Source organism: Cyprinus carpio, chromosome A2 (assembly GCF_018340385.1).
Source record: "Cyprinus carpio isolate SPL01 chromosome A2, ASM1834038v1, whole genome shotgun sequence".
Classification (NCBI taxonomy): domain Eukaryota; kingdom Metazoa; phylum Chordata; class Actinopteri; order Cypriniformes; family Cyprinidae; genus Cyprinus; species Cyprinus carpio.
In genome coordinates, this window is record NC_056573.1 from 5,350,957 (window position 1) to 5,421,649 (window position 70,693).

Here is a 70,693-nt window from a genome sequence, read left to right on the forward strand (position 1 = left end):
TTGGGATGGAGTATCCCTTTAAGTAAGTAAGAAAAACTGAGACAAGCTCCAGCATCATTTGTTTGTAGATGCTGCTTGGTTTGATCATAGTTATCTAATGCACTAACATTTATTGATTATTTATACAAATTAGACTTTTATTTTTGGGGAATACTGTAAATATATTTACATGTATACACACACTACTGTTCAAAAGTTTGGGGATCAGTAAGATTTATTTTAAAGAAATTAATACTTTTATTCAGGAGGGAAGCATTAAATTGATCAAAAGTGACAGTAAAGCCATTTATAATGTTACAAAATGTTTATATTTCAAATAAATGCTGCTTAAAATGTATCACAGTTTCCACAAAAATATGAAGTAGCACAATTATTTTTAACATTGATAATAATAAGAAATGTTTCTTGAGCAGGAAATCAGCTTTTTAGAATGATTTCTTAAGGATCATGTGACACTGAAGACTGTAATGATGCTGAAAATTCAGCTTTGATCACAGGAATAACATAATTTGAAAATATATTCCAATAGAAAACAGTTATTTAAGTTTTACTGAATGTTTGATCAAAGAAATGCATCCTTAGTGAGCATAAGAGACTTTTTTCAAGAACATTAACATTTTTTACCAACCCCAAATGTTTGGATGGTATTGTTTGTATAATAACATCTAATAACAATCAAATGTCAATGATTTTCTCTTATGAAAATAGTTTCCAGACCTGTAATTCTTCAGGATGATGGTTTGTAGTGTATAACTTCTTTACACGTTCAGATGTCGGGTCAAGCTGAACCCAAACATTTGTGAAATTTCTCAGAAGTGGGCTTTATGGACTCACACTTCATGCCACACACTCTCAAAGCCTTACAGAACTTGTATGGATTATTTTTATGAAACATGTCAAATGTAATAATTGTGATTTGAATGAAATTCCATTCAATTATGACTCACCCGGTACACCTTATTTCATAGTGTTCAAAGACAAGAGGTTTGTGTAGATGCATATACATATCCAGTGGGTTACCTTGCAGAATAATTATTATTAAAAGTTCCTCCATGATATGGTCAATGGAAACTAATGGCATTACAAATGTTCATAACAGAGAATAGCAGCCAGGAGACAAACCTGCTCATTTTGTTATATTTCGTTCACCTGTCTGCCTGTATGTAATAGGTGTGGCGTAAATATTCTGGCCACTGGTGCTTTAACTGCTTAAGATCCAGATAGTAGAGCAGAACAGCAGCATGTGGATGTGTCATTAGGAACGATTCAAGAGATGAGCAGAAGGAGAAGGCCAGGAGCAGCAGCTCAAACCCTGCATGATGAAGGGTGAAGATGAAGATAAAGGATGAAGGTTGTATCCATAAACAGTTACAGTTTAAGGTCAGCTTCTGTAGGTCAGACTGCTTCAGGATAAAAGTTCAGCAGGTGAGTTATGAATCGTCTTCAGCTTATGGAAAATAAAGTGCACTTCCAAATAAACCAGCTCTTTGTTATTCAGGAATGACCTTGAAGAAAGAAAATGGTCATGTTTTACTTGTAGCAAAGTGAGAATGCAAAAGCTACTCTATCAGTGCAGAGTCTGCATTGTAATTAATACAATATTGTAAATACATAAAAAAAGACATTCCAGTAAAATAACTGCATATTTTGAAGTAAATCGAATATTTATTAGAAATAAGTGTTGTAATTTTTTTACAAACTTGATTAATATACAATTATACAAAAATGATTTGAAATGACGATATACCCACATGCAGTCTTAAAGCGTTGTAGTAACACGGTATTCTTTATGCAGTTATGTTTATGCAATAACCAACAGACTCAATGTTACAGTGTGATAGTACACAACTTCATTCATACAATTTTAGCAAAAAACTACAATACAATTAGAATATCATCAAAAAGTGGATTTTATTTCACTAATTCCATTCAAAAAGTGTAACTTGTATATTATATTCATTAATTACACACAGACTGATATATTTTGATGATTATAACTGACAACTAAGGAAAATCCCAAATTCAGTATCTCAGAAAATAAGAATATTGTGAAAAGGTTCGATACTGAAGACACCTGGTGCCACACTCTAATCAGCTTATTAACTCAAAACGCCTGCAAAGGCCTTTTAATGGTATTTCAGTATTGTTTTGTTGGCTACACAATCATGGGGAAGACTGCTGACTTGACAGTTGTCCAAAAGACGACCATTGATACCTTGCACAAGGAGGGCAAGACACAAAAGGTCATTGCAAAAGAGGCTGGCTGTTCACAGAGCTCTGTGTCCAAGCACATTAATAGAGAGGCGAAGGGAAGGAAAAGATATGGTAGAAAAAAGTGTACAAGCAATAGGGATAACCGCACCCTGGAGAGCATTGTGAAACAAAACCTATTCAAAAATGTGGGGGAGATTCACAAAGAGTGGACTGTAGCTGGAGTCAGTGCTTCAAGAACCACTACACACAGGCGTATGCAAGACATGGGTTTCAGCTTCGCATTCCTTGTGTCAAGCCACTCTTGAACAACAGACAGCGTCAGAAGCGTCTCGCCTGGGCTAAAAACAAAAAGGACTGGACTACTGCTGAGTGGCCCAAAGTTATGTTCTCTGATGAAAGTAAATTTTGCATTTCCTTTGGAAATCAGGGTCCCAGAGTCTGGAGGAAGAGAGGAGAGGTACACAATTCAGGTTGCTTGAGGTCCAGTGTAAAGTTTCCACAGTCAGTGATGGTTTGGGGTGCCATGTCATCTGCTGGTGTTGGTCCACTGTGTTTTCTGAGGTCCAAGGTCAACGCAGCCGTATACCAGGAAGTTTTTTAGAGCACTTCATGCTTCCTGCTGCTGACCAACTTTATGGAGATGCAGATTTCATTTTCCAACAGGAATTGGCATCTGCACACAGTGCCAAAGCTACCAGTACCTGGTTTAAGGACCATGGTATCCCTGTTCTTAATTGGCCAGCAACCTCGCCTGACCTTAACCCCATAGAAAATCTATGGGGTATTGGGAAGAGGAAGATGCGATATGCCAGACCCAAGAATGCAGAAGGCCACTATCAGAGCAAACTGGGCTCTCATAACACCTGAGCAGTGCCACAGACTAATCAACTCCATGCCACACCGCATTGCTGCAGTAATTCAGGCAAAAGGAGCCCCAACTAAGTATTGAGTGCTGTACATGCTCATACTTTTCATGTTTATACTTTTTCAGTTGTCCAAAATTTCTAAAAAACCTTTCTTTGTATTGGTCTTAAGTAATATTCTAATTTTCTGAGATACTGAATTTGGGAATTTCCTTAGTTGTCAGTTATAATCATCAAAATGAAAAGAAATAAACATTTGAAATATATCAGTCTGTGTGTAATGAATGAATATAATATACAAGTTTAACTTTTTGAATGGAATTAGTGAAATCAACTTTTTGATGATATTCTAATTATATGACCAGCACCTGTATATTCAGAAATTAAGTATTCTAACATCTCTCCAAAAACACATCTTCTCTGTTCATAAAGAGATGCAGATTCACAGTTTGGCTTTTCCAGCTGTCAGCTGAAGGTTTTGAGCTGAATAGGACATCCCCATATTCCCGGTTATCTTTAAATGCAACACAATAAGAATAAGAATAAGCCTTTAAATAAGAATACAAGATTAATAAATTAGGGCTTCACAGAGCAGGGTTATTATAGCCATTATATATTGAAAAAATGCTATATATATACTATATTTTATATATATATATATATATATATTTGGTACTATAAATATATATATAAAACTTGAAAATGTTAACTGAAATACAAAAAAAAAAAAAAAAAAAAAAAATCTTAAGGTCTAATTCAAAAACAGTTAACTCTTTTAAACCAGTTCAGAACCATGAATACAGTCATTCTAATTTTACATTAATAACAGTTATTATTAATATAAATAATAATATAACAACATTAAATAAATAATATAATATAAAATGACATAATATGAAATATTTTATTTCAGCCAGTTGACATGGCAACATTTCTCATTTTCATTTAGTTTACCTTGCAAATTTGTACAAAAATACCTAAAACTAAAATAAATAAACTATTTCAAAATATGAATACAAACTATAATAGCATCTCAGTAACACTAAAAACCTGTCACAGAGAAGGGCTGGACAATCTATATCACACACATATTTATATACACTGCATATGAATACAAAATAAAAAGGTTATGATCATTTTTCACTGCTCCCCTAACATTAAAGGGATACTCCACCCCAAAATGAAACAATCTCCTATGTGTCTCTCCATATCACCGTATGCTAGTATAACAGCGCATCCTTGTGGCACAGATGATACAGAAGCGCATACGCAGCATACAGTGATATGGAGAGACAAAAAGTTTTATCCTTATCTGCTTTATCTGGTATTACTTGTGGTACTGATGATACAGAAGCGCAATTTTGGCAGTTTTTGGGGTGGAGTATCCCTTAAATATCTTAAATGTGGTTGAGCTTTTATGGTTTGGAACGACATGGGGGTAAGTAATGTGACTTTTTTTTCTACATTTGGCCATTTCTACATGTCGTGAGTATGATGGATTTGAGCTCTGAATGGTTCGGCTTTTCTATTTCAGATTAAAGATTAAATTTATGGAGGATTACTGTGAAAAGAGTGGCTAATTTTTAGATTAAGTTTCTGTCAAAACATCTGATGTCTGATGTAATGTTCCACATATGGACAGACATGATGGAGGTTTGTTGAGTCAACACAGATGGATAAATCACGGGGGATTGACATTTCAAAGGGCTTATGAAAACAATCTATTTTTCATGCTCTGACTCACATCAGCAGAGGAAACATTAGAGGCCATTAGCCTAATTTGGAATTGCATTAAAGCTTCTTTCTGATCGGCATTCTGCGTCAGTAGGCTTTGTGTGCTTTAATGTGTATGATGGAAGTCATAAGAAATGGTTGGGCACGCAACAGGAATTCAATAACTTTTTTTTTGATCCTGTATGCGTGTCATGGTAGCTAAAGCCAGGTCAAGAGAATGTCAAAGTAACTCTATGTTAAGCTTTTTTTTTCATAGAGAGTTGTTAAGTTTTATGGACTTCTTAAAATTTCAAGAATGCATTTGCCTCTCTCTTTATTTACACTACATGTGCAAATGTGGGTAAGGCTAGACAGGCAGTGATGTAGATGTAGGCGTTGATCTTCTTCTGCAGAGGTGGAGTTTAGCCACACTATTACGTCATAAAGTGGCACATGGCAGACTGGCTTGAATATAAGCTGTTTTTAGATGCTTACAGGATGTTTTAATAGTAAAATGACCTCTTATATGTCAAAAGATCAAGGTAATTTTAATTTCTCAGTTCATGAGCCCTTTAAGAGGGACTAACCCTGCACCACTGGCTCTGTCCCATGACACTCTCAAACCTTATTTAGCCCTCAAACTACACTGATATACACCAACTTCAGAATAGCTGTTGTTTATATATAAAAAAACACAATACATCAACAAACCACTAAGAATAAACCATCATTAAACTGTACCTTTTGTGGATTCAACTGCCCTGTCATCAGTTCAAGCAGATCTGAGTCAGACATTGAGATGGTGCAGTCTGCCTTTTTACCTGTGTGAGGTAAACAGTGAAACGGTAACATTTCTCTATGACAAAGTGCTCTTAGAGACACTGTATTTAGACCTAAGTCTAACAAATGACTGTTCAGTGTGTAATGCAAAAAGAATTTATTTGTTCTGTTGCATTCATTAGAATATTAAAAGGTCGGTTAGAGTTTCTTATGCACACCAGAGGTATATTTATTTAAACAAAAATACAGCATAAACAGTAATATTGTGAAATACTACTATTTAAAATAACCATTTTCTATATGAATATATTGTAAAAATTTAATTCATTCCTGTGATTTCAAAGCTGAATTTTCAGCATCATCACTCCAGTCTTCAGTGTCACATGATCCTTCAGAAATCATTTGCTAAAATCTGGTTCTCAAGAAACATTATCATCAATGTTAAAAACAGTGGTGCTACTTAAAATTTTTGTGAAAACTGATAAACATTATTTCATGAATAAACTTCAGAAGAACAGCATTTATTTGAAATAATCTTCTGTAACATTACAAATGTCTTTGACACTTTTGATCAATTTAATCTGAAAAATAAATATTTGTCAATTTGTCATAAAATGACATGCTGTCACTATGTAGTTTATATACATATCTATATAATTAGTATTCCAATAATACACAATGAGATGGACAAAAAAATGTAAACACACCTGCATCACTGACTACTGAATCTTTGCCATTTTTTGCATCCACAACCCATAATGCTTCACTTCCACCTGGACCGTCCTTCACTTTGAAAGCAAAAACACCACCAATTTTCTTAACATATCTCTCCTTCCTGTTAAAAATAATTACACCATTTAATAAATCTGTAGAAAATTGGATTTGTTTTTCTCTCACATGTAAAACGCTGTGAATCTTATTCTTGACAGAATTTTATTTACAGTATGCTATTGTATTATTTTTCCATCTCACACTGGTACAAATTATTTCTATAATAATAATAGCACTGAAGATTAACAATCATGCTGACTTAATTTAAAAAGGCAATTGAGATGTGATTTAGACATCCTCCAGGAATATTACTCTTTCCAAGAAATGAGCCATGAGTCATTGTTCATTCTTGTTTATGTGGGCATCTTATTTTTGGGTGTAATAGGTTTGCAGAAGCCACAAAGAAATTAAAAAATCTCAAACCACTGTCAATGTACAGAGGCTGAGTCTGATTTGCATGTTATAATTGGCAAGAGACCTCCTATTACCTCCTGTAGCTTCTTCTCTATCTCCTTGAAGACAGCGTGAAATTTGAAGCCTTTGAGCGATCCGAGAGCTGAGAAGGTTTAGATCAGACAGTTCAACACTGCCGGTGCATGTATGGTGTGTAATAAGTCCAAAGGTCTAGTTTTAATGTATGTATAAGAAATATGGCATTTAACAAAATGTAATACTTAAAATCAATATATATATATATATTAATATATATATATTATATATATATATATAAATCAATATATATATTCTAATGACTTGTGTTATAACTTCACATACTGTATGTACTCATACAGACCTGTATGTACTTATTTATGCAAATCATATAAAAATATAATCTTTTGTATCTTGGATTTTGTACTCAGTATGCTTAAACAAACATAGAACAGAGCTGAACCATTCAAGCATAAAACAAAATAAAAAATAAAAATGTGCACTGCCGTTCAAATGTTTGGTGTTAGTAAGATTAATACTGAAATTAATACTTTGATTCAGCAAGGAGACATTTAAAAGATCAAAAGTGAGAATAACATTACTTGAAAGCTTACAAAAGATTTATATTACAAAGAAATTCTTTTATTTGAACTTTCTATTCATTAAAGAGAAACAAATGTATCACGGTTCAGCTTTCAGCACTGATAATGAAAAGAATTGCTACTTGAACACTAAATCATCATATCAGAAGACTGGAGAAAATTCAGCTTTGCATCACAGAAATAAATTACTTTTTAAAATATAATGAAATTGAAAACAGTCATTTTAAATTGTAATAATATTTTACAATATTACTGTTTATAATGTATTTTAATTAAAAACAATGCATCTTTGGAAAGCAGAAGAAATTTTCAAAAACATAAAAAAAATAAAAAAAAAATTAGTGGTGCGCCGTTATCGGCGTTAACGTGCTGCGTTAACGTGAGACTCTTATCGGGCGATAAAAAAATATCGCCGTTAATCTATTCTCAAAGTTGGGTTGGGAGCTGGGTCTATACTACACAAGCTTTGATGATTTCACCTTGATGTTTTAGCGTGGATGTATAGGCTACCTAGACGAATTGCACTGTAGGGAGCGAGAACGAGTCTTCGAACCTGTGTGTGTGCCTACTGTGAAATTACCACATCAAACTTGACGTGCTAACATGGATGCAGGCAGCTATGAAGCCGCCTAGGTTTGTATAATAAGCTGCTCAAACAAGCGGCAAAACATTTAAACACAACAATTGGCCTACTTTTCTTTTTAGGATATCGCAAATATTTAAAATTAAAACACCACTGACAGAAACAGTCGACTCTCGTGCCTTTTGCATTTAAATCTTTATTACAAGCAATTGCACGGTTCAGGAATTTTGTTTTTCTGCTTCCATAAAAGTGCATATATTATGTTGCCTCGTTTATCAAAAGGTGCTCTTTTTCTTGTTTTAAACCTAGCCAAAAACATGTGTGCTGCATGTGAAACACAGTAGGCTTTAATTAGTATACATTATTGTGAAATTACTGCATTTCCGTGTCAATCCATGTTCATTTTCTACCGCGAACAATTCAGCACGTGCAGCACAGCAAAAATAGACTGGAACGCACTGACGGACCACAACTGCGTGAATGCTGGAATCCGTTAACATGGGTGAGTAAAAAAAAAAAACACAACTGCAGACGGAGTATGTGTGAAACAGGTGTAAGGTTGTTTGCACCTTGTGCAATGCGGAATTAGTTTACTGTAGGAGTTCTTCCAGTCTCAAGTACCACCTAAACGCAAAGCATCCCTTAACTAATGCGGAAGATGCCGGGCCAAGCAATGTAGCGCAGGGGAAGAGTCGTCGTCAAACTACTATGTTTGAGTTTGAGTGCAACCGAGGCAAGCCCAGTCAGCAAAGCTCTATCAGTACTAACAAGTACATCTTATTGAACATAATTTATTTTCATCAACAAATATTATAGTAGAACAGCTTTCTCAAGCAGTTTGTGATGCATTTTGGAAACAGAAGATGAGCCCCTGGTCTAATTCGCCACCTGGCTTGAGAAACCCATTCTCAAAGATTTACTTCAAATTAGCCATTTTAATCTAGATTAATCTAGATTAATTCCAAGATTACAGTGAGATTAATCTAGATTAAAAAAAAGTATCTATGCCCACCACAAAAAAAAAAAAAAATATATATCTATTACCAAGCCCAAACTTTTGAATGGATAGTTGAGATTTTGGAAAATAATTTACCAAATATTGAAGTCAACCCAAAATTTATTCAGAAACCTTCAACACTGCACACATAATCACAGTTTATTCGGTATAGTTTAGAAAATGGTAATAAAATATGACAAGAACTGTGTCAGAACAAATTAATCTTGATGATGTCAGATAACACTTAAGCAAAACATGGTCCAAGTGTCTGAATAATTTTTGGTCCCAAATTGTTATAAATTTTACTGGTATGAAGAATTTTTGGGTATAATATTTCAGTTTACTTTATTTTGCTATCCTCACTTACATAAATGAACTATAGCGTCCTGCACCCGCTAGTAAAAAATATCACAAATTATATCTGGTGTCTGAAAAATTTTTGGTTTGACTGTAGATTAAAAAAAAAAAAAAAAAAAAAAACTATAAACGAGGTGAGCTGGATTTGGGCCAGTCATCTCAGTGTTTAAGACATTTCGCAACATATTTTAGCTTTAAACATACCTTGTTTCTTGAGGAAAGCCCATCCTGTAGAGAGTGATGACCACCACTCCACCAAGACCGATGTTGTGCTGCAGGGCGACCTTTGCCCCAGGCACCAGCCGAGGCCCCGCCTCCCCCCTCAGCTGCCAGCACAGCTCTGCACACTGAGCCAGACCTGAGCCGTGAAAACAGGCCAGAGTTCATCCTTCACTCGTTCTGGAAGTCACAGCCATCTGTCTTCATTGGTTCTATGTTAGTGTTTCTTTAATTCTGTCTTCTAATAATTAGTAAACAAAACTGGCACAAAGTGGATGAGGTACTTTCTTGTAGGTCTTTGTGCAAAATGTTAATTTAAAAATCTAATAAATAAAAATCTAATAAAGTATTTGCATTGAAAACTCTCTTGTCTTACAACACAATATCACTTATATATGTAACTATAGTGTAAATTATTCTTTACATGCTATGATCTAAAACCAAGGATTAGAAATGGTTCAAGGAATGAACGAAAACTGAAAATAAATGATTTTGCAGAACGTAATATATAAAAAGGGTGATTCGATAGACCTTAGTCAGGGTTGATGCAATATTACATTTTAAACAGATGAAAATGAGGCTTTGAGGGACAGAAGAACAGTTTTTATAATGGCATAAACGTCCTAGTTCACATATTTTTCAAAACTCAAAATTTCCAGATTTTTTTTTGTAGTTTTTGTCTATTGAAATTATTTCTGTAAGAGGTTTTGTCAGCTGAACAATTGGCTTTTTGCAACAAACAGTACAATTCATTGAAGACACTGTATTTATATCCCTCATAGCTTTATTCCTGTCAATAGACTAAGGTCTACTGTTGCAGACTGAAAATGTTATTTAGCCATTTAACAGTGTTGTTATATACAGAGTGAACATTGTGCTAAACTTCTTCTTTTGAGTTTGATGGTCAAAACAAAGATCTAGGGCAAAATTTAAATGATAACAAATTATCAAATTGTACGTTTTCAGGTGCACTAACCATTTAAAGGGATACTCCACCCCAAAATGAAAATTTTGTCATTAATCACTGACCCCCATGTTGTTCCAAACCTGTAAAAGCTTTGTTCGTCTTCCAAGCTATTTTGGCAAAATGCTGTGGTTTTGTGCCTAGAGAAGACACAAAGCATTTATTGAAGAAGTCATATCAATCTAAACCACTCATATCACACACTCACTGCTTTATTGAGATCTTACCGTACTTCTTCATGTGTTCTCTTCCAGCATTGCCAAACATCTGAGGTGCAGCTGGTGCCGCCGCCATCCCATAACGCTTGATCATCAGCCCCATGTGTTTGACCATGGGGTTGGTTCTGTCCATGTACTGCAAACCCATGAGATGACATTGGAAACAGGCTGATTTGCTTCATGACTAGTATTATAAAAGAGTCGTTCCATGTACTCATACCTTTGACAATAGTGAACCTCTTTCCATCTTCTCAAAGCAGAAGGCAAACCTGATTGCAAGAGATTTTAATATATATATTTTTGCATTATATGATTTTTTAATTGTTTAATTAGTTTAATTGCTTATTTATTTTTTTAGTTACATCAGTAACATTGTGAAATATTACTGCAATTAAAAAAAAAAAAACTATAACTTTTTCTATTTAAATATATTTTAGATGCAACTTATTCCTGTGACACCAAATCAGAATTTTTAGCAGTGCTTAATTTTCATTTGGTGCTCTATAAACATTTCCGTTGAAAACGGTTTTTCTGCTTAATGTTTTTTTTTGTGATATACTACCATACAAATGTCTGAAGCAAATAAGAAAAGAAAAGAAAAGAAAAGAAAAGAAAAGAAAAGAAAAGAAAAGAAAAGAAAAGAAAAGAAAAGAAAAGAAAAAGAAATTAACATTTTTATTTATGATGAAAATTCAGCTTTGCCATCAGAGGAATAAATTAATATATTTTATAAATATATTAAAATAGGAAACAGTCCTTTTAAATGGTAATAATATTTTCACAATAGTAATGTTTTACTGTATGTTTAATAAATAAATGCAGCCTTGGTGAGACTTAAAACAAACACATAAAACATTTTTAAAAAATCATACCAACCCCAAACTTCTAAAACGCAGTGTGTGTGTTATTGTTTTAAATTATTAATAATGTTTTTATTTAAATTATCACTATTCAATAAAAAACTGTGTTCAGTGCCATAGTTTTGCAAAACATGAAGTTTAATTTAGAATAAAAAAAATGTCTGAAGTCTTAAGGTGATGATACACGGCGCAGTGTTGCTGGGCAATGTTCAATATATTCCAGATAGAAATTTGTTGCCCATTCTCAATGAGAAAGTGTCCAAGCAACATTGCTCAAAAAAAAAGTTTCCCCCTGTTCCATCCCCTTTAGTACAGTACAGTCTTTAGTCTTCGCACAGTACACTTCCCTGAATGAGCTGACAGGCCATAAACAGCGCTGTGGAGCCGGTAGAGCAGTTATTGTTGATGTTGTTTATTGGGATCCCTGACAGACCCAGACTGTGATAAATAGCCCTCTGACCACATGTCAAGTCACCTGGAGAAATACAGAAAACCCACATAAATTCAACACTGATGGCAGAGAACATAGAAGTCGAAGTGTTATGGATAAAATCCCTTTTGACATCATATACTATATCCATATCGTACTATACACATAGTCTACGCATGCTTGCTGGGCAGCACTGTACTTGATCCCAGCATCCTTCAGTGCTTTCTGCCCTTTGCCCCAACAGAAAGGATTCAAGATCATTCATAATTCTACAGTACAGTGGGCTAAACATTTGAAGAAGGTCAAGATCAACTGCACCTGCTTCTTTGGCCATGTTTGGGTAGTCAATGTCTCTCGCACCGGGCTTTTCAAACTGAGGAACAGCACAAAAGTATCACTGAAATATGACTCGTTGGTGCCTGTTTTTTTAATAGCGCGCATTCCGGAGATTAGGTTTATTTTTATTATATATATATATATATATATATATATATATATATATATATATATATATATATATATATACTGTATAAAAAACTCATATGATATAAAAAAACTGTATTAATTATGAAGAAATATTATGCATTACCATAAAAAAATAACTGCAGTTGATTTCATAAAAGCTCTTTAAAAAATAAAAGTACCATTGAATTCATACAAAAGAAAATTCATTTACATGGCACAATTTTACTTCCCTAGGGGCCGCAATAATATAATATAATATAATATAATATAATATAATATAATATAATATAATATAATATAATATAATAATGCAACCCACTTTCATTGTCACCGTGCACCGTAACCTGTGACATTTAATTCAGGGTCATATTTACCGATTATGCTGATATCTGAAGGACTTTAGCACTGTGCACTCAACACAGATCACAGTCACACGCACAGGGAATCACTGATAAGAAACATTGCATAACTTTATTTATTTATTTATTTTTTTAACGGCGATAAAACGCTTTATTCAGAGCACTGAACCTCCACATCATGCAAACTGCAAGCTATAGGCTGCTTTACAGTTAGTAAACTAGACAATTACAACCGCATAAAACAAGGCAATCATTCCCACCCCGATAACAAAAACTCAGTTTTTCGCTGCAGCCATCTTGCGTTGTGACAGCTTACTGGACTTCACTACTGAATCTAAACAACAGCAGCTGCTTATAAACGCACAGATCACTGGGTGCAGCGCTGCCAGCATCATACAGATGGCACTCTGTCCTCAGCCATGCTCAGTCAAATCTCTATTTAGATCAAGGCTGCCTACGTTTAAGTAGTAAGTATTCCAATAGTATCTTTTTAATATAGTTACTTCAGAAGTGATAAGTAACTATGACTTTATTAGGCCTTCTATTACTATTCTTGCATTGCTGGTAACAAATTGCACATTTTGCTTTTTATGTTTAAGGATCTGTGTTTCAAACAGAGACTATTCACCTCAAACTAGTGGTTCAGATATAAACAATTCACCTCCAACTAGTACTCCTATATGTTCTCATAGTGACTTGTAGTTATTCATTAGCCATTGGTACCTATTTATTAGACACTTTTTGGTCACACTTTAGTTTGGAGACCAGTTCTCACTATGACCATTGCCTCAATTTACTCCTAATTTGTTACTTATTAATAAAAAAGTGGAAGTGACATACAGCCAAGTAAGGTGATCCATACTCAGAATTCGTGCTCTGGATATAACACATACAAAGTGCACACAAACACACAGCAGTGAACACACACACACACACCCCCGGAGCAGTGGGCAGCCATTTATGCAGCGGCGCCCGGGGGGGTTGGGGTTCGGTGCCTTGCTCAAGGGCACCTCAGTCGTGGTATTGCCGGCCTGAGACTTGAACCCACAACCTTAGGGTAAGGAGTCAATCTCTCTAACCACTAGGCCAAGACTTCCCCAAGTAAGGTAAGTAAGGTAGTTGTTAAACTTAGGTATGAGGTCAGATTAGGTGTTCTAAAATATGGTCATGCAGAATAAGGCATTAATGTGTGCTTTATAATAACTAATAAACAGCCAATATGCTAGTAATCAAAATGCATGCTAATACGCAACTAGTTAATAGTGAGAATTTCTCCCTAATGAGATAAAACTTTTATCAGTAACAATAGGTACAGACATTATCTAATGATTAGTTACTAATTCAAAACTTGTTACTAATGGAATTCTTAAAAGTATATAGTCACACTTTAGTGAACACTATTCACTATTAACTAGTCACTTATTAGCATGCATATTACTAGCATATTGGCTATTTATTAGCACTTATAAAACACATATTAATGATTTATTCTGCATGACCATTTTCTAGATCCCTTAACCCTACCTAATACCTAAACATACTGCTACAAGTACCTTACTTACTATCAATAAGCAGCAAAATAGGAGTTTATTGAGGTAAAACTCTTAGTTAATATTAAATTTGTGTTCCCGAATCTAAACTGTTACCAAATACATTATTAAAAAGTAAAACAGATACTAGTAACTTAACAGATAGTCATACATTTTATATTATGATGATTTGTGATGTGTGACTTTAGTAAATAGCTCATTGCTTGTTCTAGAGAGAAAATCAATGGCTTAGATGCAACAATGACTATTGGAGATACCATTATTAACATTAATTTCTTAAGATTTATTTTTTATTATTATTTTTCAAGATTCAAAAACATGTAATTTTGAATGACATCTCTTTTTTGTTAGATTATAATATTTTCATATGACACTATATTCATATAGTAGCCTTCTGTTTTAAGTATGCTCATTGGACATTTCACACTATAGCCCAAAATATTTAATGTATGTTTACAGCCATTTGGCTTTATTTGCACTACTGCAGTACTTAACCATTTGTGTACTGAAATCTCAATTCTGAACTGAAGTGTGCTATGTATGGGTGTTTGTATAGACATATTTTACCATATAAATGTCCCATTGATGTTCACTGACAAAATGTTCAGCATTGTAAACCTACAATGACTCTCAGGAACTGCACTCCAGGGGTTTGAATCTTATCTCTCAGATAGGTCCTTCAAGGTATCTTGGAGGGGTGAGGTGTCCAAGTCAACATCTAGCTACTGGGGTGCCTCAGGGCTTAGTTCTTGGACCACTTCTCTTTTCTGTCTACATGGCATCTCTAGGTTCTGTCATTCATAAACATGGCTTTTCATATCACTGCTTTACCGATGACGCTCAGCTCTACCTCTCATTCCATCCGGATGATCCAACGATAACTGCTCGAATCTCAGCATGACTAACAGACATTTCCTGCTGGATGAAGCACCATCACCTTCAAGTCAACCTTGCCGAGACCTGCCTGTGGTTTCAGACAATCCATCACTTCCTCACAATTTGTCCATCCAGCTAGGTGCATCAACCATAACTCCTTCAAGGAGAGCCAGGAACCTTGGAGTTGTTGTTTATTGATGATCAGATGAAATTTCACAGACCCCATTGCTAAAACTGCCCGGTCCTGCAGATTTGCTTTATACAGCATAAAGAAGATCAGGCCCCTTTTTTTGGGGAAATTGTTAAAAAATCTTTGTTGAGGATGTTGTTTTATTCAGTGTTAATATTGCAATGCTCTCTTAGCAGGTCTTCCAGCCAGTTCTATCAAACCTTTACAATTAATCCAGAACAGGGCAGCAAGATTAGACTTTAACGAGCCGAAATGTTTGCTCATGTCACACATCTTTTCATCAGATTGCACTGGCTATCAATAACTTCTCACATAAAGTTCAAGACATTGATGTTTGCCTACAAAACAACCTTTACCTAAATTACTACTTCAGACTTATGTGCCTTCCAGAAGTTTGCATTCTGCAAATGAATGGTGCATTATAGTGCCATCCTAAAGAGGCTCAAAATCACTTTCACAGACTTTTACCTTCACTGTTCCCTGCTGGTGGAATGACCTGCCCAACTCGAGTCTTTAGCCATCTTCAAGAAATGGCTGAAGACTTATCTGTTCCATCTATACATGACCCTCTAAAACAAACACTCTCTTTTCTAATTCTATTCGATCTACTGGTTTTCTTTTTAATTATGAAAATAATAATAACTTGACCCACTAACACTAGCTCTATTCTATCTCTTTTCGATCAGCTTTTTATTCTTTTATAAAAAAAAAAATTTTATTATTTTATAAATTTTTTATAAAAAAAAACATGCTAAACACTTGTATATTGTTGCTCTTTTGTTGTTTTGATGGCTTCTTTGCCCTCATTTGTAAGTTGCTCTGGATAAAAGCGTCTCCTAAATGATTAAATTTAAATCTACTTGCCATATGTCACAATGGCACTTCAATATATTCCTCTGCCTCTCTTCTCCTTTTCTGTATCATTTTACTAAAAGCTAAATAAAATTATTTAGCTGGCTTACAAACCCACATAAACACAAAAACTAAAATATCCAGTCATTCCATACTTTATTATTGTAGTAACGTATAACCAAACTTACTGTCCATCTCACACATAATAAGCCTTTTACCAATCACCACTGACTAACAAGAGTGTGGTGCAGTCAATTTAAAACTTAATTCAGTAACCAATCAGTTCTTCAATCAGACCTCTTCGTTTTCAGCACTTGATGAATTGATGTGTGACCTCATAGATCCCCACAGACTCACTGGCCTTCTCATCGTAGTCCGTCCAGTCCTGTAAAAGAGACTGTTATGAGCTCCTGAATGAACTAGAAGGTGTGATATGATATGAGAATTCCTTCTTTTTCTAACCTTCTCTTGCAGGTTGATTTCAGGGAACTGGGTGGATGTTTCTGCTCCACTGGCGGCAAAACCAGCCTGAAAAACAACAAAGTGAATGTTTATGTGTTTTATTCAGATTAGGGTTAAGATTCTGAAGATAATTTAACAACTATTTTAAATTATTTCTTTAAAAAATATATATACACTATAGTATTCTATTGGAATATCTCACCTGAGGTTGAAAATCGACTGGTTCCAGGCCTCGACACTCAAACTGGACAATAGTCTTGTACCTTTCACTGTCTTCTGCTCAGAAGAGAAAATACATGTACCCACAAGACTGAGCAAATAATATATGCATTATGTAACTAGAAATGTTCATATGCAACTGCATCTTTTACTTAGTACATTGTGGTTTTTAAATTAACAAACAAACAAAAAAAGTATTCTGGCTTACATTGTAAGGTGTAATTGTGTCCCTCAGGATATCTGGAAAGAAAGACATCCAGTTAAGACTAATAAGCCATCCATATGCACTTACCCACGGCCCAACTAAAAATGTAGAAACACCAATAGAGAAGATGCTATTGTGCAACTCAGGCCATGTGTAAACATTTTATCCGCACATTTACTAGCTAGTAGTTTGGTTACCTATGGAGTTTTCCCGAGAACACAGTTTGCACTTCTGCACCATGCTAGCACTCCCTCGTCCTCCTTTCAGTGGCATGCTGTCCTGAAGAAAGAAAAGGACCAGCGATCACTACACAGACGTTTATTTCTATGCACTAAAGCAAGTAGTATGCATGAAGTAATACAAATACAAAAGTGCAGTGTATCAATGAAGGCAAGATTTTGAATGAATAACAACTATAAATAAAAAATTTAAAAAAAAAACATTTTTAAAAAGTCTTTTGGAACAGCATGAGGGTGACAGAATTTTAATTTCTTAGTGAAATATTTATTAAATGTTTTCTCTGTAGTGTAGTGTGGCAGTGCTTATGCTTGTAATTTTAAAATTATTTTGTATACATTTTGCAACAGAAAGTAAACAAAAAAGTGACAAAAATGCCTTGGAGAGAAAAATCTAAATTGCAATGGATGTCACTATTTTGAGAAATGAAAACATTTATTGGGGGGGAAAATCACAATGCAAACTGCATGTTTGTTCCATTTTCAGTGTTTTTTTGTTATGTTTTTTTTTTATTTTATTTTTTTTTTTTATGTTTAATTGAAATATTTATTTTAAATATTGTTTTGATAAACATATCTTCATTGCTAATATTGTTTGCTTCCTTTTTATTGCATTTTCTTTTTTTCTTCTTCTCGTTTTTAAGCTGCTTTGGACAAAAACATCTAAACATCTTGCAACAATACTAGTATATGATGCAAACCAGTTATTGGCTCTATTTCCCACACTTTTCGACCTACCAGTAAGGTGATGTACTGCCATTTATCCGACACCTCACCACAATTCCCACACTTCAGGTGCAAGCACAGGTTTCACCACAATCAGCAGTACATTACCAGTAGTATTCATCACATTATCAATGACTCGAAGTCTATAAATAGTTAAAGATCCTGAAAAGTGAGTGATTTCTCAATTTCCACAAAAACAGTGAACTGCTTATAATAATAGTGTCATGCCAGTGCACTGACAGCTTGTCACACAAACACACTTTACCTTCAAATACCATCGGAAATCATCTCCCACCGGCCTCACGTTTGTAATATTCTCCAAGGTGGCTTTAAACTGCAATCCAAATTTCTATAGACAAAAATAGTTAGTGTAACGATTATTCATTGAATTTCCTTTTCAAAGTATCCAATGCTTTTACACACATACCCCCATATTGAGCCACGCCTCTTCTGCCGCACGTCATCCAATTGCGTATAAAGAGCGCGACGGAGGCAGCACCTAGCGGTCATGCGGGGTATAACATGCATGAAACGATGAGAAAGAGTGCAACAAAGACACAAAAACAGTGTATAGTTTTATTGTTTTATTCCACTACAACGTAATGGATTATTCGTCAACAAAATCAGATGTAAATAAATAATCCAGTGAAAAATTCGTAGAAAAATACATGCCAGAGAGGAGAGGGAGTAATCAGTTTTTTGGTGTTAACAGTCTTGATCGAGGTATTTCATGTAATCCCTGATTTTATCTGGGGATTGTATTACTTGGGGATCAGGTATAGAGTGATATGGGTAAAATACTCTGTATGCCCACTAAGACATCTAGGAAAAATCAAGAACCATTTCTAGGAAAACTGCAAATATAGTCGACAAAACATGATAAAGTGTGTCATGTCATATGTAAAAAAACACTACAACTGTAAGAACCACATAACAACACTGAGATTCAACTAGAAAGCTACAAACAAACAAAAAATACTATAAAATGTTAGTGTACCATGTTGCCATCCTTACTAAAAAAAAAACAAAAAAAAAAAACAACACCACACACTCTTCAATCACACACACATAAAAGGGCCTCAAATATGAGGCACTAGGTTTTGTTTTTTTGTGGGTGGAACAACACACCCAACCTGAGCTCTGGCTTCAAGTATGTACGCAAATAGCACTGTAATCAAAGTTGTCTCTACTTCCAGTCTGACAAAATATTCCATACTATTCATTTATTTTCTGAGTAGCTAAGAAAGCAGATAGACACGTTGACAGGCGGAGTTTGCAATCAATCATTCCAAAAAAACATACAGCGCTCTCAAAACCCTGTGACAGCAAACAATTATCCACATCATTTCCAAATGCTAATAATAGTCACAATAACAAATGCATTTCAGCTCCCGCATCCCTTCATTGTCATTGGATGAATGGGATGTACACTGTTATTATTCAGTCCCGCCCTCTCCTCAATGGAGGGAAGGGCCACCGTGAGGTCAGTGAGGTCGACTCGACTCAGACGGCCGTCTCTGTCTGGGGCTTCCGTGGACGTCCTGAAAACCGTTCTGCCGTTTGGTGACTCCTCCGTTCAGGATATCCTGAATATGCTGCACAATCAGATTAATAGCCACTAGAGAGAAAGGGAGATAAAAGTACATCGAGTTAAATCTCTCCAGTGTGCATATCATATCAAATAATTAGTCACTACTGACTCACCGAGATTGTCTGCTCCTCGGGGGATGATGACGTCTGCATACTTTTTGGTCTGCAAATATAAATGTCAAAGATCTTTTAGTGCACAAAAATGGAGTAACAGTGAGTAAGAAGATGGAAGGTGTCGAGTTGGTGTACGTGACGCCTTTTCTGACAGCTATAATAATGGAGATGTGGAGAATTTCGAAAGGCATTTATGAAGATACTCACAGGAAGACAGAACTCCTCAAAGGCTGGCTTCACAAAAGTGATGTACTGGTTCAGAACCTGCTCCAACTCTCTGCCTCTCTCACTGATGTCCCGCAACACTGATAAACACAAAACATGCAGTTAGTACTGTATATAGTGTCGGGCAGTTTAGCCAAACCTTCACTCTCATTTCACCTCAATAAAGCTAATATTGCTGGAAGTTCAGCACAAAAGTGTTTCATAAAATGCATAATGCCTGATTTGTTTAAAAATAATCAAGCATATCACATAAAGGTACAAGAAAGGTACTTTATCTCATTGAATTATTTAATGATTTTCATACACGTACAATACATAAAGTTAGATATATTTATCTCTCTCTCTCTATATATAATTTTTTATTGATTTTCATGAAAGTTAATTTATTTAAGTTCTATAGTACAATACATAAAGTTAGATATATTTATCTCTCTCTCTTTTCTGTTTTAACGTCAATCTGTATTGTATAAAGCACTATATAAATAAAGGTGACTTATGATTTTTTTTTTGTTCATTATTGTTTTTCTATTGTAATATTTCTTTAATATTTAACTTTCAGTTTTAGTCATTTTAGTTCTTAAACTTATTTTAAATGTACTTTTAAGTATAATGTCATGGTCATACTAGACTTTGAGCGCACAAAATTTCTTCAGATGACATGATGCTCTATGCTTTCTTATTTAAAAACATATATTCAATATATAATAACAAACTATAACTCCAAAATGTACAAATATACAACTTCACTTTCCTGCAACACTACACACAGGCCACTTTAAAGTTTACATTCTTTTAATTCTGCTAAGAGGACATTGTATATAGATTTTCTATTGGTATTAATAAAAATCCGCAGGTCAGTTCAAATTTGAACTCTGGAATGCTGCAAAATGCAACACTATTTCTATTTACCACAAATAACTAATGTAATAAAAATTATCCTGAAAATATCCTGAATAGTCCATAGATCTATTCTACTTGGGTAAAGAAAGACAAAAAGCATTACTTAAACCAAATTGCAAATAAAAATGTTGCACAATCCATCTACCTCTTCGTGAGAGGCGTGTGTCTGGGTCTGTGTCCACAAACAGCTTCATTTGGAACAGATCTCGAATCTCTTGCGCGTAGAACATGAGAATCCCCTCAAAGAGAACCACATCTGCTGGATACACAGTCACAAACTCATCCTTCCTGTAAGAGGTGTGGAGAACATACGATTCATAAGATATTACATCCAACGTTGATTCGTCCATCACAACACCCAAAATACCAACTTGTGAAGAGACCGAGAGAGCAGCGCTGACCTGGAATGTTTAACAAAGTCATAAACTGGGATGTGCACGGTCTTTCCCTGAATGATGTCACGCAGAGTCTTCATGACCAGCTGATTGTCGAAAGCATCTATGAATGATGGAAACAATGATATAAACAGATTATTCTCTGTAAGAAACTATTCAAAAAGACAACATAATGTTGACCTTTATAATGAATGTCCATAAAAGTAGTCCATATGGCATGTGTCTTGAGAAAGATTATTCTCTGTTGGGAACTATTCAAAAAGACAACAATATAAGTAATAGATGAGCATATTCTAACTTCTGAGTGAACTTCTGACTTCTTTAACAACCCTCAGACATTGAAGTACCTGGGTGATCGAAGTTGAATTGGCCCTTGAGTGCTTTGGCTTTCTGTTCAGGTGTGAGCTCCCTGTAAAAGCTGTCTTGACTGAGGATGACCACTTGCCGCTGGTGACGGTCAATTTTATTCTGGCCCAACAGCTCCATGATCTTCTCACACACTGAAGACTGAGAGGAGAGGACACAAAACCACTTAATAAGTGCTACACTCTAAGCTACTCGGTTCAGATATACTCAACCCAAAGCCACAGTGTTTGTGTAATTAACTCTGAGGTCATCTAATGCCTCTAAATTATCAACATGATCCAGACTTTGCTGAAAAACCTGCTGAACACAATCTACTACATGCCTTCTGTTGTCTAAGTAAAAGGCCTTTTAGTTTCTGAGGAACGATTATTTGTAGGTCTCTCAACTACAGAGCTTTGATCACAAAACTAAGCATTTTAATGTCATCTTACTAAGGCATATTAATGGGAGATATAGTGAAAAATTATATTTTTATGCATGTAGTCTGTTATAAAGATCTCCATATTCTCATATACTATATGAGCCATAAAAGCCTGATGTATCAAATGTGATACTCAACAAAAAAAAGCATGCATTTTGTCTGTTTCAATAAGCTAGATAAAACAGTAAGCTTTTCTGACTATTATTTTATATGTCAGGCTTACTGAGTTAAAGGAAGAGTTCAAAAACTGTCATTTACTTGTCCTCGTGTCGTTCCAAACCTGTATGACTTTCTTAGTGTTTGTAGTCCATGCAATGGAAGTCAGTGGGCATCAACACGATTTGATTACAAATATTCTTCAAAATATCTTTATGTTCCACACAACATGAAAAAGGGGTGCAAATTATGGCATTTTTTGGTGAATATTTTTAACTTGTACTACGGATAAAGCATTCGTGTCCCTGCAGACATGTGCTGTGAACTCTGGTGTGCTAGAACAGCATCCCATGTAAGGAAATACAGCGGGCAAGCACGGCCTCCATTCATTGGCCAAAGCATTTCAAATCTGGGTCATTTATAAGAGAGAGACGTTTTCCTAAGTGCGACCTACAAACAAAGCAAGCACATTTTGTTAAATGAGTTTTCACAAGTTCAGTGGTGATTCTTCAGGTTTCCTGCACATGAAGGTCAGCGGATGATTAATGAACGCTTTGCTCCAATGTAAACATCCCCCGCTATCGTGACGTCACGTTCCCGCAACTTTACTTCGCCGACTTGGAGGAAGTAACGTTCGAACTTCTTTTTTTTTTTTTAAACATAACTCAAACCACTTTGAAACCAGCATGACAACAAGTAAACACGTCAACAATATGCGATTTCGAAGCAAATAAGCGACAAAAGGACACGCGGTGATTTCACGTGGAGCTAAAACATGACGTACTCGACATTTAAAGCGATAATAAACACGAATCTGGACACATCTGAACGGGATTATGAAAATTATGGGTCGTCGGTTAACGTTAGTTTAACTTTTTAATTATTTTCGCGCGAAATTCACTTATAGAAGCAAAAGACAAAGAAATATATATAAAGGTTTTAAATAAGGTTATATATATTTTAAGAACCCATATGTGGAATGTACAAAATCGCTTTCGTGTATATTTCATTACGAGCTAAATAAAGCCACGCTGGCGCTGGAGGCACACAAACCCCCGTTAACCGACACGATAATAGCGGAGTCTGTACGGTCTTTGACAAACACTCATAAAGCTCAAACCTTCCCGCTGGCGGTGCCTCCGGACACACCGATGAGGAACGGCTGTCGGGTGCTGTGACCGTTCTCCGCTCTGTCCTTAAGATGTGTTTCACTGTCGCCAGCCATGCTTGCAGTGGAGCACCAGAGAGCGTTGCCTTGTCCAAATACCCACACATGCGGTCTTTGGACATAACCACTTGACTACTTCTATGACGTATTTCCTGTATTTGGCCCAAGTGGTTAAGTGAGGACAGAGAATGTCTGAGGATGAAGACCACAAGTGTGTGTCGAACTTTTCATTACCTAATGGGACACACTTATATTGTTGTAAAAAGGGAAGTGTTTACATAAATTTATTTAAATTTAAAATACTTTGCATTTTAAAATCAACTTCTAAATGTCTAAATATAACATGTGGTGCTTCTTATTATATCAACACTACTCATCTTTGAACCAATAAAACGCAAAAACACAGTTTTTCTACTAAATTATATGTAATATGTAATATCTAATTATTATATTAATATTTAAAGGTTTCCGTGACCTCTCGCGAGATCTCGACAAAAAGTCTCACTCAGTCTCGCCTCGAGTCGGCTGCAGTGAGGGGAGGAGGGAAATAAGGGCAGTCAAGACGGACAGTTCTGACCTCTTGAAGTGGAACAGGGGCAAGTTCAAACTCAAACCGGTGTGCAACGTTTTGCTTCGGCTGCAGTGAGGGGAGGAGGGAAATAAGGGCAGGATGTGGTTTTTTTTATTAACAATAAAATGTGATGAATACAGTGACAGAGGTGTACAAAATGTATAACATACAGGATATAAAAAGCTTCCCACATAATGAGTGATACTAGATAAGTATAAAAACACACTCGGAACACATGGAAAAGTCAAAACTCTGTTGTGAAAATACATAACAGTAGACTTGCTAAAGAAACAGAATCAGAAATACTTTAATAATCCCAGGGGGAAATTATTTTTGTCACAAATATATACAAACTATATATATACAGGTCCTTCTCAAAAAATTAGCATATTGTGAAAAAGTTCATTATTTTCCATAATGTAATGATAAAAATTAAACTTTCATATATTTTAGATTCATTGCACACCAACTGAAATATTTCAGGTCTTTTATTGGTTTAATACTGATGATTTTGGCATACAGCTCATGAAAACCCAAAATTCCTATCTCAAAAAATTAGCATATCATGAAAATGTTCTCTAAATGAGCTATTAACCTAATCATCTGAATCAGCTAATTAACTCTAACATCTGCAAAAGTTTCCTGAGGCTTTTAAAAACTCCCAGCCTGGTTCATTACTCAAAAACCGCAATCATGGGTAAGACTGCCGACCTGACTGCTGTCCAGAAGGCCATCGTTGACACCCTCAAGCGAGAGGTTAAGACACAGAAAGAAATTTCTGAACGAATAGGCTGTTCCCAGAGTGCTGTATCAAGGCACCTCAGTGGGAAGTCTGTGGGAAGGAAAAAGTGTGGCAAAAAAACGCTGCACAACGAGAAGAGGTGACCGGACCCTGAGGAAGATTGTGGAGAAGGACCGATTCCAGACCTTGAGGCACCTGCGGAAGCAGTGGACTGAGTCTGGAGTAGAAACCATCCAGAGCCACCGTGCACAGGCGTGTGCTTTTGAACCAGAAACAGCGGCAGAAGCGCCTTAACCTGGGCTACAGAGAAGCAGCACTGGACTGTTGCTCAGTGGTCCAAAGTACTTTTTTCGGATGAAAGCAAATTTTGCATGTCATTCGGAAATCAAGGAGCCAGAGTCTGGAGGAAGACTGGGGAGAAGGAAATGCAAAAATGCCTGAAGTCCAGTGTCAAGTACCCACAGTCAGTGATGGTTTGGGGTGCCATGTCAGCTGCTGGTGTTGGTCCACTGTGTTTTATCAAGGGTAGGGTCAATGCAGCTAGCTATCAGGAGATTTTGGAGCACTTCATGCTTTCATCTGCTGAAAAGCTTTATGGAGATGAAGATTTCGTTTTTTCAGCACGACCTGGCACCTGCTCACAGTGCCAAAACCACTGGTAAAATGGTTTACTGACCATGGTATTACTGTGCTCAATTGGCCTGCCAACTCTCCTGACCTGAACCCCATAGAGAATCTGTGGGATATTGTGAAGAGAAAGTTGAGAGACGCAAGACCCAACACTCTGGATGAGCTTAAGGCCGCTATCGAAGCATCCTGGGCCTCCATAATAACACCTCAGCAGTGCCACAGGCTGATTGCCTCCATGCCACGGCGCATTTGAAGCAGTCATTTCTGCAAAAGGATTCCCGACCAAGTATTGAGTGCATAACTGAACATAATTATTTGAAGGTTGAATTTTTTGTATTAAAAACACTTTTCTTTTATTGGTCGGATGAAATATGCTAATTTTTTGAGATAGGAATTTGGGGTTTTCATGAGCTGTATGCCAAAATCATCAGTATTAAAACAATAAGAGACCTGAAATATTTCAATTGGTGTGCAATGAATCTAAAATATATGAAAGTTTAATTTTTATCATTACATTATGGAAAATAATTAACTTTTTCACAATATGCTAATTTTTTGAGAAGGACCTGTATATATGCAAACAACAACCAACTGACCATGAACATATGACCAACTACCTCTCATTTAAAAGAACCAAAAGTGCTCTTTCTGCCCTCCTTACAGGAGACAAACTGTTCAGTAATCTTTTTTCTGTTTACGCTGTGTAAGCTTGATAGTGACACGGGTCTGACAGGACTGTGACTGAGACTGCTAAATTTTGCTTACTTGCGCCCTGAAAAGGGGAGAATAAAACGCCCACGCAAAGCTTTTTCTCTGGTGGTATAAATAATGTAACAATTTACTGTTTTTAAACATTAAAATAATATACACTTTTCTTTCATAGTTCTTCAACAGGTATGCAAACAATGTCATCCTTTCTCACTTTTTTTCTCCTCAACAGGTAACGTTACAATCAAACACAACAGGTAAGTATCCACAAAAGTATTCAGCTAATCAACAAACAATGCTTAAAATATCAAAATCAATTGCACTGGCAATAAACCCATTATACACTGCTTAACAATGGCAATTTGTCCCCCCTCCTCGTCAATTCCCTGCCTTCTTCATCACAGTTATGTTATACATTGCATGCCACATTACGTTACATAACCGAATTTAAAGCTAGCTGCTGAACAATATCCCAATAATAGCAATTAGCATTAGTCTAAAAATCAAAATATAATACCGCAAACACTCGACATGTCAACAAAACAATAACAGAACATCTTCCCAAACACATATCAAGCTTATTTAAAACCTCGAAAGCATACACACTCATTCAAAGTACCTGGAAAAGGGAGACGTAAATAACCATAACCATAAGTTCCCGCCTCCTCAGCACGAGCTGACCGATAAATCGGCAGAACAGCCAATCATCAGCCGGTCACATTTGAATCCGGTGTCATGTTTGAGAGGGAGGGGGAGAGGAAGCAGCCGCAGCGAGCGCAGACACAGAGCGGCCAGAGAAACAGAGGAGCGACTGTAGTAAGGCATTTGTGCAAAACTGTGGAAAAAACTGCAGAAAAGTGCGGGTGTTTTGAACCCTCTCACCGGGAAAAGTGTGGGTGTTAAAACACCCACATCCCCCACGGGTGCGACGCCCCCTAACCGGTGTGCAACGTTTTGCTACAGTTTCCGGTTTGAACGTCATGTTTCCTGGAAACGGTGTGCAACTGGGTTTGAGATTTCTAGGTTTTCTCTTGTTTGGTGGGTGTCTCAAAAATACAAGCCATCAGCAGCAACATGTCTATAAACCACGCGGTATTAAAGAGACAGCTCGCACAATGTAATTGTTTAACACTTTAGAATAAATTCACAAGAGCAAGTATATTGTTTGCACGTTTATTTACATTAAAGGGAAAATAACTGAAATAATAATAGCACAAGTATAGATCTGGAACTTCTTACGGTCTGTCTAAATATCATTTAGTAATTGCAATATCTTCTGGTCCATATCCTTTCCTTAGGAATGTGTGATAGACACTGATTAATATAACATAAAAATACTTTACATATTTATATATGTTGCTATTGTATTGTGGAGTGACACTTTCATAAGCTTTTCTATGCTCTGAATATATAATGGTAAATATTACAATAACACCACAACAACAGTGATTAGCAATAATTATAAGCCTAATACTCACAATAAAAATAATAAGGTCATATAGATCATAACACAGTCTCAGAGGTAAGAAGTGGATTATCCTTCACCTGAAATGAAGAAGTGATACGCTCTGTTACAGTCACTGCCCTTGCATTCCAGAATAAAAGAAAACATCCCAATCCAGTGAAGGGATTTGTGGAAACTGTGGTTCCTAATTATTGTGATCTCAAAGATGATTTAATTTTAGTTTCGTTTTTGAATTTGGGCGGCACAGCGCAAATCCATGAATGAATGAATGTCCCAAAGTGAAGTAAACTTACACGGATTTCCCCTGCTCAGGGAGTAGGGAGCAATGAACGTGGTGCAGGGATCATATCAATCGGAACGCAGTTCATGCACGAAGCTCTCTTCTTCAAGGTTTTGTAATGTTACACGGATTTCCCCTGCTTTTCTCGAGCGCTTTCCGTGAGCCCGCAAGTCGCAAGTGTGAAACATGGACAAATGCGTTTCATTCATTCATTAGTAACCACGATAAAATGCAGATTAAAACGATTACCGATTTGTACTCAGTTTGACCATTAAACAAGTACCATTTAAATATTCTCTGTTTATGTGCTCTTTTTTTTTACTGAAGTAAATGAATGCATACATAGCTACATATCTCTAAATACAAGTCCCTATATGTCCACATAAATGACATCACAGATGAAAAGACAACATTTACAAAAGGGAAGCAGAAAACACATTTTTCCTCAGTTAAAATGTGGAAAAGTAGGCCAAAATGGTAGGTTTACTGACAGGGAATTTCCGTTAACCCCATATAAACATTTACCATAGAAAATAAAATAAAAAAGAAAAAATTTTACAGTGTTTTATAGTGTTTTTTAACTTTTTTACATTAATATTTTTTTGTTTTGTTTTTATTTGTTTGGTTTAGGAGGTATAGGAAATTGAGAAAGTACTGTCAACATCAACATATTTAGACACAATAAGGTTTACTGCATATATTTTATACATTTTATTTTTACAATTTCATCTAGTTTTTTTTTTTTTAATTAATGCTCATACACAGTATACAAACAGTAATGCAGATATCAACACATACAAATAATAGACAATGACAACAAAATAAGGAATACATACATAAAAAGGGGGTGTTTACTATACACACTGAAGAAGAAAAAAACATTCTGAGACTTACATGTCATTGAAGTTAGAAAAAGAGTTACAAACAGTTTTTATAGCCTTTTTGTTCTTAGACAATTGGGTCAATGAAAGGTATTGCTCAAATTCTTTCATGAAAACAAAAAAGCAACCACATTTGAATATTTGCATCTGTGAATGTGGAAATTTGCAAGCACCAAAATCAGATTCACTACATAAAACTGTTTTTTATTAGACTGTTCAGTAAAACCCACCACTATGTCCTTCCAAAACAGAACACATTCATTATTAATTTTACTTCTAATTAAACCTAAAACATCTTGACAAAATTTTTTCCAATTTTTTTTTTTTAAATGGACAGTTCCAAAATAGATGAAAATGGCTGGTGTTGTTGCTTTTGACTTTTGCAGACATTAATGACCACAACATAGTCATTAAGTTTTTATAGAAATAATTTAACTTTACATTTTTTTAGATCTCTTTTAATTAACGCTTAATTGCTTTCTATTGTTGTAACACTCTCTGTTTTGGTGCAAAATCTGAGAAGTTCTCCTTTGTTGACACTCGTCCAGGGGGTCAAATTTCAGTTTTAGGCACTTGAAGATGGCCCTGCTGAGCTGTCTCCGGACCCCGGGTCTCTGTGGGGCCCTGCACTACACAGAGACAAGGAGCATATCCTCAGGAACCCTTTATATCAAAGATCCACTGAACTTCTGGTGTGGAGGCCGAGTCAACCTCAAAGATGCGAAAACCAAATCCGAACCAGTATATGAGCCTGCAACAGGTAATGTATTTACTAAACTGATTAAATTTTTTTTTTTTTTTTTTTTCACCCCCTTCTAAGCATTGCCCAATCAGATTTTGCCCCATCACATGATCACAGTCACATCAGGTGATGCATATATCATTGAGTTCTTCAATACACCATATTGTTCTATGAAAAAACATGATCATCTCTGATCTTTATGAATGTATCACAGGTCGTGACCTGTGCCAACTACAATCTTGTGGTGCCGCAGATGTTGATGCAGCTGTTAGGAGCATTATTCTCATAAGAGATACACTACCAAATGTTGAAACTTCAGTACTGAAGAGAAATTACACTACCAGTCAAGAGTTTGTTATTTTTTTTAAATGCTTTTAATGGAAATCTCTCATGCTCACCAAGGCTGCATTTATTTAATCAAAAATGCAGTAAAACAGTAATATTGTGAAATATTATTACTATTTAAATGAAGTGTTTTGTATTTTAATAGCAGTGCAGTTCTAATTTTTAGCAGTGCTCAGTTTTTAAAACTTGCTGCTAAGGAAACATTTCTGTTGAAAGCAGTTTTTGCTGCTTAATATTTTTGTGGAAATTGTGATACACTACAATCCAAAAGTTTGGGGTAAATAACATAAAAAAAGAAAGAAAAAAAATTAACACTTTTATTCGGCAATGATGAATTAAGTTGGTCAAAAGTGTCAGTAAAGACATTTATAATGTTACAAAATATTTTTATTTAAAATCAATTCTTTTCTTCCTATTCACCAAAGAATCTTGGAAAAAAAAGACCACAGATTAAAAATATTAAGCGACAAAAACTGCTTTAAGCATTGGTAATAATAAGAACCATTGTTATTAATTACGCATTAATAATAATTGATAACTGAGCAGCAAATCAGCATATTAGAATGATTTCTGAAGGTTCATGTGACACTGAAGACTGGAGTAATGATGCTGGAAAATCAGATACGGTTACATTTTAAAACACATTAAAATAGAAAACTCTTCTTTTCAAATGTAATATTGTATAATATTTCTGTCTTTACTGTATTGTTTATCAAATACATGCATCCTTGGTAAGCATAAGAGACCTCTTTCTTAAATCTTAATTATTGCAAACTTTTGACAGGTACTGTAGTGTGCATAAAATTCAAATAATAGTTATGTTAGCTTAAGAATATAATGGTGGGGCATGGGTCAGCATGTCCAGCTACCAGGTGTTAATTATTGAAAATTTTTGATACCTGAATCAGACACTTACGCCACGCCCACTCGTTCCCAATCACCAGAATTCTGAACACCTGTGCATCATCACCAGTGCCACATATAAAGCCCTCCATCACCATCACCCATTGTCTGGTCTTGCACCGATCTCCTCACTTACCTTTCGTCGAACCTACCTGATCTGCTGAACCCTCTTCATCCTCATCTGTATTCCTGTTCCCATCGTCTTCGTCTGAGTCGCCATCTGTATCACCATCACCCAAAGGAAAGTTGTGTTATCACTGTGTCATCTGCGTGTCAAGATTCACCTGTGTCTGAAACCTCTGATTCACAATAAACACTATTGCACTGAATCCTCTGTGTCCTCGTCTGTGTCTGACAGAAGACCAGACCACATGCAGAGCTCTTCAGATACAGGCGAGGACCGCACCGCGGATCCCTTCACTGAACTGGTTCACGCTGTACGGTCCTCACTCATGCAACTTTCCTCACCTGCTGTCAACAGTTCACCGCCATCAAACACCGCTACAACTCCGGTCACTTCTTCAGTTGCCCCTGCGAGTCCCATGGCCACACCAGCGACATACAGCGGCGCGGCGGAGGATTGCATCGGGTTTCTGCTACCAGTGTTCACTCTAACTGGAGTCCAACGCTCACTTATTCACCACCGAACGCAGCCGAGTTGCATTTATCATCAATCTGCTCACAGGTAAAGCTCTCCAATGGGCTCAATCTCTCTGGGAGTCGAATTCATCTGCTACTGGATCTGTTACTGATTTCTGTTCTCAGTTAAAATCTGTCTTTGGTCAACAAGCTTCTGAATTATCTGTCCCTGATCAGCTGTTTACAATTCGCCAACAGAGAAATGAGTGCGTGAGTGATTATGCTGTTCGCTTCCGTACACTCGCTTACATCAGCGGTTGGAATGAAACTGCCTTAATTACAGCATATCGCCACGGTTTATGTGAAAAGATACAAAGTTTGATTGTTGTATATGAAGATTCACTGGGACTTGAGTGTCTTATTCAGAAATCCATCAGAGTCGCCCAGAGACTCACTGCATGTCATCGACTCACTCCCGCTGTACTTCCTCCGCCCGCTCTACCATCTGTCGCTCCTCCAGCACCTGAACCCATGCAAGTAGATTCACACCACCTATCTACATCGGAACGTCAGCGGAGGATTAACATCGGGCTGTGCCTCTACTGTGGGGGAGATGGACACCTCTTACCATCCTGTCCAGTACGACCTCCACGCCCAGCGGTGAGTACCATCCATATTCCACCTCTAACTGCTCCTTTGACTAAAACCTGGGTTACTCTAAGACATCTCCATTCTTCCGTTTCAGTACAAGCCCTCATCGACTCCGGTTCGGCGGGGAACTTCATCAACCGGCAAACATTAACTCGTCTTAGTGTCAAGCGTCATCGGAGCCCCGTCGAACTCAAAATAACAACTATACAAGGAAAGTCGCTGGGCAGAGGTCATGTCCGCTATTTCTCCCCCACAGTCATCCTCCGCGTGGGTTTCCTGCATGAGGAAGACATCACGTTCATGGTGCTGGAGGAATCCACCGCAGACATCATCCTGGGACGCCCCTGGCTTAACCAACATCAACCACACATCCATTGGCCCACAGGTGAGATCCTGAAATGGGGAAAATCCTGTCTTTCTACCTGCATCACTCCACCAGTTAAAGTTCCCAAGGTCATTCCTTCCATCAAGAAGTCATCCCTACCGGTCCAGTCCACATCAGTGGAAAGCACCCGAAACTAAGGTGGAACATACCATCCCTCCAGAATATCGGGCGTTCCAGGATGTGTTCAGCAAGCGGTTGGCAACGAAACTTCCACCTCATCGGCCATGGGACTGCGCTATCGACCTCCTGCCTGGAGCAACCCTTCCCAAGGGACGAGTCTATCCTCTGTCCATTCCGGAGCAGAAGGCCATGGAGGAGTACGTACAGGAAGCTCTCGCTCAAGAATTCATCCGACCATCTACTTCCCCTGCCACTTCCAGCTTTTTCTTCGTGGCGAAGAAGGACGGAGGCTTGCGGCCCTGCATAGATTATCGCCATCTCAACTCTCAAACCGTAAAATTCAGTTATCCTCTTCCCCTGGTCCCAGCTGCGTTAGAACAACTACGCGGAGCCAAAATCTTCACAAAACTGGACTTGAGGAGCGCCTATAACCTGATCCGCATCCGGAAGGGGGACGAGTGGAAGACTGCTTTCATCACTCCTTCCGGGCACTATGAATACAGGGTCATGCCGTATGGGTTATCCAATAGTCCTTCCGTCTTTTGACAGGTACTGTAGTGTGCATAAAATTCAAATAATAGTTATGTTAGCTTAAGAATATAATGGTGGGGCATGGGTCAGCATGTCCAGCTACCAGGGGTCACAGCCACACCATCTACACTCCCTGAATCAGACACTTACGCCACGCCCACTCGTTCCCAATCACCAGAATTCTGAACACCTGTGCATCATCACCAGTGCCACATATAAAGCCCTCCATCACCATCACCCATTGTCTGGTCTTGCACCGATCTCCCTCACTTACCTTTCGTCTAACCTACCTGATCTGCTAAACCCTCTTCATCCTCATCTGTATTCCTGTTCCCATCGTCTTCGTCTGAGTCGCCATCTGTATCACCATCACCCAAAGGAAAGTTATGTTATCACTGTGTCATCTGCGTGTCAAGATTCACCTGTGTCTGAAACCTCTGATTCACAATTAAACACTATTGCACTGAATCCTCTGTGTCCTCGTCTGTGTCTGACAGAAGACCAGACCACATGCAGAGCTCTTCAGATACAGGCGAGGACCGCACCGCGGATCCCTTCACTGAACTGGTTCACGCTGTACGGTCCTCACTCATGCAACTTTCCTCACCTGCTGTCAACAGTTCACCGCCATCAAACACCGCTACAACTCCGGTCACTTCTTCAGTTGCCCCTGCGAGTCCCATGGCCACACCAGCGACATACAGCGGCGCGGCGGAGGATTGCATCGGGTTTCTGCTACAGTGTTCACTCTACCTGGAGTCCAACGCTCACTTATTCACCACCGAACGCAGCCGAGTTGCATTTATCATCAATCTGCTCACAGGTAAAGCTCTCCAATGGGCTCAATCTCTCTGGGAGTCGAATTCATCTGCTACTGGATCTGTTACTGATTTCTGTTCTCAGTTAAAATCTGTCTTTGGTCAACAAGCTTCTGAATTATCTGTCCATGATCAGCTGTTTACAATTCGCCAACAGAGAAATGAGTCCGTGAGTGATTATGCTGTTCGCTTCCGTACACTCGCTTACATCAGCGGTTGGAATATGAAACTGCCTTAATTACAGCATATCGCCACGGTTTATGTGAAAAGATACAAAGTTTGATTGTTGTATATGAAGATTCACTGGGACTTGAGTGTCTTATTCAGAAATCCATCAGAGTCGCCCAGAGACTCACTGCATGTCAACGACTCACTCCCGCTGTACTTCCTCCGCCCGCTCTACCATCTGTCGCTCCTCCAGCACCTGAAACCCATGCAAGTAGATTCACACCACCTATCTACATCGGAATGTCAGCGGAGGATTAACACCGGGCTGTGTCTCTACTGTGGGGGAGATGGACACCTATTAACATCATGTCCAGTATGACCTCCACGCCCAGCGGTGAGTACCATCCATATACCACCTCAAACTGCTCATTTGACTAAAACCTGGGTTACTCTAAGACATCTCCACTCTTCTGTTTCAGTACAAGCCCTCATCGACTCCGGTTCGGCGGGGAACTTCAGCAACCAGCAAACATTAACTCGTCTTAGTGTCAAGCGTCATCGGAGCCCCGTCGAACTCAAAATAACAACTATACAAGGAAAGCCGCTGGGCAGAGGTCATGTCCGCTATTTCTCCCCCACAGTCATCCTCCGCATGGGTTTCCTGCATGAGGAAGACATCACGTTCATGGTGCTGGAGGAATCCACTGCAGACATCATCCTGGGACGCCCATGGCTTAACCAACATCAACCACACATCTATTGGCCCACAGGTGAGATCCTGAAATGGGGAAAATCCTGTCTTTCTACCTGCATCACTCCACCAGTTAAAGTTCCCAAGGTCATTCCTTCCATCAAGAAGTCATCCTTACCGGTCCAGTCCACATCAGTGGAAAGCCCCGAAACTAAGGTGGAACATACCATCCCTCCAGAATATCGGGCGTTCCAGGATGTGTTCAGCAAGCGGTTGGCAACGAAACTTCCACCTCATCGGCCATGGGACTGCGCTATCGACCTCCTGCCTGGAGCAACCCTTCCCAAGGGACGAGTCTATCCTCTGTCCATTCCGGAGCAGAAGGCAATGGAGGAGTACGTACAGGAAGCTCTCGCTCAAGAATTCATCCGACCATCTACTTCCCCTGCCGCTTCCAGCTTTTTCTTCGTGGCCAAGAAGGACGGAGGCTTGAGGCCGTGTATAGATTATCGTCATCTCAACTCTCAAACCGTCAAATTCAGTTATCCTCTTCCCCTGGTCCCAGCTGTGTTAGAACAACTACGCGGAGCCAAAATCTTCACAAAACTGGACTTGAGGAGCGCCTATAACCTAATCTGCATCCGGAAGGGGGACGAGTGGAAGACTGCTTTCATCACTCCTTCCGGGCACTATGAATACAGGGTCATGCCGTATGGGTTATCCAACAGTCCTTCCGTCTTTCAAAACTACATAAACGAAGTCTTCAGAGAATACCTTAACCAGTTCGTAATTGTCTACATCTACGATATCCTCATTTACTCCACATCCAAGGAGGAACACATCCAACACGTCATACTCGTACTCCGAAAACTCCGGGAACACCATCTGTACCTCAAGTTGGAAAAATGTGAGTTCCACACGCCCTCAGTCCAGTTCCTGGGATACGTCATCGACCCACGTGGCGTGAAGATGGACCAGGGGAAGGTGGAAGCCATCACACACTGGCCCCAACCTGGCTCCATTAAAGAGCTCCAACGCTTCCTGGGCTTTGCCAACTTTTATAGGAGATTCATCAAGAACTACAGTTTACTCAGCTCACCTCTAACCTCACTCCTCCGGAACCGGCCCAAGTCTCTGTCCTGGAACCCCATGGCCACTGAAGCTTTCCACCAGCTAAAACAAGCCTTCAAGACCGCTCCGATCCTAGCACACCCTGATCCCAACCGACAGTTCATCGTGGAAGTGGATGCCTCATCAACCGGGGGGTCGGAGCTGTACTCTCCCAGCGGCAGGGGGATCCTCCACGACTCCATCCATGTGCCTTCTTCTCGAAGAAGCTATCCCCGGCGGAGCAGAATTACGACATTGGTAACAGTGAACTACTGGCTATCAAGCTGGCTCTGGAAGAGTGGCGTCATTGGCTGGAGGGAGCCAAGGTCCCTTTCGAGGTAATAACTGACCACCGGAACCTGGAATACCTCCGTGAAGCTAAGAGACTGAATCATCGCCAAGCTAGATGGGCCTTATTCTTCACGAGATTCGACTTTAAAGTCACGTATCGCCCTGGCTCCCAGAACAATAGAGCTGATGCTCTCTCCCGTCTTCATCAGGCAGACCCAGAAACAGAATCTCCTGAACCAATCCTCCCTCCAGCCATGATTGTAAGTCCCATTCAATGGGATATTAATCGTCTGATTGAACAAGAAAACCTTCAACACCCTGCTCCGCCGGGAGGTCCAGAAGGGAAGACTCTTCGTCCCTCCTCAACATCGGATTACCCTTCTGGACTTAGCTCATACCTCTCCGGGATCTGGACATCCAGGCAGGAGGCGGACCCTCTCGCTCCTGCAACAACGTTACTGGTGGCCCTCGATGAATCAGGATACCTCCCGTTACCTCAAAGGATGCTCAGTCTGCGCCATAGCGAACACCCCTAGGAGACTCCCGGAAGGTAAACTGGTGCCTCTGCCCATTCCAGAACGTCCATGGACCCATATAGGTGTGGATTTCATGACTGACCTCCCCCTTTCTCAAGGCAATACCTGTGTGCTGGTAGTAGTCGACAGGTTTTCGAAATCATGCAAACTCATCCCTCTCAAAGGACTTCCCACTGCGTTTGAAGCGGCAGAGGCACTATTCCACAATGTGTTCCGTCACTTTAGCATTCCAGAAGACATCATCTCCGACAGGGGTCCCCAATTCATCTCCAGGGTCTGGTCAGCTTTCTTCCGCCTCCTAGGAGTATCCGTCAGCCTCTCTTCAGGATACCATCCACAGACCAACGGTCAGACTGAATGTAAGATACAAGAGATTGGGAGGTTCCTGAGGGTCTACTGCCACCGTAATCAGGACTGTTGGAGCCAGTACCTACCCTGGGCAGAATACGCACAGAACTCCCTCCAGCAATCTACCACCGGGCTCACCCCCTTCCAATGTGTCCTCGGATACCAGCCTCCACTCTTCCCATGGTCGGGTGAGCCCTCGGAGGTCCCAGCGGTAGATGTCTGGTTCAGTTATAGTGATAGGGTCTGGGACTCGGCTCACGTGCATCTCCAGCGGGCAGTTCGGAGGCATAAGGAGCAAGCGGACGCTCGTCGAAGACCTACGCCGCAATACCAACCTGGACAGTTGGTCTGGCTCTCGACGAGGGACATCCGCCTCCGGCTGCCCTGCCGTAAGCTGAGTCCCCGATACATCGGACCATTCACTATTGAACGGCAACTGAACGAAGTGACCTATAGACTCCAACCTACCTGCACAGTACCGTATCTCACCTTCATTCCATGTCTCACTCCTCAAACCATTCACTGAACCTTTGTCTCCTCCATCCACAGAGCCTGGTGATGATGCCGTACCTCCTCCTCCCGCCATCGAAGAAGGCAACAACATCTTCTGGGTGAGAGCTATCCTCGACTCTCGACGACCGGGGTCCTCAACTTGAGTACCTTGTGGACTGGGAGAACTACGGCCCGGAGGAGCGTTGCTGGGTTAATCGTAACGACATCCTGGACCCCAGCCTTCTCACCGACTTTCACCGAGACCATCCAGACCGCCCCGCTCCCCGTGGCCGTGGTAGACCCCGTCGTCGCTCAAGATCCCAGCCGTCAGGAGCCGCCCGTGGGGGGGGGGGGGGGGTACTGTTAAAAAGTTTAAATAGCATTTCAGTAAGTTGGACACTTACGCCACGCCCACTCGTTCCCAATCACCAGAATTCTGAACACCTGTGCATCATCACCAGTGCCACATATAAAGCCCTCCGTCACCATCACCCATTGTCTGGTCTTGCACCGATCTCCTCACTTACCTGAACGCCTTTCGTCTAACCTACCTGATCTGCTGAACCCTCTTCATCCTCATCTGTATTCCTGTTCCCATCGTCTTCGTCTGAGTCGCCATCTGTATCACCATCACCCAAAGAAAAGTTGTGTTATCACTGTGTCATCTGCGTGTCAAGATTCACCTGTGTCTGAAACCTCTGATTCATAATAAACACTATTGCACTGAATCTTCTGTGTCCTCGTCTGTGTCTGACACCAGGAGGTTTGTTTGCTTACATGCGTCAGGAGCCACTAGGTGTGTTTTTTCCTGGTGGAAGAAATACATAATACATAATTAAAGAAGAAAAAAGCACCCGTTGTACGCAATGTGACTCAGATTTAGTTTTTGATTATTCAGTATGTGTACAATTGAACTGTTTACTCATGAAGCCACAATGAAATGCATTAACGAGAGAAGTCTGCCATTTCTCCAGAAAATCTAGCTGAGATATTTTGCCTCAAAATTACAAGGTAATAACCTTAACTATTAAAACACGTCCTGCTACAGACATGAATGATACCTCAAAGCTGATAAAGTTTTTTCAGCTGGCACATTCTGAAACCTAATCTTTATACCGTAATCCTGGTGAAGGCTATTGAACTGTATTTATTTAATATCCTCTTTGTTCACTCTCGATCTTTTCTAGATCCGTGCCTGAAATTATTATCTTAATGCTCTCCATTTACAGTCTTCAGTTACAGTTCAATTGTAGGCAATTCTATGGTGTTCATATGGTCACCGGAGACCCCTGTGACTGCAGTGCTGCTGGCTGAGATTTATTCACAAGCCGGGGCTCCTGGGGGTCTGTTCAATGTGGTGCAGGGCGGAGACAGAGACAGGTTCTCTTCTGTGTCATCACCCATCTGTGACGAAGGTCTCCTTCACAGGAAGTGTGCCCACAGACAAGAAAGTAAGACTAAAAATAACGGACACAGAACTGCTTCACTTAAAGACATGGTTCCCTTAAAAATTATATTCATTCACTCGTCTTCATGTCATTCTAAACCCAGAAGACTTTGGCTAACTCTGAAACATAAAATAAAGATCTTTTTAATGAGACCTGAGAGATTTCTGTCCCTCCAAAACCAAACAGTTTAAGCTGCTAAGTTTTGGTTACCTACACTTTCAATGGAGGGACAAAAAAACCTCACAGGTTGTGAAAATGATGAAAGAATTTTCATTTAGGGGTGAACTATCTCTTTAAGCAATTTGCTTAATGTGTCTGTTGAAAAAGAATGGGAAAAAAAATGAAAATTTGCTCGAAATTTACTCACTCTCCAGCCATCCGAGATTAGTTTCTTCATAGGGAAACAGATTTGGAGAAATTTAGCAAAATGTCACTTGCTCACCAATAGATCCTCTGAAGTGAATGGGTGCCGTCAGAATGAGAGTCCAAACAGCTGATTAAAACATCCACATGACTCCCTACATTTTCAGAAAAGTTTCATTTTTGGGTGAACTATTCCTTTAATCCAAGTTGTGTTTATTATAGCCAATGTTATACACTCTATTGAGAAAAAGTCACTAGTAATAGTAAATTTAATGGAAACTACACTTTGTTCAAATGCACATTTTGGCCCAACAGATAATGGAAATGGCCTCCCGAGGGGTTAAACCAGTGACACTGGAGCTTGGTGGTTAATCTCCACTGATTATCTTTGGGGACACTGACCTAGAAAACGCTGTTAGAGGAGCACTCATGGCCAACTTCCTGTCTCAAGGCCTGGTACTGTATTGGAAAGTCAAGTCAAAGTATGAACATACACCTTTTTCCCTCTCTGTTTTTTAGCCAATAGCTTATTAGTCAATAACAAGCTAATTTTCATCTACCTGGCTGTAATCACAGCCATGCTGATATACAGACCAAATACACAATTATGATTAAAATATTGCTTTCAATTCTAAATTTTAAATTATGAATAGAAAGTAAAAAAAAAAAAAAAGATTTCTTGAAATAGAAATCTTTTTTAACATTATAAATGTTTTCACTTCTGATTAAATTAATGCATCCAGGCTGAATAAAAGTATTCATTTTTGTTGAAAATCAGACTGGAGACTAATAATAAAAACCCACTCACCTTGGTGCACTTGCTGTTTTTATGGTCACCTATATTGTGCATCTATAAATATGCTTTTCGGTAGCTCCATATTCATACAAATATGTATTATTTTTACACTCTTTAATTAATATTTTTTTCTTTTGTATCCCCCACTTGCAGGTGTGCAGCAATGGCACCAGAGTTTTCGTGCAAAGCTCAATTCTTCCTCAGTTCTTGAAAGAGGTGGTCAGGAGAACTAAAGCCATCCAGATCGGAGACCCTCTGTTGGATGAGACTCTATGGGAGCTCTGGTCAGCAAACCACACCTGGACAAGGTGCTGGGATATGTGAAGCAAGCTAAGAAAGAGGTATAGGTGTACATTCAGAAAATATTCATATAGTAGCATGATTGTATCGTTTATTATATGATGTGGTTTAGAGTAGTTACTTTTGCTTGATAGGGAGCCAGAGTGTTCTGTGGAGGGGAGCCCTTCATCCCAGCAGATCCTGAACTAAAAGATGGATACTACATGACACCATGTGTGCTCGGTGAGTTGTTGGCAGCTGATGTAGAGATCATGTGTTTTGGAAACATTCAGTTGTCTATTTTTGTTCTGTTCATTTCCTTCAGTCTGTGTTGTGTGTTTTGTTTTCAGACGGCTGCACAGATGACATGACGTGTGTCAGAGAGGAAATCTTTGGGCCTGTGATGTCAGTACTGTCCTTTGAGACTGAGCATGAGGTTCTTCGGAGCCAATGACAGTGCTCTTGGTCTGGTGGCAGGAGTCTTTACTAAGTAAAGTGAAAGTTATTTTTTCAAACACTACCATTCAAACTTTTTGGGTTTTAAATTTTTTGAAAGAAATCTCTTATGCGCACCAAGGTTGCATTTATTTGATCAAAAATACAGTAAAAACAGTAATATTGTGAAAAAGCAATACATTTTAAAACATAATTTTTCTATTTTAATACATTTTAAAATGTAATTTATTCCTGTGATGCAAAGCTGAATTTTCAGCATCATTGCTCCAGTTTTCAATGTCACATGATCCTTCAGAAATCATTCTAATATGCTGATTTGGTTCTCAAGAAACATTATCAAAATTTAAAATAGTTGTGCTGCTTAAAAAAAATGTAAACGGTGATACAATTTTGTAATTTTGTAATATTATAAGTGTCTCTACTATTGTATATGATCTGTTTAATGTGTCCTTACTCAATCAAAGTGTTAATTTCTTTAAAATGACGGCAAACTTTTGAACAGTGGTGTGTGTTATTTCTGGGGCTTTCCCAGTTGCTCATATTTTCCCTTCCTGTCTGTTCCTGACTCACAAGAGATGTTAAGAGAGCCCGTCGTTTTATAAAAAACCTGCAGGCTGGATCTTGCTTCATCAACAACTACAATATCACCCCTGTGGAGGCACCATTTGGAGGATACAAGGCCTCAGATGGAGCGACAGTTACCAAACATTTTTTGTCTGTGTGTGTTTGCTCTGTTACACTAAACACACTGTACTCAAATTAAACATGACCTTTTTACTGATTTTGGTATTGGGAGAGAATTTTACTCTCAGTTGAAGACTGTGGTGGTGGAGATGGGTGATGGGGACAGTCTTTTCTGAACACAAGCAAGACATATTCTGGTTGCTGATTAATGATTGAATCTTCCAGCAAGATCTCAATGTGGATCTACCCACGTATCCTAAAGACTAACTACAGTTATTGAAATGTATTCATGTTCAACACTAATGGAACATGTTTAGCTTGCCAGCATAATTTCTGTCAAATAATGACAGCTGTCTGTGAATATTTCACAAGTGTCTGTACTGTAGGATGGTGCAATTCTTAATGAGCGTAAGAGTGTAAACTGCAGTATTTTAATGTAACTATCATTATATTTGATAATTAAATAGCTATATTTGGTTAATGTACCTGTTTAACAGACATCACTTGTTCTGTGAATGTATGCATTTCTCAAGCAATTGAATAGGTAAACTGTATGCATGTAATATACTTGAACTAATGACTAAAAGCGGTACATTGTTGTAATCAAGCTTGTGCATAATGAAGGAATATCTCATGTAAAGTAGTGTGAAACATTGTTTATTTATGTATACTCATACGTAACAAGCAGCTGATGTATCATGCATTCAATATCATTTTGTACATTCAGTGAAAAGATGATTTTTCTTCTGTTAACTACAAACAGAAAGTCCGCTCAATAAATATATCAATTCTAGAATATAAGGATGAATTCTCCACAACTAATTACCCAATCAAAAACTTTTTAAACTTTTTTCCTAGTAAAAAAAGACATTTTACAAACATTGACTTAAAAATATATATTTACAAAAACCCTTTTAAAAAACATTTTCAGTTTGTCTTGTGTTTTTTAAATTTTTTCAAAAGCATTTCTTTTTTTTTTTCCCCTGGTGACTTTGCTTCTGACACATTTCCTCTGTGCAAATACAGGTCCTTCTCAAAAAATTAGCATATTGTGAAAAAGTTCATTATTTTCCATAATGTAATAATAAAAATTAAACTTTCATATATTTTAGATTCATTGCAGACCAACTGAAATATTTCAGGTCTTTTATTGTTTTAATACTGATGATTTTGGCATACAGCTCATGAAAACCCCAAATTCCTATCTCAAAAAATTAGCATATTTCATCCGACCAATAAAAGAAAAGTGTGTTTTTAATACAAAAAAAAGTCAACCTTCAAATAATTATGTTCAGTTATGCACTCAATACTTGGTCGGGAATCCTTTTGCAGAAATGACTGCTTCAATGCGGCGTGGCATGGAGGCAATCAGCCTGTGGCACTGCTGAGGTGTTATGGAGGCCCAGGATGCTTCGATAGCGGCCTTAAGCTCATCCAGAGTGTTGGGTCTTGCGTCTCTCAACTTTCTCTTCACAATATCCCACAGATTCTCTATGGGGTTCAGGTCAGGAGAGTTGGCAGGCCAATTGAGCACAGTAATACCATGGTCAGTAAACCATTTACCAGTGGTTTTGGCACTGTGAGCAGGTGCCAGGTCGTGCTGAAAAACGAAATCTTCATCTCCATAAAGCTTTTCAGCAGATGGAAGCATGAAGTGCTCCAAAATCTCCTGATAGCTAGCTGCATTGACCCTGCCCTTGATAAAACACAGTGGACCAACACCAGCAGCTGACATGGCACCCCAGACCATCACTGACTGTGGGTACTTGACACTGGACTTCAGGCATTTTGGCATTTCCTTCTCCCCAGTCTTCCTCCAGACTCTGGCACCTTGATTTCTGAATGACATGCAAAATTTGCTTTCATCTGAAAAAAGTACTTTGGACCACTGAGCAACAGTCCAGTGCTGCTTCTCTGTAGCCCAGGTCAGGCGCTTCTGCTGCTGTTTCTGGTTCAAAAGCACACGCCTGTGCACGGTGGCTCTGGATGTTTCTACTCCAGACTCAGTCCACTGCTTCCGCAGGTCCCCCAAGGTCTGGAATCGGTCCTTCTCCACAATCTTCCTCAGGGTCCGGTCACCTCTTCTCGTTGTGCAGCGTTTTTTGCCACACTTTTTCTTTCCCACAGACTTCCCACTGAGGTGCCTTGATACAGCACTCTGGGAACAGCCTATTCGTTCAGAAATGTCTTTCTGTGTCTTACCCTCTCGCTTGAGGGTGTCAGGTCGGCAGTCTTACCCATGATTGCGGTTTTGAGTAATGAACCAGGCTGGGAGTTTTTAAAAGCCTCAGGAATCTTTTGCAGGTGTTTAGAGTTAATTAGTTGATTCAGATGATTAGGTTAATAGCTAGTTTAGAGAACCTTTTCATGATATGCTAATTTTTTGAGATAGGAATTTTGGGTTTTCATGAGCTGTATGCCAAAATCATCAGTATTAAAACAATAAAATGTCATGATCCTGGCTCTTCTCCTCTTTCTCTGTCTCCCTCTTGTGGTCACACTATCACGCACACACATCCACTCCTCCGCTCATTATCTCTTTCAGCTGGTTCCCCTTTCGTTCCCTTCTCCTCACCTGTCCCCTTTTTCCTCTTGATTGTCTCTGCTTCTTATTCCCTCTTTCTAGCCCTGTCTTGTTGTAGGATTATTCAATGACCTCTCGTGAGAAACGTCTGCTCTCTCGTCCTGTCCTGTCTTATCTGTGGAAAGTGAAATCAATATTTATGCTGTGAGTTATACTGCCATTGGACTGTGTTTTGTAAAGTTTTGTCTGTTTTCATGTTATGTCTTATCTGTGGAAAGTGAAATCGTCTGCTGTTTCACTATTTCTGACTGGCTGAATGCATCTCGGGGTCCCTGCCTCTGTCTTCGTGGAAGTTTATATGCAGATTTTCTTTGTTCCAGTCATCTGGCAGTTTCTGTTCTGGCTCTGATTAATGCCTGTGATTTGTGTTCTAATTACTCAGTGAAGACTATTTACTTTATCCATTAAAGACTGTTAACTGCATCCCGCCCTGGTCTTCCATCGTTCTTACCTAACATAAAAGACCTGAAATATTTCAGTTGGTGTGCAATGAATCTAAAATATATGAAAGTTTAATTTTTATCATTACATTATGGAAAATAATGAACTTTTTCACAATATGCTAATTTTTTGAGAAGGACCTGTATATAATGAAAAAACAAACAAACAAACATGAAATTATGTTTAAAAACACTTTTATCTCTATTTAAAAAAAAAAAAAAAAAAAAAAAAAAACTCTAAAATATCTTACCTTTGCTTTAGATTTTTTGGGCTGTTTGAACTGTGCAATAGATTCTGCAAAAGGTCAAGACAATAGGACATAAAAAAAAGATGAATGATGCATCTCCACTTCCTTCCACTATAGAAAAGTGAAGACAAAATAACCCAGATATGGCCACTGTCATCTTGTGCTGATGACATCATTTAGAGCCAGATTCTGAGCAGTATTGAATCATTTGAAGCCCAGTCATTACATCCGCCCAAACTCCCACAGACCCAATCACAAGCTCACAATCATGACACCACACCCTGCTTTTATTACATCAAATATCTAACTAAAAGCAAACTTATTAGAAAATCAAACACTTCAACATATACCAGCGTGATAAGAATACCTAAAATTATGAAATCCAAAGTGTGATTTGATTTATTTATTTTTTATTTTTTTTGGCTCAAGTCATTGGTTTACATGGAGAGAGCAGGGTTTATGCAGCCAGCCACCAGATGGCGATCAAAATGTTTCAGCTTCACTTTTTTAGGACTTGTGCAGAACACAAGGTCAGACCAGGGCCCATATTCATGAACATTCTTAGTGCAAAGAGCTGCTCCTAGTTACAAAATTCTAAGAACATTTTTAGAAATGTGGCCGTTTTCTCTTAAAATGAAAGGAAAGATTCTAGTAAAGAGGAAAGTAATTCAGAAAGCATCTTAACGCTTAAACTAGCTCTTACAGTCCAAAATTGTAAGGAGTACTGACGAGGACTTTTAAGAGGCTTAAGAGTTTCTTTAGCAGTGGAGAAAATCAACGAAACGTGAAGAGGGAGAAGAAATGCATTGCACACAATGCATGACAGTGAGTTACTGTAATAAGACACTACACATTAGATATATTTTGCAACTTTGAAGCAGTGATGATTTGGGTCTGCCATAACCTTCTACAAGCAAAGTGATCAAACAATTACAGCACTTTCAGAACCTTATTGTGTAGCTGTTCATTTCTTATCAGATACCTTAAGTACAACAGTAACAGCATGGTAAATAAAAAGTAAGAATATATACTGTATATAAATTGGTCCTGAACCGCTCTTAAGCTAAGACTACTATGTATAAAATTTTAAGATAAATTAGGAGCTTTCTGAGAGGATTCTTAGAAGCTTTAAGAACCTTCTGAACAAAAACCTGTTTCAGGTACTTACCATCTTCAGAGGGTGGGTCCTGCTCACAGTCTCTGGTCACCGGTCACAAGACAAATGTTTCATAATCTGAATGCAGCTTGGTGAACAAAGCTTATCCTGTATAACATCTGCTTTGTACCTTTTCTGCTGCTCTGATTTGAGAGAGAGAGGGTGTCTCCATCTCCATGTCATTCTCACTCAACTGGCCTTCCTCCTGTAGCTTCTCAAGCCGGCTCTGTGCTGCCGTCATGCGCAACTTCATGGTGTGGAAGCGAGACTGAATATCGCCCACTCTGAAGTGCACTGCAGTTCCCTCAAACCACAGACTGTCATTTACACCTGCCTTAAATCCTGGTGGCTCATATTCAGGTGGTGTGACTTAAATTGCAATGAGACAAAAGCACACCAGTCATTTTAGTTTTTAAGACATTTCACTAAGCACATTCATTTTTCTAACAACATTTCTAGTTTAAACTCTTCATTAAACTGTCATGAAGCAACCGTGCTTCTCCACTTCTCTAAACATATTGCAGAAGGCAGCGTGTTGTACCATCGTCATTGTAGTAGAGTTTCATAGTGAGGTAAACACCAGTGGTAGGATCAAGTTAATGTGTTAACTTATGATATTAATATGATTATGGTTTCATAATCATATCAATTATGCTAATGATGTTAATTCGGAATTTAATTGCAATCATTTCATTCCATTAACAGCCATAATTTTTAAGAGTGCAATATACATTTTCTCTCTTTCTTTGTGACATACATATGAAAATCTTAGAATTCTCCTTACTATTATCACCTTTATCTTGCTTTGGAATTCAGTGTTTTTGTGTTTTTTTGTCAATGATTGTCTTCTGGACAACTGTCAGATCAGCAGTCTTCCCCATGATTGTGTAGTCTAGTGAACCGAACTGAGAGACCATTTTGAAGGATCAGGAAACCTTTGCAGGTGTTTTGAGTTGATTAGATGATTGGCATGTCACCATATTCTAATTTGTTGAGATTGAGAGTGAATTGGTGGGTTTTTGTTAAATGTGAGCCAAAATCATCACAATTAAAAGAACCAAAGACTTAAACTACTTCTGTCTTTGTGCACTGACTTGCAACCTTTCCACAACATTCTAATTTATTGAGATGCACCTATATATATAATATAATTTTTTAAATAAAGAAAAAAACTGTTTATTGTTAAAAAATGGTTTATTGTTTGAAATGCAAGAATTTGTGAAAATACAATAAGCTGGTCCCCACTATATAACATCTCTTTTCACAACAAAAAAGACCAAAAGACACACTATACATACTAAACGTTACAATACATTTCAGGTAGCTTCATTTCCACTCCTACATGGATGTGCTAGGCTAACTAGTAGCAGTATTTCATGTTGACTACTTTTACAGGCCCATTAGACTATTCTGCACGGTTTAGTGTTTTTTTAGTGTTGTTTGGAGAAATAGTCTTTGCTCTGCTGGACGTCAGGCTTAATTGTGTCTTTTCCGGGCTTCCATCCGGCTGGACAAACTAGGGAAAATAAGCAACAACAAAAGACAAATTTCTCTCTCCTGTTTTGATATAACATGGAACATATTGCACTGTATGAAAGGAACAGCATGTAAAATCTAGAAGTATCGCCAGTTCAAAGATGAGAAAATATGCTGTACCTTCTCCATGTTTGTCAGTGAACTGAAAGGCCTGCACCAAGCGCAGGGTTTCATCAATGGAGCGGCCCACTGGCAGATCATTGATGGTTATCTGCCTCAGAATGCCTTTGTCATCAATGATGAAAAGTCCTCTAAGTTAGAAAAGAAAAAAAGAAGAAGTCAATAGTAAAATAAAAGAGAGACCTGAATTATTTTATTTTAATATTTTTAACCATACAACATAAAAGAAAAATACAATATTGTGTTTTTGGATGGTTAAGTTTTTTTTTTTTTTTTTTTTTTTAAGAAAGATGTCTCTTATGCTCACCAAGGCTGTGTTTATTTGATCAAAACATTACAGTAATAACTGTTCTATTTATGAAATATTACAATTTAAAATAACAGTTTCCTATTTTAATATATTTCAAATTGTTATTTATTACTGTGACGCAAAGCTGAATTTTCAGCATCATTACTCCAGTCTTCAGTGTCTCATGATCCTTCAGAAATCATTCTAATATACTGATTTGCTGCTGAAAAACATTTCTTATTATTGCCACTGTTAAAAACAGTTGTGCTGCTTAATATTTTTGTGGAAACAATGATAGGGAGTTCAAAAGAACAGCAGAAATCTGTAACAATCTAAAAGCCTTTAATGTCACTTTTGATCAGTTTAATGCATCATTGATTAATTATGAGTATTAATTTCTTCCCTAAAAAAATACTGACTCATTTTTTTTCTAGTACATTTTTGATAATATTCTTTTGAATTTAGATAGGCCCTTCATACCTGTATGCAATACCCTCATCCTCCTTAAGAACACCATAGTCTTGAGATATGGAGCGGAGGGAATCTGCCACCAGAGGGACATTCATATGCCCTAAACCACCTTGTTTCCGAGGTGTGTTTATCCTGTAATGAGCGCACAGATAAAACATTGTCATTCATTAGTAAGTTCATTAATACTGAGCAACTCTGTCTGTAGCACATGACTAATTAGGAACAGCTAATTACACTAACTGACATGAAATATTTTAAAATATATTTTATTTCCGCTATAGTTTCAAAGACAATATTTCTCATTAACGTTTAGTTTAAGTTAAAGTAACTAAACAAATCAAAATAAAACATATTATAAAGTATATAGACATTTTAAAAATAAATTACTATGACAAAAATGGTATAAACTTACTAAAACTTTAAAAGATGAAAATGCTCTAATTCAAAATGTTAAAAAACTGTAATAGTATATCAGTGATGCTACGGTAACACTGGTGTGAGATCACTGTTGCTCATTTCACACGAAAAGGGGGTGTTTCTAAAATGTGCAACAGGACGTTTATTTCTCTGAGACAACTTTAGAATCAATGGACATCAGGGAAAACTATTAAATATACACAAAAAGCATAGTTTTTTCTTCATCTTTATCGCTCACCAGGCAAGATGACAGAAGTGGGAATCAACAGAAGCACCAATGACCTCACAGTTGATTTTCCTGAACTCCTCGACTGCATCGCTGAAGGCGATGATCTCAGTGGGACACACAAAGGTGAAATCCAATGGATAGAAGAATAACACGACATACTTCCCTAGAAATAACAGAAACATATTTGCCTCAAGTGCACAGGGTTTAGACAATGTTACACAATGTCTACTAACCTGTTTTTATACAGTCTATGGTACTATCAATAATAAAATATGTGTGATCCAAAGGCACACCCTTGAGTTTCCTGACAATACTCACTTGCACACTTTTTTTTTTTTTTTGCAAACAACAAATGCATAATATTTACAGTTAAATGACATTCTTCTTGTGTATTGACAGCTCTTCTTCACTGCATTAATGTTAATGTCATACCTTTGTATTCAGACAAACTGAGATCTTTAAACTGTCCATCTGGCATCACAGCTTTGGCTGTGAAGTCTGGAGCAGGCTTGCCAATATGTGCTTTTCCAGCTGCCATTTTCTGCTAGGGTCAAGAGACAATTAAAAAAGAAAAAAAAAACTATAAAAAGAAATAATAATAAACATGTTTGTAGAAAAACAAACAAACAAAACCACATTTCAGAAAGAAAGAAAAAATGCATATTACAGAGTATATGCAAAATATTTTGATCTACGCTTAACAGCTTGATATAAATAGAACCGAAAAGAGTAGAATATGCCAGTTGGTCCTCAGGAAGTCCTTTTCTTTATTTCGTTATGTCAAGATTTCATTAATTTGCAACACAGAGTTACTAACTTAGTATAACAGTAACGTTATTATTATAAAGTCTATTTATATGAATATAAAAAATGATTATTATAATAATAATTTCATTAAGTAATTTAAAAATTATAACACTCAGGTATGTTCTTATTGCACATCAGAAGCATTAAGAAAAAAAATAGTTCAACTTAAAAGCACCTTCCTTTGTTCGACAATTCACAATGCATCAATAATTCAAACTTATGCAAAGACACACCATAAATGTAACTATATATCACATTACAGTAAACGAAACTCTCCCTCCAAATACAGTCACGAGATTACATGGAAGTTTCCATCATATACAAAAGCATGAAAAACGTGTCCGGTTACTTCGCATGATACGCATTTTTCAGAGGAAAGAAAATAAAAGTTTTAGGCTTACCTTCAAGTGTTTCTGCAGTCCGAGTGTCTGTCAATGAACGAGTGCGAACTCGCGGATGTGGTCGGTGTTTAAATAGGTCCTGCTCAAATATCGCGATACTCCGCGTGATCCACTGACTCGAGAAGTAAAAGCTCCGTGGAATGACCAAATTATAGAGATCTGTCAAGGCAGCATGACTTTGCACATATTTTTTTTTTTTTTTTTTCGCGGACACATGCGAAGATGTACTGTTTCCAAAATCATTGTTAAACAAATTAGCCAAATACTGGTTTACTGCAAGCATACCCCTACAAAGTTAGCTGAAAGAAAAAAGAAAAAAAAAGTAACCACCCTAGAACATGTAGGCTGGTGGTTATCATAAACTGAATGCTTTCAGTGGCTTTAGTCTATTTTTAGTCATGACACAAGACAAGTTGTGAAATGCCACTAAGAGATTCATGCGTTTGTTTTAAAGTTAACACATTAGTTATTAAAAAATGGTGTAACCTTTACGTTTGTGTTACAATTGAAAACTAACAGGGAGAAAAAATAAATAAATAAAAAAACTACCTTTATTTCTGCCTGAAGCAAAACGTCTTAAACACATCTTTTTCCTCAAATACATCTAATCAACCATTAGTTTCATGTCATGGGGCTTCTGCCATGTGACTTTCTGTATTTGTCAAAAAAGTCAGAGGTTTGGTCACTCTTAATTAGTTTCGATTTTCCTCAGCTTCACGATACATGTAGCTGCAGACCCTCACTGACCTCACAGTTCATAGATTATTATAATCTTTCTGCCCCACAAATTCACTGGATTCCTATGTCATAAGATAAACGCAATGTGTGTGTGTTTCCTTGTTGAGGAATTTTCCCTGCTGCCTGTATTTCTTTAGGGTTACAAGAGCGTCAGTGTTTACTTTTATTTCATGTTCATTTCCTCTTCTCTCTTATCTGCAGTGGTTCTGAAAGTCAAACTTTGCACTCATCCAAACATGCATAAATCTTTGTACAATAAACAATAGCTTGGCATTCCCAGCACTTCCTCTACATTTAGAGTATCTTTTGTTCCTTCTTTTTTTTAAGCAGCGAGCTGTCATTTACAGACTTCATCTTTTTTCTTCTCTTCACCTCCCCCTCTCTGTCAGCGTCCTGTCTCTCAACCTAGTTGCCATGGGCTCCAAATGAAGGGTCTGATAAGAGGCGTCTGGACACAAAGAGATCATATTAAAAATGCAGCTGTGGGCTTCAGATCAAATAATGCCTCAAACATGTTTTAAAAGGAAGAGGTTTTAACCAATAAATATGGGCATAATCAGCATATCTCTCATCTTGGTAATGACCGTCTACTGTTTTGTGTCACGTTCACAGGTTTTAGTGAACATGTAGCCTATAACAAACAACATCCATAACCCAGGTTTTGCTAACTTCAAAGTGGGTTATGTATGCTAAATCATGAAAGGACTGTTTTAGCAGGCTTACATATCTAGACAGGGCTACTGCATGTCAATATGAAATGTTTATTGTTTGTAGTAGTGCTGATAAGAGCAATATAATATAAGGATATTGTCATTAAATCATGTTGCTCGATCCTTCCAGTTGATAAAACACTAAATCCACACTTAAAATTATGCAAAACTGTCATTTATATTTTTGTTTCACTTTACTGTCACATCAGATTATAAGTTATTGTTTTTCATACAGGTGTAGATGTTCAGCCGTGAGTCAGGCTCCTTCAACAATGAGAGAAAGAGGGTGGAATATGCATAATGAAATCAGTTTAATTGTAGTGCACATTATATTATCCCCGATTTATTTATGAATCTGTAAAATTACTGATGGCCATGCACAAACAAACTTGACTGAAACCCATTATTCATTTATTTAGGCTACTATTGGTGTCTTTTGCATAAAGCCCAGCAGTTGCCAAAATAGAGGAACACAATTATTTCTTGTTGTTTGTGGAGAAAGCAATTAATATTTAACACTCTCTAGATCTATGCATGCACAACAAAACTTGTTTAGTAGATACAATAAACAACAACTTCACAAAGTCAAAAGATTAAAATAATCGCATGAGATGAATCAAAAATGTGACTACTTGCTATAAAACATGGAAAGAAGCAGTAGGATGGTTTGGGTGGTAATGAAGTTTTAAATAACATACTGGATTGATTGTTTTGATGTTATATGCATTTGCCTGGAAATTAAAGCTGCACATATATAATCTATAGCATTTTACCTTTGGACATTTTAAAAAATCATGAAAAAGTTTGAAAATGTTTTACTATTTTAAATGCTCAGTGATATATCATAATGATAATGTCTGTAAAATTTAGTCTAAAATTGTCCAAACATTAAACAAAACCTTTTTGTCAAAAAAAAAAGGTTAAAAAAAGTGTACTTATTACAGAAATAATATACTTTAAAAGAATATTAAGTGTGAACTCAGTGTAATGTTTAAGGACACTTAATAGCATGTTATTTGTAATTAAATTAATTTTTTTTTTATTATAGTTAAAGTTCATAATTCTATTGTTTTTTGAAAGTGTACTGTTGAATGCACTGACAAGCATTTGAAATGTAATTTCTAGTAAAACTTGTATATCATGTATTTAAATACTTTGAGAATTACACATTTGTTATGATGAAGTTGCAATCTAATACGTTTAAAATACATTTGCAATAAATGTAATGTATAATAACACACTCCACTTAAAATTATAATCAACTACTTTACATGTGCTTTAAGTCAACACAATAAAAATAAGTGTACTTTAAAGAACAGGAAAAAGATTAAAACATGGTTTAAAATGTACTTTGGGGGGACTTTTAATTTGACATTAAATAATGCACTTTTTAAAAATGTTCTTAGGTGTGTTTAGAAACATTATTGTGAAAAATGTACTCTCTTTTATTAGTATTATATTACCTGTAATATACTTTTAAGATTTGAAGAATGATACAAGTGCAAATTCAATACAGGTACGCTCACTTTCACAAGGTGAGGAAAAAACAGATCTGATGCATTGAATGACAGCTAACATGATAAAGCAACTGTCCTTAAATGCAATTTCAAATGCCTTAATTATGATGATAAATGCATTTAATGATCTTATTGCATCAACTCATTTAAAACATCCATTTAATTTCTTTTAAAACTATGGGATCTAATAAATGTCAATGCTATCCTAAGGAAAGGTAAACAGCAAAATTACAATATTGAATTTAAATTTTCATTTGGAAGCAATTGTTACACGTATAGTATGGGTTTGAATTTATGTAAATTCAAATACAGGATTACATTGCTATGTGCATGTTACATTTTGAATGAAATTTATGACCAGCCACCATCAGCTCATGCAACTCTTCACTTCAAAACAACTATGACTGATACTAGACTAGCAGAAGTACTGTTCACTAGGGATTATTCTACAGCAACTGGCTTTGTTAGCACTTGTCTTGAAGAGGCCCTGCTGTCAGTCCCTGCTGTGATGGGAAACTCCTGTTTTTCCCTCATGCCATTTCGTTATCAATATGCAGTCTAATTTACACAATTGGATCACTACAAGGACAGGCCTGGACTTATTTACATATCCCTCTTACTGAGAAGTGCACTAGCATGACAGTAATCAGATAAAGCAACGGTCTAATTTAGTTAGTCTATGTAATGAGCACAACTAATGCTGTGAAGTACACGGCGACATATGACTGGCTTTGAGATATTCATATCATGATTAAGCTGAATCTATATTTGTTAGACACACGATTTTTTAATCACAATCAGGCTCAGGATAATCTGAATTCCTGTTAGGTCCACAATGATATGGATCTCAGCTAAAAAAAAAATATATATATTATGCATAACCTTATGAAACAAAAGTACACTTCAGCAAACCTTTACTTATAACTTAAAAGAATACACTTAAATATGAACTGAATTTAATGTTTTGGACACTTAATTACATATTATTTGCAATGAAATGAAAACATATTATAGTTTAAATGGTAACACTACAATACGGTTCATTATTAGTTAACTAGTTAACAAGACCTAAGAATGAACGATACTTCTACTATTTAATTAATCTTGGTAAATGTTAATTTCAGCATTTACTAATGCATTATTAAAATTACAAGCTAGCATGAACAAACAATGAATGACTGTATTTTTATTAACATTAACAAGGGTTAATAAATACTGCAATGCATGTATTGTTCATTGTTCATTCATGTTAGTTGATACTATAATGTTATTACATGGCGCTGTGGAATACTTGATTCTGATTGGTCAATCGCGCCATCCAGCGGTATGTTATTCCCAGATAACAACCGCCAAATTGAATAACACACCGCTCATCCGGGTACTACGAGTTATCTTGAACGGTACTACTCATATGCTTAACGAGTCACTCCGCTATTGTTGACTGTCTGGCAACATCTTGTGACTGAAAACAATTAACCACCGCGTGTTACAGTGGAAGACTTCAGCGTTAATTTTAACATATATGGTAAAAACAAATCTTTTTAGCCGGGTAATAAGCGGGATAATGTACATCCAGCCGGTTGTTATCTCAGAATAAACTCCTTCAGGCTGATACAAGACCTGATCACCCTGTCAGGGTTTATTCTGAGATAACAACCGCCTGGATGTACATTATCCCTTAGTTAATAATTGACATCTTATTGTAAAGTGTTACCATTTGAATTTATATTAAATGCAATTTGGTGAAGTTAGGAGTTTTTTTGACCCACTTAAAGTTGCAATTTAATATCTTTAAAATATATTAACTGTAAATTTGATATTGAATAACACAATACAGTACAATTATATATATATATATATATATATATATATATATATATATATATATTTGAATCTTGAATCGATATATATATATATATATATATGTCATTTAGCGTGTTAGTCAACACATCAAAATAAGTGTAATTTTAAAAGCGTGAATATTCAAAAATATCATTAAAACATAATGATTTAAAATGTACTTTGAGGTAAAAAATGAGGTTAAAGAGTAGTTTACCCAAAAATGAAAATTCTGTTATCGTTTACTCAAGTTGTCCCCAATTAATAGTTTGTTCTGTTGAATATATTTTTGAAGAATATTTTGAATATATTTTGAAGAATGTTGGTAAGCAAACAGTTTATTGTCCCCATTGTCTTCCATAGTGTGGAAAAAATGGAATGGAAGTCAATGGGGACCAGATGTGGTTAATTCTTTTATGTTCAGAGAGAGAAAGAGAGAAACTCATAAGCCTGCAGGTTTGGAAAAAACTTGAGGGTGATTAAATGATGAAAGAATTGACATTTTTGGTTGATTTAATTTTTTTATTTGACATTACACCTGCCTAACACCTGCTATAAACCATATTCGCACCATATATATTCAAAATAATGACGAGCATAAATTAAATCAAATTATGGCATAACTAAAACAGTTAACCAGTTTAAAAATATGTCAGATGACATTCAGTGATTTGCAACAAACTTTCAGAGCTGAAACTGCATCGTCCTTGTGTTGTCTCAAACACATGGTGTGAGATGCTGAAAAAAGCAAGATGATATAAACACTTCAGTTTGCATGTTGTATGTCATGTACTAAAATACATTTTAAAAACATTTGTAATGATGAAGCCTTTAATTTCTCTGTGTTAGGCCTTATAGGATGTAAATTAAGCTCTGCTGAGCTCTACTGATGTTGGCCAAGTTTCCAGATAAAGTGAGAGAGGCCTTCTTTGCATTGACTTTGACCTATAGTTACATATTTCTAATGGAAAATGTCGTTCCTCTCCACTTTCTCTGTACAGTCGCAGTGTGAGATGTTTTGTTTCCATTGCATCTGTTCACATATGACTGTTATACAGTATGTGTTAAATACTCTGTTCCACTGCAGTTATGCTGTCTCCACTGTCATCAAGTCCTTCTCTGGCCCGTGTAAGACTTATATTAAATATATTAATACATTATTTAATATATTAGATATTAAATTCTGTTTGCAGTACAGCAGATGATAAGCAACCATAAAACAGATATCATAACCCAGAGTGAAAACCAATATTAGATTCTTGCGTTATCTCCGAGTTTCTCAATGTCTGTACAAAATCAAAAATGTTCTGGTGGTGCACAATGAAAAAAAAAAAAGTGTTTGATTTTCTTTGAAACTCAGAAACTCAGAAATTTCATGAAGAATTACAAATAAATGGCAAGTAACACAAGTGTATTCATATGAATGTCACATTTTTTATGATTGGGTGATTCAACACATAGATGTTTTACCAACTAAGAAGATCAGCACTTTAAGAGTTTTATTCCCTGATCTGATGTGAGCATAAGTATTGGGACAGTTGACTCACAGGTCTTTCTAAATGATCATCTGTGTCCTGTTGCATTGACTGTTCAGATATTAAAATCAGTGAATGTGCTGTATCGGTCATCATGCATTTGATGACCACACACACACAAACCAGGATGAAGACGAGGGAGCTGACTTTGAGAGAAAAGCAAGCAATTTGGATCCTAAAAGAAAAGAGGAACTCAATTTGAGTTATATCAAAAACAGTGGGCATGTAGAAATCAACAGTTTGGAATGTCCTGAAAAAGAAAGAAACCACTGGCGACTACAGCAACTAACAACAACCTGATCGGCTGAGAAAAACAACAGCCGCTGATGACAGACAAATCATAAAAGCTGTGAAAAAGAACCCTAAAATAAGTGTCTGATCACCAACAACCTCCAGAAAGCTGGAGTGATGGTCTGACAATCTACTGTCCGCAGCAGACTTCCACAGCAGAATTACAGAGGCTACACAGCAAGATGCAAACCTCTGACCAGCACCAAAAATAGAAAGGCAAGATCAGAGCTTGCAAAAAAGCACAAACAGTTTTATGGACACTGTTAAGTGATGGGAAAGCAAAAGGGTTGAGAAAAAAAGCAACTGCAAATGATCCTAAGCATACAAACTCATCTGTGAAATGTGGTGGAGGTGTTGTCATGGCATGGGCATGCATGGTTGCCTCTGGAACAGGCTTTCTCAACTTTATTAATGACTTAACGAATGATGGTGATAGCAGAATGAATGCAGAAGTGAACAAAAACATCTTGGCTAACAGTGTTCAAGAAAATGCCACAAGACTCATGAGAAAGTGCTTCATATTGCAACTGGACAGTGACCCGAAACACCCTGCTATAGCTCAGACAAGGAGTCGTCATGGGGAAGAAATGGAAGGTCTTAGATTGCCCAAGTCAGATTTAGATCCTACTGAAAATGAATTTCACCAACTAAAGAGGAGACTAAAGGCAGAAACTCCCCAAACCAAGCAACAGTTGAAATCGGCTGTATTAAAGGCCGGGAAAAGCACTTCAAAGCATAAGACCAAGAGTCTGGTGATGTCTATGGGATGCAGACTCACTGCTGTGATTGCATGTATAAGGGATTTGCAACCAAATATTAGCTTTTAAACTTTTACATTTGCTTTAAGTTCGACTGTCCCAATGCTTATGCTTACATCCGTTTTATTTGTTAAAACATGAATGTGTTGAAACAGCTAATAATAAAATTTGACGTACTGCAGTTTTGTTTCATATTCATCTTTTAATTATATTTGCAGATGTCTTGACTCCACACACACACACACACACACACACACACACACACACACACACACACACACATGAATCTGATACAGCTAAAGCATAGTAGAGTAAAGAGTAAATATCATTTTAATGCCTGTTTAATGGGACAGTGGGAACTGTTTCTTTATTGTTTACTTGAGAAGCTTCATTTTGTCACATGGCGACCAGCAGATGTCCAGTAAATGTCAACATTTCTACAGCTGATGTTCAGAGGCAAGCAGTCCTGTGGGAACAGACATCTGTCCTGGTGGTGTCTGACTTTCACTTTCAGGAGCGTCTGCTCTGCTCTGACAGCGCCACGCTGCGCCTCTTCTGGCAGCGCGCGGAATTACACTCTTCTTCCTCGAGTCACAGCTGATTTGCTCGCCATCTTGGCATGAATATAAACATTGCTTCCCTCTGCTCAATGATCGCACCGTTATCTCTAAACACCGAAAAATTGGCAGCACTTTACCGAAACAGCCTTAATACTGTATTGCAACGTCGGGAAGGCACGAACTAGATGTTTAGGAAATCACTGCGCACGTAGATGAACATACAAGTCAGTATAATGTGGGTTTCCTGAGCACTCGCTTAAGGTAAGATGATTCTCTTTGCTAACACGAGGTCTAAAGGTATTCCAAATTTATTAAACTCATAAAAAAACGTTGTTATCGTGTCATTATGTCGGATGTTAAGCTTCTGTTAGCTCAGTTTAGCTAAGTTAGCGAGCTGCCATGGCAACTGATAACATACGCGTGTTTACAACCCTGTTTTTACTCTATTAATATTTAAAAATGAGCACGAATTACTTATAAAACGTGTGCTTTTGGATTTCTAATCTTGTTAATGTGGTCTTACGCTTATTATCTAGCAGATAGTACTCCGGTTAGAATTGTTTTTGTTTTTAAACCAGGTCAAAACACAGTTCATGTGGTCATCAAAAGGTGATGAACTGATATATATATAGCAATGAAAGACGTTTTACTGTAGGTTTACTGTAGGAAATTTTTAGGAGATGTTTCAGCATATCACTGTATTATGTGTATGTTTGGTTGACACCTACTGACAGCTGTCATTGGAGTAGCTAATTAGTAAATCATTGTGAGTATAGTGTTATTCAGTGATGGATACACCTTTGTTGTTGTTGTTGTAGGGATGGGAGACCTGGAAGGACCCCCATCTGCAGACTGAAGGAGAGAGTCTTACTGTAGATTACAGTAGAAATGGACCTGGACTATGAAAGACGCCTGTTAAGGCAAATCAACCACCAGAATGTCCCTGAGGGCCACCTGTCCAAGGTAAGCATAAAAAGATCATTAGACGTCTGTTTATAATTTAGCCATATTTATAACTATACTTCTAACCATAAACAGTAAACACAATCTTGTGTCAAGCATGTCAGTGCAAGCAGTTCATTAACATACCATTTATTACATTTATTAAATGTATCACCTAATAATTGTAAAATAAAATAAAAAAAATCAACTCATACTGTAAGGGATAATAAAAATATCCTATTTATCTAGTATTATCTAGTTCAAGTTGTTATAAACCTGTATGACTGTATGAACACAAAAGAAGATGTTTTGAAAAATGTTAGTAACCAAACAGTTCCAGGTCCCACTGACGTCCATAGTATGGTCAGAAAAGTACTATGGCAGTCAATGGGGTCCAAAACTGTTTGGTTACCAACATTCTTCAGAACATCTTCTTTTGTGTCCCACAGAATGAGAAAAGTCATAGAGGTTAGGAAGGAAATGAGGGTGAGTTAAATGATGACCGAAGATTGATTTTTGGCTGGACTGTCCCTTTAAAGAGGCAGAAATATAAATCTTACACATAACGATTGCCTGATTCCGCTGTGTTTTACTGTTCATGCAGTCAGGGTATGCAGCGTGCAGTCCGGTTACTGTGAAATCAGGAGACAGATTCATCCCCACACGTGCCGGCAGCAACTGGAGCATAAACTTCCATTATGCCAATGTAAGTTACCATTCATATGAAGTGTTTACACTCATCCATAGTAAAGACGAATAATAGAGTAAAGCCAATACATTAATGTCATTGCACCACTAATAATTCTCTTGATATCTGCATGTACGTTTGCAGGAGAACTGTTGGTCACCCAATCAGAATCAGCGGGCGAAGGATGCTAGTACAGACACAGGGAAAGGTCTTGTATATGCCCTTCATTTCCACAGTGAACTGATATACAGACAGTATATAAAAACTAGTGCTGTCAAATGATTAATCGCAGTTAATCACATCTACATTTATCTTCTACATTTACAGAAACACATTTATCTGAAATAGAAAGCTTTTGTAACATTATACACAACCATTCAATTTTTTTTTTTTATAAAAAGAAATGAAATAAAAATACTGTATTTTTATTCAGCAAAATGCTGTTTTAAAAACTTTGAATCTATCTGTCTGTCTGTCTATCTTATCTATCTCTCTATCGATCTATACATAGATAGATAGATAGATAGATAGATAGACAGATATAAAAGTTTGCTGAATAAAACAAGTTTTCTTTAAATTCTTTCCATAAAAAAGAAATTAAAGAAAATAATCTATGTGTTTGCCATGTGGGTGTTTGCAAAAGGAACGAAATTAGTATTTCCTATTGACACACTAAAGCAAAATATATAAATATTAAAATTAAAACTATAACAAAATGTGTTTTGCAGACGCTGTGGCGTATGCTGCACTGCTAAGGAATGAGCTGTTGGGAGCAGGAATCGAAACTGTGCCTGATCCTCACACGGATGACCGGCGACACACCATCCTCATGCAGGACACACACAGCCTCTTCAGGGTGAGTCCACTCAACACACTGTAACGTTTACATGACAGATCCACGCTCACTGGAGAAACTTACATGTTTTCTGCTCTTTTTCTCACATGTTGTTATGTTGTATTATGCTCTTGTTGTTTGTTTGTCTCTCAGTACACCATCCACACAAAGAGAGTGCCTTCTGACAGTGAAATCTCCCCCTACTCCCTCTCTCCTCTCAGTAACAAAAGGTATAGTTTCTCTGTATTCATTCAAAATATAATTAATCATTTATTCATTTTTTATGTGAACTGCAAAACATCTTTATTGTAAAACATGACAAATTTACTTACTGAATTCAGCTTATTTTTCTCACCGTTTTGGCAAATTGTTTTTAGGTTTAGATATATTTGTAATAAAGAAGGCAAAAATAGCCCCGCACATGACAAGTGAAGAAAAATATATTGTGGCAACAAATTAAGAATTTGTTCCCTAGACTTTGTGAAGACGAGGGAACAAATGAATCCGACATGGACATTTTAACTAAAAAAGGGAACCAATTAATAAAACAGGGCCTAAAATTAGTCATGAGAGCAAATTCTAAAAGGGGTCATATGATGCTGCTAAAAAGAACATTATTTTGTGTATTTGGTGTAGTGAAATGTGTCTAGGCGGTTTAAGATTAAAAAAACAAATTATTTTCTACATACTGTACATTATTGTTTCTCCTCTATGCCCTGCCTTTCTGAAATGCGTCGATTTTTACAAAGCTCATCGGTCTGAAAAGAGAGGTGTTCTGTGATTGGCCAGCTATCCAGCGCATTGTGATTGGCCGAATGCCTCGAGCGTGTGACGGAAATGTTACGCCTCTTAACATAATGTGATGCCTTGTCTGGCCGGAGCAATGAGACATAAACGTAAAACCCATTATAAACATGATATACACTTGAGTTCTAGTCGTGTCTTCTTTTGGAAGGCAAAAACAAAGTAGTTTCGCTTTCTCAACGAAACAGCGCCACACCCGTCAAATTTTGAAATCGCATCATATTACCCCTTTAATTTATGGCCCGTATATTATTTTTTTTTTAAGAGGGTTGTTTTTATTATATTTTTATATATTTTTTTTTTTTTTTGTGATTTTTGTTCATACCTCATAAAAGCAACATGACTTTTTTGTATCCTGTTAATTCAATCCAAATATTAGACATGCCTGTGAATTTCTATACATTTCACGGGGATAAAACTTAAATGTGTGATTTAAAAAATTATTTTTGTTAATTTTTGTATTTGTTTTATTGTCTGTAGTCACAAACTTTTACGTTCACCCCGAAAGCCTGCACGCAAGATTTCCAAGATTCCATTCAAGGTTCTTGATGCCCCAGAGTTGCAGGATGACTTCTACCTCAACTTGGTACACCTCAGTTACAAATATCTTTACAAATTTACAATTTTACAAATATTAAATAATGGATAGGGGTCTTGTATCACTCTGATGGTACAGTATGTTATTATTACTTTATTTTTGTGATATAATGACCAGCTGACTGTAAGGAATTTGTCGCCTGGTACAGCAGTTATAAAGTTTATAATTATACAGTTGTTGCTCATTATATAAAAATATGAACTTTATTGACCAATCAGAATCAAGTATTTCAGAGAACCACGTAATGTATTGTAATCTGACTGAAAACGATTGTGAACAGGTGGACTGGTCAGCTGGAAATCTCTTGAGTGTTGGTTTGGGGGCCTGTGTTTACCTGTGGAGTGCCTGTACCAGTCAGGTATGAGACAAACTGTAAGGACAAACAGCTACAGATGTGATCTAATGTGACTGTCAGTAATCAGCATTTCATTTTATTCTTCCAAACTTACACAGGTGACGCGGTTGTGTGACTTATCAGTAGATGGTGACTCTGTTACATCAGTGTGCTGGAATGAGAGGGTCAGCACAAACCTTTTTTATGTTATATAACGATTTCTGACTTGTGATTGTTCAGGGTAATAATTTCTCCCTTGCTGTTCACTCAGGGAAGTTTAGTGGCTGTAGGGACCCATAAAGGATTTGTTCAGATTTGGGACGCAGCTGGAGGGAGGAAGCTGACCAGTTTGGAGGGACATTCAGCACGCGTAGGTTTGTGTCACACTAAAATCACTCACTTTGCTTTGGCTTGCTTAGTCGGGGACACTTGACTGATTGCACAGACACTATTGGAAGAGAGCTGAACTGGATGATGACATCACTGAATCATCAATGAAATGACTTTAGCTGAAAAATGACTCTTCTTGCATCATTGACAAACTATTTTCCTGTTTGACACTGTAAAACTGCTTTGACACAACCAGTATTGTATAAAGCGCTGTTCAAATAAAGGTGACTTGATTTGACTTGAAATCTTTGCTGGTTTAAATCACTCTCAGAGTAATTTTGCAGATTTGTTTTGACTAAGAAAATTAAGATCTTCATCAAGAACAAATAATCTTCATATAACCTCAGGAGCGCTTGCGTGGAATGGAGAGCAGCTGTCGTCGGGTAGCCGGGACAGAGTGATTCTGCAGCGGGACGTGAGGACACCTCCTCCAATGGAGAGACGCCTCCAGGGCCACAGGCAGGAAGTGTGTGGCCTCAAGTGGTCACCTGACCACCAGCACCTCGCCTCTGGAGGGAACGATAACAAGGTTAGAGCATCATATAAACAAGATGATCTGATTAGCAGAAGAATTGAACAACCTCTTTCATGCAAGACTTGACTAAGTTGGCTGAGAACATGGTCCGTGTGTTGCTTTTTTTTTTCTTCATAATAATGAATAAACAAGAATTGGAAAACAAGGAATGGATCACCCAAAAATGAAAATTTACTCACCCTCATGCATTTAGGCTTTAAGATGAGTTTGTTTCTTAATCGGAACAGATTTGGAGAAATTTAGCATTACATCACTTGCTCACCAATGGATCCTCTGCAATGAATGGGTGCCGTCAGAATGAGAGTCCAAACAGCTGATAAAAACATCACAATAATCCACAAGTAATCCACACAACACCGTCCATTTTTTTTTCTTATTGTAAACACTTTTATGTTTTATCAAATCCAATACCAGTTAATATTTCTCAAGTATACCAATAGGAAAGCTCACTATATACTTCCAAGAGACACTGTGGATGGTGTAAACTGCCAAAATTTGGCTTGGATTTTTATTTTTTGGTGTAGGTGTAGAAAATGCAGCTTGAATATTCGATTTCCACTTGTGGGTGAGCATGAAACTCAACTTACCGCTGATTGGTCAACCAGATATCAATTCGTGCTCTCATCAGTTGTTCAGTTCCTTGCAACAGAATAATAGTCATCAGCTGTTATAGTTGTACAGATTTTTCAAGTTTTTATTGCAACTCTAAATCAAGGCATTTTTTTTGTTTTTCTGCGTTCGATATTATATAAAAAAAATTATGAACGGAACGAACATGGACCATTTTAGAGTACTGATTTCAGATTTGTTGATAAGAACCCAATTAAGACCAAAATTATAGTGCAATCCAATTTGGTCTAAAAAGCATGACAAAACTGTGTGTTTCTCTACTGTTGTTAGTTACTGGTGTGGAACAGCTCCAGTCTGCTCCCTGTTCAGCAGTACAGCGATCACCTGGCCGCCGTGAAGGCCATCGCCTGGTCTCCTCACCAACACGGCCTGCTGGCTTCCGGAGGAGGAACAGCTGACCGCTGCCTTCGCTTCTGGAACACTCTGACCGGACAGGCGTTACAGAGTACTGACACCGGCTCACAGGTCTGCAACCTGGCCTGGTCCAAACACGCCAACGAGCTGGTAAGACAAGCATCTACAATCACTGTCAAATCAAATGCTTTTTACCATACTGGGTTTCACCATTGATGTCCACCAGGTCAGCACACACGGCTACTCCCAGAACCAGATCCTGGTGTGGAAATACCCATCGCTCACCCAGGTGGCCAAGCTCACAGGACATTCATACCGAGTGCTCTACTTGGTAAGTGTGTTTTTGGATCTAGTATTTTTTCAAAAATACGGTAGAGATGCATGCAGTTCATACATAAAATTTTTGAACACATTGTTATGATGAGCATGTTAATAGTTTCTGAATTAAAATTCATTTTGATATTTGCGTAAGGCAACTGTCCTGATATCATAATGAAGAAAAAAAGACATCAAAAGAATAAAATTTTTGAAAAGAAAACTGTATTAAGTAGTTTGGCATAAACTTACTGTTTTTTGAAAAAAAAAAATATTTTAACTAGGGCTGTCATTATATTACAAAAAATTGTCACACCCTTTTTGTGTGATTAATCGTGATTAATCACACACTTATCATGGAATTAAGCATATACCATTTATCTTATTTAACACATTTATTTTTTAAACCAAAATATTGAAGGGTGATTCTTATAAAACTGTATTTTCTGCTAGCTTATTTCAAGATAAATTTAGATGTCTTCAGAAAAGGACACTTGGAGATGCCAAAAGGACACCAAAAAAACAAATAATATGAGAAGTTCATATAATTGATTCATTTGTGCACACCAAAGCACACATAATGCACACAAAAAATTAATTAATTAACAAAGGCTGAAAAACTTTTCAGAATTCATAATGTATACAGTAGTACAGTAGACAAGTCAAGATAATGAACAGGACCACATGATACTAAAAAAACCCTAAACCAACTGCCTTGAGCTGAACATAGGGCTGGGCAATATAGCTAAAAAAATGAATCATGATATAATGTTAAATATAATTTGATATCAATAATTATTGCATTTTTAATAACCTTGAACAGAGCAGTAGAATTTTTTTTTTTTTTAATTTAACCATTTTATTTTTAAATTACCCAATTTATTTAGTCAAACAACAACTAATTTTTGGTTTTAACAGTCAAACACAAAATAAAATTGCAACAAAAATCTCCTTTCTGATATTTTATTTGCCAATTAAATAAGTGTTAAGGAAACATTTGGCCTGTCTCCTGAGGCCACAGGAGGGCGCAATAAGCAAAATAATGCACCTCATTAAATTGTTTATTCAATGCAATGAAATAAGGGCTATCTATATAAAAAAAAAAGCATTAATTCTAAACTAATATTTGTAAATCAAATATGATTTTGTAAATTGCATAAACAGTTATGAACAAAACAGCATCATGTATTTATGCATAGCTTAATACACATATCCAAAGCACCGATCACATAATTGCATTTAAAAACATATGAGACGCAGAAGAATGGAATAAACCCCCCACAAATTCTTGAGTTGAACCTCTTTTCACTTTATATGGCTTTCTGTTCATCTCCTGTGCAAGATGTGAGTGCAACAGTCATAGTTGTGTATCTCAAAAATGCGCCGAATATGCATTCCGTGTGAATGGCTTGGTTTCAGTTTTAGCCTAACCAATATCTTCTCCGCACTGAGCATCTATATTTCTCTAATATTTTGAATGGTAGAATTCAGTGTTGCATCTTATGGGTTCAACTGGATAGACTTACAGAAACATTAAAATGCAATGACACTTCCATCATTATCAGCGCATCTCATGCACCACTGATAAAGCTCCGGACGCACATCCAAATTTCAAATACACCGTTTTTGCATTCAAATGCAAATTTTTATTTTAAATTCGACTAATATACTTTTTTTTTTATTTACAGTCTCCTCATCGCAGGCAGGCACAGCACTCGTTTCAGCATGTGTTCTGTTGGCTGTCTGCTAGTCACTCATAGCAGTGTTCCTTTACATGAAAAAGCTTGAAACTATTGTGCAATATATCAAACATTTTTCCTATCGTTATCAATGATGGTTTAGCGATGATAAATATTGATACTGTTTTATCACCCAGGCCTAGCTGGCCGCTTATACCTACTACTAGAGAGAAGCTTATTCCAGCCGAATTTGCATATCATACAGCAGTGGGATTTTTTGACATTGCGTTCAGTCTGTATTTCACAGACCGCGATACATGAGGGCTCACGCTTTTCAGAGACAATCACAGAATATGAGCGAGCTTGATGAATAATTCACAGAAAACACTACGTGAATCTCATCTCTAATGTAATGAGCCTGGTTTTCTTTACAATAGTGCTGTTTTTGACTGATTGAATGCATTTGCTAACCAGATCATTGGACTGAAAACTTTCCCGGAGTTTAGTGGCTTAATATGATCTGAATGGAAACAGAGAAGTGAAATCGGGTTAGAATAGAAATTGTTTCAGTAATTTTGTGTTAATTAAATGTGTTAAGAATCATTTTAACATGTCAAGGTTTTTTTTATTAATTGCATGCGTTAATGCATTAATGTTGACATCCATAATTTTAACAAGTGTTATTACAAGTTAATAATGTTTGAAAAATTATGAGATAAGGGAACAAGCGTTGCGTTAAATTCTATGGGTAAACTCCTGTTTACTCTGAATTCTGAAGCCTGATTTGATCACATTCGTGTAGCTGCATGAACCAGTGGCATTTCAACCCACCAAAATGGGTGGAGCCAACTGCTATATAAGTTGTCTCTGAGTGCCATTTCATCAGAATCTTTTGACTGATAGCGACAGTCATCGACTCATGTGCAGCCTTATAGCATGGCCGCTTACACAGTGCTCGTTCCCTTATCTCAGGGAACTGAGGTTGTTAGTATGCGAAGCAAGAATGAGCTAATTATTAGACCCAAGCCACTAGGCTGAGGACTACAAAAAAAAAAAAAACTAAAAAAACCTTCTCCATTTACAGAAAGGGTTTGGTAAACTTAAGCTGGCAAAATCTGTGCCTGAAGGACAGGGACATCCAAGTTATAAAACGTGAAGGTGTACAGATTTGAAGAGATGGTTTGGTAAAATTTATCTCTGATAGAAATCCCCCCCTTAGAGCAGCCTCCGAAACATACACTCGTAAGAGCCCGAACCAGGCAGAGTGGACTGAGACCCTGCTCATCCTCTAAATTGGATAGAGCTTAAAGGGTAATGATTTGTGCTCTGAATGGAGTGGAGCGCACTTTAGGTACACAGCAGTGTCCTGGTTTGAGGACGACTCTACAGTCATTAGGCCCAAATTCAAAACACAAAGCACTGACCGACAGTGCTTGCAGATCACCCACCTGCGTGACCGATGCTAGGCCAAAAGGAGGGTGGTCTTAAGCGACAGGGGCTGCAAGTCGGCCGACTGGAGCAGCTTGAAGGGAGGGCCTCATAGGGCTCTGAGGACTATAGATAAGTCCCAGGTCAGCACAGTATGAGGACGAGGAGGATTGGGACATCTAGGTTATATAAGATGATTGTGAGATTGGTTGTTTCTGCTGACTGACTGGCCAGCCAAGAGAGCATGATTCGCCATGATGGCTGCCACATCAACTTTGAGCATAGAAGGGGTGCGCCTCTTATCCAGCAGGGGGCAGGCATACAAGCGAGCGCTGGGCCAATCCTGGGCCAGAGCATTTCGCTGCTTCAAGGAGTAAATTGGGCAGTGAAAGTTGTCTTCTGAGGCGAAGAGGTCCACCTCTACCTCCTGAAGACAGACCAGATCGTCTGAACCATTTGGGGATGTAGTCTACGTTCTCCATTCTCCTGGAGCTACATTGCCTCTGGACAGCATGTCCACTCCTTGGTTCAGCCTGCCCAGCAAGTGAACTGCACTCAGCAAAAGAACGGTGGCACTGTGCCCATAAAATGATGGGTCAAGCCAACCTGTGAGGCTGATGATACATGGGGAAACTTTGGCTAATGTTGTCATCAACGTGCAACCAGGTGAGACACAGGGCCCATGACCTATCTAAAGTATCCAGATAGAAATTTGTTACCCATTCTCAATGGGAAAGTGCCCAAGCAAAATTGCTCAAAACGTTGCCCCGTGTATCATCAGCCTGAAGGCAGCATGATGCGAGACCGCCTTGGTGATTTATAAAGGCTACCACCATCGTGTTGTCCAAATGTACCAGGACATGGTCTATCTGTGCGAAGATCTGCTTCAAAGTCAGGATCTTGAACCGGCGTTTCATAAACACGCGGTTCAAATAGCTGTGCCCGCCATTTTTCTTGGGAATGAGGAAGTAGCGGCTGTTCAAGTGCATTTTTGGCATGTTGAAGTGCCATTGGTTCATGCAACTACATGAACGTGATCAGGCATCAGTATTCAGAGTAAACATGAGTTTACTCACAACGGGAGAGACTGTTTGAAACGGAACAGTATGAAAGTATGAATCCTGGTTTTCTCAAAATCACATGGCATGCCAAGTTTGATACAAGCTTCAAACCTCTGATTCAAAACAAAGGATTCATAAATGTTTCATAAAAGCTTCATGAATACATTGCCATAAGTAGATTCTGTATGACCAATAAAAATACAAATATTTAATCTTTTTTGTCATTATGTACTTAGTTTTATGAAGTGAAGTGAAGTAACGTGACATACAGCCAAGTATGGTGACCCATACTCAGAATTTGTGCTCTGCATTTAACCCATCCAAAGTGCACACACACAGCAGTGAACACACATACCGTGAACACACACCCGGAGCAGTGGGCACCCATTTATGTTGCGGCGCCCGGGGAGCAGCTCAAGGGCACCTCAGTCGTGGTATTGCCGGCCCGAGACTTGAACCCACAACCTTAGGGTTAGGAGTCAAACTCTCTAACCATTAGGCCACGACTTCCAATCATGTTTATCAAAGTGAATAACACTAAACATTTTGCAAGTGTACCAATAGGAAGTTCACTGCATAGCTCATAATCGTACAGAGAGACACTTTAGTCGGTGTAAACTGCCATATTATCCACAAGGCACGGTTGGCTCTGGATCTGATTTTCAATTAAGTACAAATGACCGGTGAAGACAAATAGTAATCAAATCTTTAATGCGTAATTTAATAATGTGATCTTGTGCTAGTTCAGACACTCATGAGAAGTGAGTGCATGTTGAAGATACTTCTGGTTGTGTACAGGCAGTGTCTCCAGATGGCGAGGCCATCGTAACGGGAGCAGGAGACGAGACGCTGAGGTTCTGGAATGTCTTCAGCAAAACACGCTGCACCAAGGTCTGGCTGAAGTCTTACATTTAGACATGCAGCTTGTCCTGCAGTTTACTGTTACCTTTTTCAAATTTTTTTGTCTTCTGCCTCCAGGAATCCAAATCCGTGTTGAACCTCTTCACCAGGATACGGTAATTCACAGCCGGAGAGCAATCCATCCAATCACATGAACGAATGGAAGCCTTGAACTCACTCTGTTCTGTGTCCTTGCATCAACTCCAGACCCTTGGACAGAGAGAGAGACCACAGCACTTCCTTCACTCTCACTTTTTTACTCAGCAGATTTCTGTTTTATCCTGTAAAATGCCAGTGAGGGCTGTTGTTTATGTTAAGATTCAGTCCGTTCTTTTTATTATTGTACATTGTGGAAGTCCAAACAGATGTGTTATTTCACAAGTAGAAGTATTAATAGAGAAATTAACCTATATGACCTATATTGTCATTATCATGACTTTTAGTCATGAGGTTAAAATGAAATGGCTTGTTATGAACATTTAAGTATTTTATATGTGTATCAAAACAGATCATGATATCTGTGAGAAATAAATACACTTAACACTAATCCTGTCACTTTTTATAACAAACAGACAAAATGATGTATTTAATGTGTCTTGTACACTTCTTTCAAAAGTTTGGGGTAAGTCGTTTTTAAACAGATTAATAGTATTATTCATCAAGGATGCATTAAATTGATCAAATGTAACTAAAGATTTTATGTTACAAAAGATTTCTATTTTTAAATGCTGTTCTTTCAGAATGTGTTCACTATTACACAAAAATATGAAGCAGCACAACTGTTTACAACAGTTGATAATAAGAAATAGATAATACTTGAGCCTCAAATCTGCATATTAGAATGATTTCTGAAGGATCTTGTGACACTGAAGACTGGAGTAATGATGCTGAAAATTCAGCTTTGATCACAGGAATAAATTACATTTTACAATATATTCAAAAAAAGAAAACAGCTATTTACATTTTAATGTTTTACTGTATTTTGATCAAATAAATGCAGACTTGGTGAGCATAAAATACTTCTTGCAAAAACAAAAACAAAAGTCTAAAAAAAAAGTCTTGCCAA

The 70,693-nt window shown here is 37.5% G+C and overlaps 6 protein-coding genes and 1 pseudogene across 11 annotated transcripts; 2 read left to right on the forward strand and 5 right to left on the reverse strand.

The window, feature by feature from the left end:
• Positions 1-4,531: 4,531 nt before the first annotated feature.
• On the reverse strand, positions 4,532-9,692 carry LOC109077332 (sterol carrier protein 2-like). Of its 3 annotated transcripts, none has more exons than XR_006161657.1 (4): positions 9,514-9,653; positions 6,830-6,897; positions 6,278-6,405; positions 4,532-5,611 (listed from the first exon to the last, which is right to left on the reverse strand). XR_006161657.1 is itself a non-coding variant. In XM_042770386.1 (4 exons), exons 1-4 carry the CDS (start codon positions 9,534-9,536, stop codon positions 5,493-5,495), a joined length of 291 nt encoding a protein of 96 aa, XP_042626320.1. In that variant the 5' UTR covers positions 9,537-9,689; the 3' UTR covers positions 4,532-5,492. The 3 variants fall into 3 exon arrangements, 2 of the variants coding, with proteins under 2 accessions (XP_042626320.1, XP_042626329.1); XM_042770386.1 differs by having other exon boundaries at positions 6,278-6,358; positions 9,514-9,689; XM_042770395.1 differs by lacking the exon at positions 6,830-6,897 and having other exon boundaries at positions 9,514-9,692.
• A 521-nt stretch (positions 9,693-10,213) lies between these two features.
• On the reverse strand, positions 10,214-11,072 carry LOC122147486 (sterol carrier protein 2-like). The gene is made up of 3 exons (XM_042770407.1): positions 10,931-11,072; positions 10,720-10,846; positions 10,214-10,632 (listed from the first exon to the last, which is right to left on the reverse strand). The coding sequence occupies exons 1-3, from the start codon at positions 10,955-10,957 to the stop codon at positions 10,550-10,552; spliced, it is 237 nt and encodes a 78-aa protein (XP_042626341.1). The 5' UTR covers positions 10,958-11,072; the 3' UTR covers positions 10,214-10,549.
• Positions 11,073-11,607: 535 nt separating this feature from the next.
• LOC109082962 (CXXC motif containing zinc binding protein) lies at positions 11,608-19,002 on the reverse strand. 3 transcript variants are annotated; one of them, XM_042770372.1, is made up of 9 exons: positions 18,568-19,002; positions 18,406-18,489; positions 18,153-18,209; positions 17,376-17,457; positions 17,182-17,213; positions 16,957-17,034; positions 16,755-16,820; positions 16,590-16,677; positions 11,608-12,045 (listed from the first exon to the last, which is right to left on the reverse strand). In XM_042770372.1, the coding sequence occupies exons 1-8, from the start codon at positions 18,571-18,573 to the stop codon at positions 16,600-16,602; spliced, it is 483 nt and encodes a 160-aa protein (XP_042626306.1). In that variant the 5' UTR covers positions 18,574-19,002; the 3' UTR covers positions 11,608-12,045; positions 16,590-16,599. The 3 variants fall into 3 exon arrangements, with proteins under 3 accessions (XP_042626306.1, XP_018953362.1, XP_018953427.1); XM_019097817.2 differs by lacking the exon at positions 11,608-12,045 and having other exon boundaries at positions 16,432-16,677; XM_019097882.2 differs by lacking the exons at positions 11,608-12,045; positions 18,153-18,209 and having other exon boundaries at positions 16,432-16,677.
• A 346-nt stretch (positions 19,003-19,348) lies between these two features.
• LOC109056415 (uridine-cytidine kinase 2-B) lies at positions 19,349-23,616 on the reverse strand. The gene is made up of 7 exons (XM_042770356.1): positions 23,428-23,616; positions 21,712-21,871; positions 21,371-21,467; positions 21,115-21,257; positions 20,052-20,149; positions 19,845-19,893; positions 19,349-19,758 (listed from the first exon to the last, which is right to left on the reverse strand). The coding sequence occupies exons 1-7, from the start codon at positions 23,530-23,532 to the stop codon at positions 19,625-19,627; spliced, it is 786 nt and encodes a 261-aa protein (XP_042626290.1). The 5' UTR covers positions 23,533-23,616; the 3' UTR covers positions 19,349-19,624.
• A 14,255-nt stretch (positions 23,617-37,871) lies between these two features.
• LOC109091657 lies at positions 37,872-40,932 on the forward strand (annotated as a pseudogene).
• A 6,159-nt stretch (positions 40,933-47,091) lies between these two features.
• On the reverse strand, positions 47,092-50,307 carry LOC109060249 (peroxiredoxin-1). 2 transcript variants are annotated; one of them, XM_042770435.1, is made up of 6 exons: positions 50,187-50,307; positions 49,411-49,522; positions 48,988-49,141; positions 48,342-48,464; positions 47,573-47,703; positions 47,092-47,432 (listed from the first exon to the last, which is right to left on the reverse strand). In XM_042770435.1, the coding sequence occupies exons 2-6, from the start codon at positions 49,514-49,516 to the stop codon at positions 47,347-47,349; spliced, it is 600 nt and encodes a 199-aa protein (XP_042626369.1). In that variant the 5' UTR covers positions 49,517-49,522; positions 50,187-50,307; the 3' UTR covers positions 47,092-47,346. The 2 variants fall into 2 exon arrangements, with proteins under 2 accessions (XP_042626369.1, XP_042626375.1); XM_042770441.1 differs by having other exon boundaries at positions 49,411-49,519; positions 50,187-50,293.
• A 7,827-nt stretch (positions 50,308-58,134) lies between these two features.
• On the forward strand, positions 58,135-70,174 carry LOC109060247 (fizzy-related protein homolog). Its single transcript, XM_019077397.2, has 15 exons — positions 58,135-58,395; positions 58,953-59,097; positions 59,681-59,782; positions 59,909-59,972; positions 60,493-60,620; positions 60,753-60,829; positions 61,884-61,989; positions 62,282-62,359; positions 62,455-62,520; positions 62,607-62,709; positions 63,073-63,254; positions 64,161-64,394; positions 64,471-64,575; positions 69,526-69,618; positions 69,706-70,174. The coding sequence occupies exons 2-15, from the start codon at positions 59,023-59,025 to the stop codon at positions 69,745-69,747; spliced, it is 1,455 nt and encodes a 484-aa protein (XP_018932942.1). The 5' UTR covers positions 58,135-58,395; positions 58,953-59,022; the 3' UTR covers positions 69,748-70,174.
• Positions 70,175-70,693: the final 519 nt, after the last annotated feature.

Excerpts from the sequence above, each read along its gene's own strand:
- LOC109077332 (XM_042770386.1), bottom strand. The coding sequence starts at position 9,536 with ATGGGCTTTCCTCAAGAAACAAG. Across the intron at positions 6,898-9,513 it reads GGCTTTCCTCAAGAAACAAG|CTCTCGGATCGCTCAAAGGC; the intron begins GTATGTTTAAAG and ends AAACCTTCTCAG. Across the intron at positions 5,612-6,277 it reads TTCAGTAGTCAGTGATGCAG|GTAAAAAGGCAGACTGCACC; the intron begins GTGTGTTTACAT and ends TACCTCACACAG.
- LOC109060249 (XM_042770435.1), bottom strand. The coding sequence starts at position 49,516 with ATGGCAGCTGGAAAAGCACATATTGGCAAGCCTGCTCCAGACTTCACA. Across the intron at positions 47,704-48,341 it reads GATGAGGGTATTGCATACAG|AGGACTTTTCATCATTGATG; the intron begins GTATGAAGGGCC and ends TTTCTAACTTAG. Across the intron at positions 47,433-47,572 it reads CACTGACAAACATGGAGAAG|TTTGTCCAGCCGGATGGAAG; the intron begins GTACAGCATATT and ends TATTTTCCCTAG.
- LOC109082962 (XM_042770372.1), bottom strand. Across the intron at positions 18,210-18,405 it reads ATTTCCGATGGTATTTGAAG|CTGAAGTGTGGGAATTGTGG; the intron begins GTAAAGTGTGTT and ends CTGTGCTTGCAC. Across the intron at positions 16,678-16,754 it reads AAATCAACCTGCAAGAGAAG|GACTGGACGGACTACGATGA; the intron begins GTTAGAAAAAGA and ends TCTCTTTTACAG.
- LOC122147486 (XM_042770407.1), bottom strand. The coding sequence starts at position 10,957 with ATGGAAAGAGGTTCACTATTGTCAAAG. Across the intron at positions 10,847-10,930 it reads GAGGTTCACTATTGTCAAAG|TACATGGACAGAACCAACCC; the intron begins GTATGAGTACAT and ends ATGGGTTTGCAG. Across the intron at positions 10,633-10,719 it reads AGAACACATGAAGAAGTACG|GCACAAAACCACAGCATTTT; the intron begins GTAAGATCTCAA and ends TGTCTTCTCTAG.
- LOC109060247 (XM_019077397.2), top strand. The coding sequence starts at position 59,023 with ATGGACCTGGACTATGAAAGACGCCTGTTAAGGCAAATCAACCACCAG. Across the intron at positions 59,783-59,908 it reads TAAACTTCCATTATGCCAAT|GAGAACTGTTGGTCACCCAA; the intron begins GTAAGTTACCAT and ends GTACGTTTGCAG. Across the intron at positions 64,576-69,525 it reads CATACCGAGTGCTCTACTTG|GCAGTGTCTCCAGATGGCGA; the intron begins GTAAGTGTGTTT and ends GGTTGTGTACAG.
- LOC109056415 (XM_042770356.1), bottom strand. The coding sequence starts at position 23,532 with ATGGCTGGCGACAGTGAAACACATCTTAAGGACAGAGCGGAGAACGGT. Across the intron at positions 21,258-21,370 it reads GACTTTGTTAAACATTCCAG|GAAGGATGAGTTTGTGACTG; the intron begins GTCAGCGCTGCT and ends CACCTCTTACAG. Across the intron at positions 19,894-20,051 it reads TTGAGGAGTTCTGTCTTCCT|ACCAAAAAGTATGCAGACGT; the intron begins GTGAGTATCTTC and ends TTATATTTGCAG.